Source organism: Nicotiana tabacum, chromosome 18 (genome assembly GCF_000715075.1).
Source record: "Nicotiana tabacum cultivar K326 chromosome 18, ASM71507v2, whole genome shotgun sequence".
In the NCBI taxonomy this organism is placed as follows: Eukaryota; Viridiplantae; Streptophyta; class Magnoliopsida; order Solanales; family Solanaceae; genus Nicotiana; species Nicotiana tabacum.
In genome coordinates, this window is record NC_134097.1 from 110,752,504 (window position 1) to 110,824,356 (window position 71,853).

At 37.9% G+C, this 71,853-nt stretch overlaps 4 protein-coding genes, 2 long non-coding RNA genes and 1 other non-coding gene across 13 annotated transcripts in view; 4 read left to right on the forward strand and 3 right to left on the reverse strand.

Moving 5' to 3' along the window:
• LOC142172820 (uncharacterized) overlaps positions 1-525 on the reverse strand; it is a 1,494-nt gene extending 969 nt beyond the window's left edge. Inside the window, exon 1 of the long non-coding RNA XR_012701789.1 lies at positions 353-525. This is a non-coding gene — a long non-coding RNA (uncharacterized LOC142172820). The remainder of the gene's footprint in view (positions 1-352) is intronic.
• A 15,809-nt stretch (positions 526-16,334) lies between these two features.
• Positions 16,335-18,359, reverse strand: LOC142172964 (uncharacterized). Its single transcript, XR_012702237.1, has 2 exons — positions 17,655-18,359; positions 16,335-16,574 (listed from the first exon to the last, which is right to left on the reverse strand). It is a non-coding gene; the product is annotated as an uncharacterized LOC142172964 (long non-coding RNA).
• A 5,957-nt stretch (positions 18,360-24,316) lies between these two features.
• On the forward strand, positions 24,317-30,992 carry LOC107785159 (protein STRICTOSIDINE SYNTHASE-LIKE 3). Its single transcript, XM_016606395.2, has 4 exons — positions 24,317-24,860; positions 28,474-28,749; positions 29,304-29,471; positions 30,366-30,992. The coding sequence occupies exons 1-4, from the start codon at positions 24,532-24,534 to the stop codon at positions 30,766-30,768; spliced, it is 1,176 nt and encodes a 391-aa protein (XP_016461881.1). The 5' UTR covers positions 24,317-24,531; the 3' UTR covers positions 30,769-30,992.
• Positions 30,993-32,284: 1,292 nt separating this feature from the next.
• LOC107785158 (succinate dehydrogenase subunit 6, mitochondrial) lies at positions 32,285-42,354 on the forward strand. The gene is made up of 3 exons (XM_016606394.2): positions 32,285-32,593; positions 39,705-39,807; positions 41,798-42,354. Exons 1-3 carry the CDS (start codon positions 32,411-32,413, stop codon positions 41,950-41,952), a joined length of 441 nt encoding a protein of 146 aa, XP_016461880.2. The 5' UTR covers positions 32,285-32,410; the 3' UTR covers positions 41,953-42,354.
• Positions 42,355-43,499: 1,145 nt separating this feature from the next.
• TRNAL-UAG (transfer RNA leucine (anticodon UAG)) lies at positions 43,500-43,579 on the forward strand. Its single transcript has one exon. It is a non-coding gene; the product is annotated as a tRNA-Leu (tRNA).
• Positions 43,580-55,618: 12,039 nt separating this feature from the next.
• Positions 55,619-59,763, forward strand: LOC107816106 (DNA-directed RNA polymerase II subunit 4). The gene is made up of 6 exons (XM_016641792.1): positions 55,619-55,802; positions 56,686-56,794; positions 57,440-57,517; positions 58,328-58,361; positions 58,456-58,524; positions 59,364-59,763. Exons 1-6 carry the CDS (start codon positions 55,754-55,756, stop codon positions 59,439-59,441), a joined length of 417 nt encoding a protein of 138 aa, XP_016497278.1. The 5' UTR covers positions 55,619-55,753; the 3' UTR covers positions 59,442-59,763.
• An 837-nt stretch (positions 59,764-60,600) lies between these two features.
• Positions 60,601-71,853, reverse strand: part of LOC107809506 (E3 ubiquitin-protein ligase RHF2A) — a 17,298-nt gene continuing 6,045 nt past the window's right edge. For 5 of the 7 annotated variants that reach the window (XM_075237156.1, XM_075237157.1, XM_075237154.1 and 2 more), the window contains 6 exons: positions 66,873-66,935; positions 66,679-66,787; positions 66,167-66,552; positions 65,926-66,033; positions 65,474-65,819; positions 60,601-60,863 (listed from right to left, as the gene is read on the reverse strand). In XM_075237156.1, coding sequence (XP_075093257.1) covers positions 65,510-65,819; positions 65,926-66,033; positions 66,167-66,552; positions 66,679-66,787; positions 66,873-66,935 — 976 coding nt within the window. In that variant the 3' untranslated portion in view covers positions 60,601-60,863; positions 65,474-65,509. The remainder of the gene's footprint in view (positions 60,864-65,473; positions 65,820-65,925; positions 66,034-66,166; positions 66,553-66,678; positions 66,788-66,872; positions 66,936-71,853) is intronic. The other 2 variants (XM_075237159.1, XM_075237160.1) reach the window with 1 other exon arrangement.

Genomic DNA, 71,853 nt, shown 5'->3' on the forward strand with positions numbered 1-71,853 from the left:
AAGATTCAAGCATCAAAACAGACCTAAGAAGTGATTCATGTTGTATTCGTCCAAACAAAGCAATCACAAACTAACTATTCGACGAAGTTGTTCAAATCGAAGGTAGCTTATAACGCATACTCAAACAAACAGAAGAAAAACCTTGACCGAATAAAAGGTCTTGAAGAAGAAGGAGAACTAACGAACAAGACAAGATTTACAAAAATAAATACTTTAAACAAAGATTCAATAATCCGAAAAATAGAACGAACAAAACAAGATTACGAACAACACTTAAAACCAAAAACCCTAACGGAAAATAAATCAAATGAACTAAATAATCTTGAAAGAAAAATCTAAAACTTGAACGAACCCAAGTCGAACTCGGAGTTGAACTATTGGAGGTTGAACGGACTGTTTTGTGGACGTTGAAAAAGCACGAAGCAGAAGCTGGACGTTTGGACTGTGGCGGATTAGCATGGAGGGGCGAGGGTGTTGTAAGGAGTAGCAGCGGCATCAGCTGGGTTCGCTGCTGCCATGGTCGACGTGACAGTGGCTGGGTTTGGTGGTGAGGAGCAGCTGCGGGTGGTGGTGAGGAGCAGCTGGGCAGCTGGGTTTGGTGGTGAGCTGCAGCGGCGTCGCGAGCAGTGGGTTGGTGGTGAGCAGCAGCGGCGTCGCGAGCAGTGGGGTTTGATCGAGCAGTGGGGTGGTGTTGAGGGGTAATGGTCGACGGAGGGGCAGTTGGGTTTGTTTGGACGTGAAGAAGGCGACGGGGGTGGTCGACTGAAGCAACAACAGCAACGAACAGCTGCTGCTCAACGGGATGGGGGTGGCGATGGCGACGCAGCAACAGTGCTGTTGGGGAAGCTGAAGGTGAGCGAGTCGTTTTGGACGTGAAAGAAGAGGAAGCAATGGGCTAGCTCGTTTCTTTTTTTTTTTTAGTTTCTTCTTCTTCAAAGCCAGAAGAAGAAGATGAACAGTACATTCTCTTTCTCTTTTTTTTCAAATCCCCTTTCTCCTTTTTTCCTTGTCCGTGTATCCCCTTTTTTCTTTTAAAATCTTCCGTGTAAGTCCAAAAGTGAGAGGCTCTCATATGTAAAAAGCGTGGTAGACAAGTGTCTCAAAATATGAGCCCATCGCGTTGTGTTCCGTCCGTGTCCCCCACGCGTGTCCCCCATGTGTGGTGGGCTCGGATTATTACGGGCTAGGTTCGAAAATTAGGCCTAAAAACGGGTAGTTTGAACCCAAATATTATTCTTTGTCCAGACCCGAGAATAGAACACGATATTATTCAATTAATCTTATGCAAGCGAAATAACTACAAAAATACGACTAAAACAAACTATTTTTTAAAATAGCTACAAAGCATAAATAAAACTATTTTTGTCATTTTCATTTTTATATAAAGATAAAATATAAAGTACTATTTTTTGTATTTTTCAAGATTAAAATGGCTACAAAACATTAATAACTTTTTTTTTTGTAATTTTCGGAATTATACAACGATAAAAATATAAAGTACTATTTCTATATTTTTTTAAGTTTAAAATGACTACAAAACATTAATAAAACTACATTTTTTTATAATTTTCGAAATTATATAAAGTACAAAATTAGGTACTATATTTATTTTTTGTATTTTTTTCAAATTTATGGGAAATACACAAGCTAAAATTACATATATGTTTTTTGTAATTTTTCTTTTACGAAGAAATAAAGTAAAATAGTCAAAATAGCTATATTAGACTCAATTCAAATATTAACGTTTTGTAGCCCTCTTTTTTTTTATTTTCTTTTTCTTTTTTTTTTGATAAAACTAAAATTCTAAATTGAGCTACAAACTAAATTAACTCCAAAAATACTAATTAAACTCCTAACAACAATTATAATACACAATTAAACACCAATTAAAACAAAATTGCATAATTTGATATTAAATTCTAACAACGCAAGATATTCCTATTTTTTTGTGACTTTCATTTTTGCAAAACAAACTTAATTAAATACTAAATGAAAATGTGATATATTTTATATTTTTATTAATTAAAACAAATAAACATGCACTCATAAAAATACAAATAATTATACAAAATACCACAAAAACAACAAAAATTGCACACAAAAGAAAATTATTTTATTTTGAATTTTTGGGAGTAATTCTTTCATAGGGCAAAAATCACGTGCTTACAGCTGTCCCTCTTTGCCCGAAAACACGAAGGGTTTTCGTGCAAAGATAAAGTGAGCGATTTTTGCCCATCCGAGTACTCCGCGTGAAGCATTTTTTTGAAAGGTTTGACCGAACCTTTGTTTCAGAGGTTTCCTACATATCCTGGGCTAAACAGGAATCAGGTCAATGTAGTTCGGGAAGTCTTGGTAGCTGGGACTACCGGGGAATTGTGGTTCTGCTGTTACTGCTGTTGTATATTGTTACCACTGCCTTACTGATCTCCTTATTACACCGTATCCAAAAGAAAACAAGAAAATCAGAAGCTAGGCTAGCCTATGGATCACAAGATCTTATCTATTTTCAACTTGTCTTTGCTGCCTTGCTTTCTTGTCGGATTGTGTTTCTTCCGGCGCTTCCTTCTTCCGAAAACTTGGGGATGGCACTGGCCTTTTGCTTTTCTGAATCCCAGTTCTCACTATCTTGTTCGGTCCGCTGGGATATGGCTTCCTCCCCTAAACATTCAAAGGTTTCTCTGGGGATACGGCTTTTCTTCATCAGATTTGTTATGCTGGGATCAATTGAGGCTCAAAGGCCGCTTCTTTTGAGATTTGTCTTATTTTCCCTTGACTCATGCGCTTGAATTTGTGCTGGACTTCTCGTTGTAACATTCTACCTTCTTTCTGATTTCTGAATTTGGACTTATGTTGGGACCTCTTGTTGCAACCTTCTACTTCCCGGTGTTGGGGATTTCTGTTGTAACCTTCTGCCTTTCGGAGGGGTTACTGATTTCAAGACCTGAAGTATAAGGCTGAAAAGTATTCCTCTCGTTATACAGGTGGGCGCCTGAAACAAAATGTAAAGACTGAAATGTATACCCTCATTATACTGGTGGGCGACCTAGGACAGGAAATAAAAATGCATACCCACATTATACTGGTGGGCGACCTAGGACATGAAATGAAAAATGCATACCCTCATTATACTGGTGGGCGACTTAGGACAGGAAATGAAAAAATGCATACCCTCATTATACTGGTGGGCGACCTAGGACATGGAATGAAAAATGCGTACCCTCATTATACTGGTGGGCGACCTAGGACAGGAAATGAAAAATGCATACCCTCATTATACTGGTGGGCGACCTAGGACATGAAATGAAAAATGCATACCCTCATTATACTGGTGGGCGACCTAGGACAGGAAATGAAAAAATGCATACCCTCATTGTACTGGTGGGCGACCTAGGACATGGAATGAAAAATGCGTACCCTCATTATACTGGTGGGCGACCTAGGACAGGAAATGAAACATAACTGCATACCCTCATTATACTGGTGGGCGACCTAGGACATGGAGTGAAAAATGCGTACCCTCATTATACTAGTGGGCGACCTAGGACAGGAAATGAAAAATGCATACCCTCATTATACTGGTGGGCGACCTAGGACATGAAATGAAAAATGCATACCCTCATTATACTGGTGGGCGACCTAGGACAGGAAATGAAAAAATGCATACCCTCATTGTACTGGTGGGCGACCTAGGACATGGAATGAAAAATGTGTACCCTCATTATACTGGTGGGCGACCTAGGACAGGAAATGAAACATAACTACATACCCTCATTATACTGGTGGGCGACCTAGGACAGGAAATGAAACATAACTACATACCCTCATTATACTGGTGGGCGACCTAGGACATGGAATGAAAAATGCGTACCCTCATTATACTGGTGGGCGACCTAGGACATGAAATGAAATAGAAAAGTATACCCTTATTATACTGGTGGGCGACCTAGAACATGAAAAAATAAAAAAAAAATGTATTTGGATTTGTTTCCTCGTTCCTCCGAGAAAGTTTTTAACAATGGCAGAAAATTTTCTGCCCTGGTTTTGGTGACCTTCTTTGTGGCGTGTCTTTCTGCCATTATCAACCTGTATTTTCCTGTAAAAATCAAAGAAAACTTTGTTAGTTTTAACATGGTGAGTGATAGTGTCACTCCTGCTGGGGGATGATTTTTCCTTTCCCTTTCCCTTGCTATGTGCTCCCAAAACTGGTTGGGGATAAAGTTACTTGCTGGGGATGATATTCCTGCTGGGGACGATTTTCCATTTATCTCTTCCCCGCTTTTTTGTTTCAAAACATGCTGGGGGAGTTCTCTTCAACTCCAAAACTACTCCCTTAAAAGTTTATTTTCTCTCAGCACTGCAGGGCATAAAATGTTATCATCTGGGGATAACGTTATTGAGGATAAGACTGTTAGGGTTATCTTGTTGCGGATTAATTCTCTCTCCCTCTTTCCCCCTTTCTGTTTTGTCTGACCCCCTTGGACCTTAGTTAGTGATCTATCGAAGTTTTGCCGGGGATCTTTTTGGAACTTGGTTCATAAGTCTTTAAACCTCCGATTCCCGCTTTTCTTCATGTTCCCCTTAACTTTCTAGGACAGTTTGTCATTTGGTTTTGCAACAAACGCCTTTTGTCTTATTGTCTTGACTTTGGCCTGTCCCCTTCGTATTTTGCTTTGTACCCTTTCGGCCCCTGGTAGTAAACTCTAAAAAATCCTTTTCGAAACAAATTTCTGGAAAAAATCTTCTTAGACAAAGAAAATGAAAAGATAGAAAAAGAGAAAAAATCTTCCTGAGCAAACGCTGGGGGAGAAGAAAAGGAAAGAACTTATCTGGACGGTATGACTGGTCTCAACGATCATGTCATGCATTACGGATTAATCAACCTAGTCTATTTGTATCAATCAATCTTCCTGATGGCCTCACTTGCTGGGGATAAATAGGTGCTCACCTCTTCGCAAATCTAGACCCTTTTTGTCAATCTATCTTGTTGCCTTATATTGCCCTTCGAGGGGTTTTTACTAATAAGACTCTCTCCTTTCCCTCAGCTCCCGTCGCCTTATGGTGCCTATGAAGGTTTTCACCGATAAGACTCTCTCGTTTCATTTCTCCCATCTTTTGTCGCCTTATGGTGCCTGTGAAGGTTTTCACCGATAAGACTCTCTCATTTTATTTTATTTTTTTCAGTAGGGAATTGGAGTGTTGCCGATATGACTCTCTCTTCTGGAGATTCTTTTCGGCTATCAATTCATTTCCAGTTTATGATCCTCTTCTTGCTGGGGATCAGTGCATTATTCTCGGCTTTCATTTGCCTGACTTGCCACCTCTCGGATATTGATTGGGAGGTCTTTTTTGGACAACGATGTTGGTTTCGGTGTGGGGCTAAAAGAAAGGCTATCAAAAATTCAACATAACTTTGATGGGTGAACTACTACAACTCTTGGAAATCAAACCCTTTTTGAAACTTTAAAACCTAACTTTTGCCCCAGTTTTTTTTTTTTTTTTGCTTGGGAGATTTTATTTTTTGTCACACTATATTGAACTATGCACATTATGACCGAGCCGTGAGGCGCCTACGTATCCTCTTTGAGGAATCAGGTCAAACGTAGTTCCCACGGTTTTGTTTTTCTTGTGAGCTTTATCTTTCTTTCTTTTAATTTCTCTTTTTTCTTTTTTTTTCTTTTTCATATCTTTTTCCCATTAGTGATTCCAAAAGAAGGGTATGAAAGAATAACTTAAGGCTCAAAAGGGGGAAGCAAGGGTTAAAAGTGTTTGGATAGAAGAAAGAATTGCCTCCGTCATTTCATTATCCAATAAGTAACAAATACAAACAAACGAACCAATAACTACTATAATCAAAGAAATTATGCATAATATCTTTTGACTGCATCAGAATTGATAGCCATGTCGACACATCTTCCCTCGATATCTGTTAGACACAAAGCACTGTTGGACAACACTCTGGTCACGATATAAGGCCCTTGCCAATTTGGGGCGAACTTGCCTTTTGCTTCGACCTGATGCGGGAGGATCCGTTTCAATACCTGCTGCCCTACTTCAAATTTTCTGGGGCGCACCTTCTTATTGTATGCCCTTGCCATTCTCTTCTAATACAACTGACCATGACACACTGCTGCCAATCTTTTTTCATCTATCAAGATCAACTGCTCCAGTCGAGCTTTGACCCATTCATCATCATCAATCTCGGCTTCAGCGACAATTCGGAGGGACGGAATTTCGACCTCCGCTGGTATTACTGCCTCAGTCCCGTATACCAACAAATAAGGAGTTGCACCTATTGAAGTACGAACAATAGTGCGGTATCCCAACAATGCAAATGGTAGTTTTTCATGCCATTGTCTGGATCCTTCAACCATTTTCCTCAATATCTTCTTTATGTTTTTGTTGGCTGCCTCAACCGCTTCATTCGCCTTGGGCCGATACAGGGTGGAATTATGGTGTGTAATCTTAAACTGTTCACATACTTCTCTCATCAAGTTGCTGTTAAGATTAGCACCATTGTCCGTGATTATTACTTTCGGGATCCCAAATCTACAGATGATATGGGAATGGACAAAATCCACCACTGCCTTCTTGGTTACTGACTTGAAAGTTTTGGCTTCAACCCACTTAGTGAAATAATCGATGGTTACCAGAATGAATCTGTGACCGTTCGAAGCTACCGGCTCAATAGGCCCAATGACATCCATGCCCCATGCCACAAATGGCCATAGTGCTGACATTGTGTGTAATTCCATTGGTGGAGAATGAATCAGATCTCCGTGTATCTGACACTGATGGCATTTTCGTACGAAACTGATACAATCATGCTCCATAGTGAGCCAATAATATCCCGCTCGCAGAATCTTCTTTGCCAATACATATCCGCTCATATGGGGCCCACAGACTCCAGCATGTACCTCTGTCATCACTATCGTGGCTTTACCCGCATCAATACATCTCAGCAATCCCAGATCTGGGGTTCTTTTGTACAACATTCCTCCACTGAGGAAAAATCCATTTGCCAATCGTCGAATGGCTCTCTTTTGATCTCCGGTTGCCTGCTCCGGATATATTCCCATCCTGAGGTATTCCTTGATGTCATAAAACCATGGCTCGCCATCCACTTCTTCCTCTATCATGTTGCAATAAGCATGTTGATCACGAACCTGAATATGCAACGGGTCAACATGGATCTTGTCTGGATGGTGCAACATCGATGCTAAAGTGGCCAAGGCATCGGCAACCTCATTGTGAACTCTCGGGATATGTCTGAATTCCACTGATCGAAATCGCTTGCTCAGATCGTGCAAACATTGTCGATATGGTATAAGTTTTAAATCCCGTGTTTCCCATTCACCCTGGATATGATGTAGTAGGAGGTCCGAGTCTCCCAAGACCAAGACGTCCTGAACATCCATGTCTGCAGCCAATCGTAAGCCCAAAATGCATGCCTCATATTCAGCCATGTTGTTGGTACAATAGAAACGTAGCTGAGCTGTAACAGGATAGTGATGTCCTATTTCCGAAATAAGTACTGCTCCTATTCCAACTCCTTTTGCATTCGCAGCCCCATCGAAGAAAAGCTTCCACCCTGGTTCCTTCTTTAGTTCTAACTCCTCTATATGCATCACTTCTTCATCTGGAAAATACGTCTTCAAAGGCTCGTATTCTTCATCAATAGGATTCTCAGCCAAGTGATCGGCCAATGCTTGGGCTTTCATGGCCGTTCTCGTCACATAGACAATATCGAACTCTGTGAGTAATATCTGCCATTTTGCCAATCTTCATGTGGGCATAAGCTTCTAGAAAATATACTTCAAAGGATCCAGGCGTGAAATAAGGTATGTAGTATGTGACGACAGATAATGCTTAAACTTCTTTGCTACCCAAGTTAGAGCACAACATGTCTTCTCAAGTTGAGTGTACTTATTCTCATAGACTGTAAACTTCTTGTTGAGATAATAGATGGCTTGCTCTTTCCTTCCTGTGATGTCGTGTTGCCCCAACACGCAACCAAACGAATTCTCCAGTACTGTCAGATAAAGAATTAATGGCCTCCCTGGCTCAGGTGGAACCAACACAGGTGGATTGGACAGATACCCTTTAATCTAGTCGAAAGCCTCTTGACACTCCGCCGTCCAGTCTACCGCAGCGTCTTTCTTCAACAGCCGAAATATGGGTTCACAAGTCGCCGTGAGTTGAGCGATGAACCTGCTGATATAATTTAGTCTCCCAACAGACTCATTACCTCTGTTTTGTTCTTTGGCGGTGGTAAATCTTGGATGGATTTGATCTTGGATGGATCTAATTCAATACCCCGTCGACTGACGATGAATCCTAACAGCTTTCCTGATGGAACCCCAAAGGCGCATTTGGTCGGGTTGAGCTTAATATCATACCTTCAAAGTCTTTGAAAAAATCTCCTTAGGTCTGCTACATGGTCTTCCTGACACCAAGACTTTATGATCACATCATCCACGTACACTTCAATTTCTTTGTGTATCATGTCGTGAAACACAGTAGTCATTGCTCGCATGTACGTTGCCCCAGCATTCTTTAGTCCGAACGGCATGACCCGGTAGCAGTAAGTCCCCCATGGTGAGATGAAAGTTGTCTTTTCCGCATCTTCTTCGTCCATTAAGATCTGAGGATATCCTGCATAGCAGTCCACAAAGGATCTGATCTCGCGCCCAGCGCAATTATCGATTAGGATATGGATATTGGGCAATGGAAAATTATCCTTAGGAATTGCTTTGTTGAGATTGCGGTAATCGACGCATACCCTGATTTTCCCATCCTTTTTCGGCACTGGTACCACATTGGCCAACCACTCGGGATATCGAGTGACCCGAATGACCTTCGCCTGCAGCTGCTTAATCACCTCTTCTTTGATCTTCACACTCATCTCTGTTTTAAATTTCCTTAGCTTTTGCTTGACCGGAGGGTATGCCGGGTCAGTGGGAAATTTGTGAACCACTAGATTGGTGCTTAATCCCAGCATATCATCATATGACCATGCGAAAACATCTTTGAATTCCACGAAGGTTTTAATCAATTCCTCCCTGATGTTTGGCTCAATGTGGATGCTAATTTTGGTTTCTCTGACATTATCTGCGTCCCCTAGATTCACAGCCTCAGTGTCATTCAGATTAGGCTTGGGTTTCTCTTCAAATTGGAATAGTTCTCGGTTTATTTCTTCGAAGGCTTCATCCTCGTCATATTCAGACTCATTGTCACGATCGACCTCTTGTATCATTAAGTCGGAGTCGGATTGATTTATTAGACTAGGTCGAAGATCCGTTGTGCATGCCATGTCATTAGAACCAGTAAAAAGAGAACTGTTCAGAAAGAAAAAGAGAACAAAACAAAAATCAAAATGAGGCAAGAGAAGAGAATTTTATTAAAATTTGGGATAACAGGGTTCACACTTTTACAAAAAATAAAAATGAAATTTGGATTACACCCTGGAATAATCCGAAACAAGAGAGCAAAAATCAAAGCCTACTACCAGAACTCCCCCTGGATAGGAAGAGGAGTAACCGTCCAATTGTTGATTTTGGCCTCAGGCCCCACAAACTGTATGTCTGCTCCGCTGGAACTCTCTCCAACTTCTACCACATTGACATCAGTGAATAGCCTCTCGAAACTCTGATTCAAATCCCCTTCCATCCCAATCAATGGTCCGAGAATTTTTGGGACCGATGACCCCTTGGCATTTGCTCTAACAAAAGATCTTGAGAGACGTGGCACAGGTTTAGGAAGAAACCAAACTTTCTTCTTCATTTTCTGCGCTCGCTTTACATCTGCCGCAGTCGGTTTGAACCCCAATCCAAAGGTCTCCAAATACTTGGGCAAGGAAACAGGTTGGACAATCCCCTGAAGCTCAACCCCCAGGCCTTTTCCCGGCACAAACCCATTACCCAGCATTTCCGAAACCATCATGACCGTTGCGGAAGCTACCCTAGGGTGTTCAATGATCTCACCCTCGGAAATCTTGTTTGCCGACACTGCATCGAAAACCTGGTAAACCTAGGGACCTTTGTCCATCATTGGTCTCTATAATGGGAACAATGGCGCTTCCTATGGTGCACGCAGTGTCCTCGCTGTGCAGTACGACCTCTTGTCTATCCCACTCGAACTTAACCATCTGATGCAGGGTGGAAGGTACTGCTTTAGCTGCGTAGATCCACAGTCGCCCCAACAGAAGGTTATAAGATACCGCGGCATCTAATATCTGGAACTCCATGGTAAACTGGACTGGACCGATGGTCAATTCAAGTACAATATCCCCCACAGTGGTTGTTCCATTTCCGTCAAATCCCCGGATGCAAATGTTATTCTTGTGGATTCTTCTGTGGTCGATCTTTAACTGGTTCAGGGTGGATAATGGACAAATATTGGCACTTGAGCCATTATCCACCAATGCCCGAGTAACTGCCGAATCTTCACATTTGACAGTTAGGTAGAGAGCTTTATTATGCTCCGTGCCCTCCACTGGAAGATCATCATCTGAGAATGTTACCCTGTTCACCTCGAAAATTTTGTTGGCAATCGTTTCCAGGTGATTTACAGAAATCTCGTTGGGCACATGAGCTTCATTCAGTATCTTCATCAGGTCCCGACGATGTTCATATGAATGGATCAGTAATGATAACAGCGAGATCTGTGCCGGTGTTTTCTTCAACTGTTCGACCACGGAGTAATCCTGCACTTTCATCTTCTTCAAGAACTCTTCAGCTTCTTCTTCTAACACAGGTTTTTTTGTTGTAGCTGGGTTGGGTCTTCTCAACTCCACTGGAGCAAAACACCGTCCTGATCGAGTTAGCCCCTGCGCCTCACAACTATCCTCCTCCACTGGTTTTCCCCTGTACATCACCATTGCCTTCTCATACTTCCAAGGCACGACCTTGCTATCAATCATGGGTAGTTGGATTACCGGCTTTATGGTGACCAGTTCCCTGCATACCCCTTTCAACACAACTGCGGGTGTGGGTGGTGTCCCTGATATTACCAATTTGGCTGGCTCCGGTTTCTTTGTTGCGATGGACGGACTCTTTCCCAAGATCACCATTGGCTTGACACCTTTCCCTTTCAAATGTACCCCTGGTCTTCTGTTGGTCGATTCTTCTTTCGGAGCGGCCTGGATCATCATCACTGTCTGTGAGGGCTTCCTCGGCTCTCCTCCCTCATACACCAACTCGATCATGTGAGCCTCGTGGTGTGTTGGCAATGGGTTCTGTTGATGTTAGGTGCCTCCGGCGTCTGGACCTCAATCTTGTTGGCATCAATGAGATCTTGTATTGCATGCCTCAATCTCCAACATTTTTCAATATCATGCCCCAGCATCCCTGAGCAGTACTCACAGCTTATCGATCGGTCCAAATTTTGGGGTAAGGGATTTGGCAATCTAGGCTCAACAGGACCTCAATTTGTGGAACAAGTCAGTATAAGTTTCTCCCAACTCAGTAAAGGTTCTTTGCCTCTGCAGTCTTTCATTTCTGGAAGCCAGATTTCCCTTGAAACCTATCCCTGGAGGGTTCCTGTAGGCTCTTGGCGGTGGATAGGTATTTTGTGGTGGTGGGTAGGTATTATGTGGAGGTGGGTATGTATTGTGGGGAGCTGGCGCGCGCCATTGTGGGCGAACCGGAGGTTAGGTGTATGCATGGGCTTGATGGACGGTGAAATGTTGTTCTTGTGGTGGGTAGTAGGGTTGTGGAGGGTAATTTGGAGTGTGTGGGTAGTTTAGATGACGAGGTCTGGGTTGGTAATGAGGGGAAGGACCTCTAGATCTGTACCAATTGCCGGCCTCTATTGTCGTGGCCTCCTCTCTCCTTTTCTTTCCGAGCGCACCTCCCGCGCCGCTCTGAATGGCCAGAGTCGTTGCCTTGATTGTTGAGTAACTCAGGATCTTATTGGACTTAAGTCCCTCTTCTATCATTCCTCCCATTTTCACCACTTCATTGAATGATTTGCCAACTGACGTCACCAAGTGACCGAAGTAAGTTGGCTCGAGAGTTTGTAGAAAGTAATCCACCATTTCTCCATCTCTCATTGGAGGATCAACTCTGGCTGCCTGTTCTCTCCATCGGAACCCAAATTCCCGGAAGCTCTCTCCGGGTTTCTTCTCAAGCTTTAGCAATGTGAGACGGTCCGGGACTATCTCAAGGTTGTATTGGAAGTGTCCTGCGAAAGCCTGTGCCAAATCATCCCAGGTGTATCACCTGCTCGGATCTTGTCTTGTATACCACTCCAGTGCCGACCCGCTCAAACTCTGGCCAAAGTAAGCTATCAATAGCTCGTCTTTGCCGCCTGCCCCTCTCATCTTGCTACAAAAGCCCCGCAAATGTGCCATGGGATCACCGTGAACTTCATATAAATCAAACTTAGGCATCTTGAACCCAGCCGGGAGTTGGATATCCGGGAAAGGGCATAGATCCTTGTAGGCCATGCTGACCTGGTTGCCCAATCCGTGCAGGTTCCTGAAGGACTTCTCCAAGCTTTTGAACCTCCTCATTATCTCATCTTGTTCTGGGACCTTAATCGGCTTTTCAATCTCTACCGGTACCTCCAAGTGCGGATTGTAGATATGGGGTTCTGGTGCATGGAATGTGGGCTTAGGGGGATAGTATTGCGTATCGTGAGCTTGAAACAACGGCTCACTGGTTGATCTTTGCAGGGTGGCTGATGTGGGTCCCATAAAAGTGGGAACATTTGGTGTTGGGAGAGGTTGATGGGGTGGTGGAGCTTGGGAATCATGGGGGCTTCTCTCCTGAAGATAACGGTGATTCGGGAGGCTTGTTGAAGGGCCAGAGTGAGGGTATTCCGGCATATGTCCCAGTGGTTCAGGGCTCTTTTGTGCTTTGGCCAGAGCTAACTGCATTGCATTCATCTCTAGTCCCATCCTTTCTATTTTCTCCATCGCTTCTTTTAACAACCGGCTCAACGGCCTTTCTTCCTCAGTACTATTTTCTGAAGTAGTCATGCTCGTTGTTAGCGGTCCTTTGGATCTGGTTTGGTAAGGGTGTGTTGCCAGAATGCTTTAACAACTAATTGTCTGATATTTGTGGAAAACAACAAACATTGTTAGCGTTAGAGTTTAACAGATTTGATGATAGCACATTGGGGATGCAATGCTCCTAGGCAGTTAACCATTTCTAACATGCTTTGCTTCAAACACATGAAGTCATCCCGACTCGCTTATTTGCCCCTTTAAAGTACTTTGGGAACCCCTGTATTTTATTTTTATATTTTCTTCTTCTCTTTTTCTTTTTTTTTTCCTTTTTTTTTGGAATTATCAATTTTCATAATAAAATAAACTAGGTTTCAAAGGTTTAAAGACGACCTACAAACTTGAAAATCAAACGACCCACATATTCTAATCAAAAGTTTTACAAACTCAAAAACAAACGGCCAACTCCCTTTCTCTGTTCAACAAATGCAACCAAACGGTTATTTTTGCAAATGTGGCCCCTTCCAAATTTCACATGAATTTTGAGGCCGGGGAGGATTATTTTATGACACTTTACAAACTTGTCCGTTCTTTTACGAAAATAGTCTTTCGACAACTGAAAGATACTCTAAGGCTATTTCGGCAAGAACGGTTTAAGACACTACCGAAGCTGGCTCGGCTTATTTTGACTAAAAATCCAAACGGTATTCACCTGACCACTGACTCTTTGTTTTTGTTTTTTGTTTTTTTTTAAAAAAATAAAATAAAATAAAAGACCTGCTGTTGCAAACACAGCCTTTCAGCGTCTTAGGGACAAAGATTTTAAGGCTGTGTGGGTCAACTGGACCAAAATCCTAAAAAATGACCCAAGGTGACTGTTTATACAAAGTCAGCCTTCCGGCGTCCCTTTCGGGAACATTTGGCTATTTTTGACAAAACAACATCACCCGACTTAAAAATTTTGACATGTTTTTTTTTCTTTTTATTTTGTTTATTTATTTGTTTTTGGCTATTTTAGCAAAAAGGGGGGTTGGACCCGATGAGGGTTGCCTACGTATCTCACATCCGGTGAGAATCAAACCCGCGTAATTCGGGCGAATTAACCGCACTATTTTAAAATAGGATTCTTTTTTTATTTTTATTTTTGACATTTCATAAGCAAAAAAAAAACTACTTTTTTAAAACAAGACCCCTTTTTTTAACAAACTCTTTTTCTTTTTTTTTCTTTGCTCTTTTTCTTTTTAGTAAAACAAACCAAAAAATAAACCAATAAAACTTTTTTTTCCAGAGTTCCGACAGTACTTGGGCATTGTTTTTTTTCAAAACCATCAGTTAACTCTCCAACTGCTATTTTTCTCTTTTTCTTAATTTTCTAACATTCCCGAAATTCAAAAAAAAAGGGTCAACATCCAGGCCAGAGCAAATAAATGCACAGAAAATAATTAGGATGCATCAGGATGGTCTTTCCGTTTCAGGTTGCTAGCCCTAGACGGACCCAACCCCTGTGTTGAGTCCCCTAAGTCAAAATGCACATGAAGCAAACAAGCGTTCCTACTAGGGATCTGGCATGAGGATGAGTTATTCTAGGTTCAAAACCTGGGTGTTTGTTCTAGACCTGGCTTACCCGAGCGGACAACTCGAGTCGAGGAGGAGGCAGCAGTCCGGGAATACAGAAGCTTCACCGGCTTTGCGACTTATCCAAACCTCGTTCTAAATTGGGACTTGACACTAGACAGAAAAGAAGTCGTACACCGTACACCCTTCTTCACAATTCAGAAGACTCAGAGAGGAGATGGGTTTCGGCACAGCTTATATACAGTTCACAAAATATCAAAGCAGTAAAAGCAGTTAGTTAGCACAGTATGCACAGATCATGTAACAAAATCTGATAAAGCTGAATACAACAATTATTCCAAGCTCGAATTCTGAACCCTGAACCAGAGATTCTGGGTCACAATAGTGTTATCCCCAGCAGAGTCGCCAGAGCTCTCACACCTCCTTTTTCCGCCCCCGCGAGGGGTGAAGGAGTTTTTCCAATTAAAGGACAATCGAAACGGGACTTGTTTATTTATTTCAGAGTCGCCACTTGGGAGATTTAGGGTGTCCCAAGTCACCAATTTAATCCCGAATCGAGGAAAAGGAGGACTATGTTTTACAGTCTGCGAACCAGAAATCCGGATAAGGAATTCTGTTAACCCGGGAGAAGGTGTTAGGCATTCCCGAGTTCCGTGGTTCTAGCACGGTCGCTCAAATGTTGCATTTAGCTATTATCTGATTTTTACATGAGTAACCTATGTGCTGATTCTACTTTTTATTGCTTTTACATATACATATTTATTCGAGAGAGTGAACACCGTTTAAAGTATGTCTTTGGATTGCGCCGCATCAAATGAACCCGCAATCTTAGGCACACTCTATTCAACGTCTTAGGATTTGGATTCGGGCCGCATAAAATGCCCACCCATATTTAGGAATGTAATTTACTAAAATCCGCGCCTAAAGATTCTAGCGTGTTATTATCTTTTGGGAGGGACGTGAAATTCGCTAAACGGCCCTTCCCGACTTCTAAAAAATTTCTTAAACCTTTACTGAGGGTCCTGCAATTTTTTTTATTTATTATTTTTTTTTGTTTTTTTTTTATATTTTTGACGAAGCTCGTCTCATTTATTTATTTATTTATTTTTAAAAGGAAAGTAACTACATTTCTATTTTTATTTGTCTCTAAATAAAGAAAAATCCTAGTTAATTACATACTAAAATCGTAACTTATTTAATTAATAGATTACAACAGATGCTAACGAAAATTATACTTGAACTTGTAAAAATGAAAAATTGTTTCGCGCCTTATTCCATAAGCTAATATTACTAAAAATGGAATTATGTATATAAAAAAACGTACAAGATTGACTAACGTTACTACAATTAGCCATTTTTAACTGTGGTGAGGTTAACTAAATGATCAAAGCTATAGACTAATTCATTAACCCTAATGGATTCGCAATTTAACTATACTAAATGCTTATTGAAACTACTCTACATTAGTGTAAGTATACTTAATTATTAATACATAAAATTATCGACTACGGCCTTTATTTATTTATTTATTTATTTTTATTACTTTTATTATTATTATTGGAGCTATAATATTGACACTACCCAACCACCTTACATTTACATTTTTATCAAGTCCACAATCTATCTATGTGAGACTATTTGTAATATGAATTAATGCCAATACTGATGAGAGTATAATCACTTAAGAGGACTAATGGAAATTAGTTTTGACCATCTAAACGAAATACTAATCGGGTTTTGACTAAGTACTTTTATCTCGTTTATGGACTACTTGAATATATGCATGGAAACAAACAACTAACTAGAGATATGCTACTTATCATGATTTACCCCATTAATCTGACAAAATTGAAAGGTTCATGCTATATCAGCGCATGACCATTTATACGATTCCTTCACTTTTCAGTCCAATTATACAAAAAAAAATAAAATAGTTCACAAAGAAAACAACTGAATAGACCAGATTGTCTACTATCTACTTTATTGAAGCGGTTGGATTTTATTGCTGCATTTCAACTTCAAAGCTCTATAGCTACAAGATTCGAATGTGTACCTGAAATTCGAATTACAAATAGAGAAAAGAGGTCAGGAGCAACAATGTACAGCAGTAGCACAGCAACAGAATCCCACAGCAAATAACAGCAACAAAACCCAGCAATAACCAGTGTAACAATGGTCAGAACCAAACTGAAAAACCCCGGAAAGCCTGACTGAAAATTCAGTAGCACTAAACGCAATCCACAGAAAGCAGTAACAAAGTTCTGATTTCAGTAGTAAAGAAAAGGACATCACTTTCAATTTTTAGCTCTCAAAGACTGACTTTTAATTCTGAAAAATTAGCCTATTTCTCACTTTGAAGTTCTGAAAATTTTTCTTCTCTAAATTTTTCAGTCCCCTTCTCTATATCAACTCCTCCTATTTATAGGCTAGAACTAAACATTATTTATTCAAAGTTTTCACTTTCAGCCTGTATATTCCATCTCATGTGCATCTATACACTTTTATCATTAATCTCATGCTTATTTTCTGATTTTCCACCCTTAAAGAACACTACTAATTCTCTTTTCATTAAATAATTCATTAATTTAATTATACACTAAATATTCAACTGGCATACCACTAAACATTTTAAATCTTTTAACACCCAAAAATACCCCTGAAAATCCCCTATTATTATTGCCTTGCCCTCACTCTTAGCAATCTGTATTTAAACCTCTCTGATTTATAACTACACCAAATCACTACACAGCTACAACCAATCCTTAAGTCAAATTCACACAAAAGATTCAAGCATCAAAACAGACCTAAGAAGTGATTCATGTTGTATTCGTCCAAACAAAGCAATCATAAACTAACTATTCGACGAAGTTGTTCAAATCGAAGGTAGCTTATAACGCACACTCAAACAAACAGAAGAAAAACCTTGACCAAATAAAAGGTCTTGAAGAAGAAGGAGAACTAACGAACAAGACAAGATTTACAAAAATAAACACTTTAAACAAAGATTCAATAATCCGAAAAATAGAACAAACAAAACAAGATTACGAACAACACTTAAAACCAAAAACCCTAACGGAAAATAAATCAAATGAACTAAATAATCTTGAAAGAAAAATCTAAAACTTGAACGAACCCAAGTCGAACTCGGAGTTGAACTATTGGAGGTCGAACGGACTGTTTTGTGGACGTTGAAAAGGACGAAGCAGAAGCTGGACGTTTGGACTGTGGCGGATTAGCATGGAGGGGCGAAGGTGTCGTGAGGAGTAGCAGCGGCAGCAGCTGGGTTCGCTGCTGCCATGGTCGACGTGACAGTGACTGGGTTTGGTCGTGAGGAACAACAGCGGGTGGTGGTGAGGAGCAGCTGGGCAGCGGGGTTTGGTGGTGAGCTGCAGCGGCGTTGCGAGCAGTGGGGTGGTGGTGAGCAGCAGCGGCGTCGCGAGCAGTGGGGTTTGATCGAGCAGCTGGGGTGGTGTTGAGGGGTAATGGTCGACGGGGGGACAGTTGGGTTTGTTTGGACGTGAAGAAGGCGACGGGGGTGGTCGACTAAAGCAACAGCAGTAACGAATAGCTGCTGCTCGACGGGATGGGGGTGGCGATGGCGACGCAGCAGCAGTGCTGCTGGGGAAGCTGAAGGTGAGCGAGTTGTTTTGGACGTGAAAGAAGAGGAAGCAATGGGCTAGCTCGTTTCTTTTTTTTTTTTAGTTTCTTCTTCTTCAAAGCCAGAAGAAGAAGATGAACAATACATTCTCTTTCTCTCTTTTTTCAAATCCCCTTTCTCCTTTTTTCCTTGTTCGTGTATCCCCCTTTTTCTTTTAAAATCTTCCGTGTAAGTCCAAAAGTGAGAGGCTCTCATGTGTAAAAAGCGTGGTAGACAAGTGTCTCAAAATATGAGCCCATCGCATTGTGTTCCGTCCGTGTCCCCCACGCGTGTCCCCCATGTGTGGTGGGCTCGGATTATTACGGGCTAGGTCCGAAAATTAGGCCTAAAAACGGGTAGTTTGAACTCAAATATTATTCTTTGTCCAGACCCGAGAATAGAACACGATGTTATTCAATTAATCTTATGCAAGCGAATAACTACAAAAATACGACTAAAACAAACTATTTTTTAAAATAGCTACAAAGCATAAATAAAACTATTTTTGTCATTTTCGTTTTTATATAAAGATAAAATATAAAGTACTATTTTTTGTATTTTTCAAGATAAAAATGGCTACAAAACGTTAATAACTTTTTTTTTTGTAATTTTCGGAATTATACAACGATAAATATAAAGTACTATTTCTATATTTTTTAAGTTTAAAATGACTACAAAACATTAATAAAACTACATTTTTTTATAATTTTCGAAATTATATAAAGTACAAAATAAGGTACTATATTTTTTTTTAGTATTGTTTTCAAATTTATGGGAAATACACAAGCTAAAATTACATATATATTTTTTGTAATTTTTCTTTTGCGAAGAAATAAAGTAAAATAGTTAAAATAGCTATATTAGACTCAATTCAAATATTAACGTTTTGTAGCCCTCTTTTTTTTTTTTTTTTTGATAAAACTAAAATTCTAAATTGAGCTACAAACTAAATTAACTCCAAAAATACTAATTAAACTCCTAACAACAATTATCATACACAATTAAACACCAATTAAAACAAAATTGCATAATTGACATTAAATGCTAACAACGCAAGATATTCCTATTTTTTTGTGACTTTCATTTTTGCAAAACAAACTTAATTAAATACTAAACGAAAATGTGATATTTTTTATATTTTTATTAATTAAAACAAATAAACATGTACTCATAAAAATACAAATAATTATACAAAATACCACAAAAACAACAAAAATTGCACACAAAGGAAAATTATTTTATTTTGAATTTTTGGGAGTAATTCTTTCATAGGGCAAAAATCACGTGCTTACACTCCTTATAACTCGTGTTTGGAAAGAGCTTTGTGGCTAAGTAAGCTTGTCACCTCTATAGTTTAGCTTTACAAGCATAATTAAGGGTGTTTATAAAAGGGAACAAGGTTTGTAAGCGAGAACACAATAGGTATGTAGGTTTTTCGTTTCGTTTTTGGCATGATTTAGTGTAGCCATGTTCTAGCCTTTCTTCTTGATCTTTTAAGGGTTGTTCATGGGAAATATCAGCATGTATTGTATCCTTGTATATTATTCAATTCCATATGTGAATTATTGAAGGAAATAGTTTAGGTTGGAACTTCAAAACATAACAAAAATAAAAAGGGCAAATCGCCCATTTGGCCTATGCCATCCAGACTTCTGTTTGTTTCGTTCCTTTTGATGTTTTTATGTATGCAGAACCCCCATATTATCCTAATAGCTTCATTTAAGATTATAAAAGCTTAGTTATCATGTGTTGATGCTTAGATTATTCCTAAATTATATTTAGACTTTCATGTCACAAGTTAGCCGCTATGAGTCGACCTTACATTCATAATTCTGTTTTGTCGATTGTTTGACACTATTGTGGATAATTGGATCTTCTTTAGTTTGATGTTATAATCTTGGCGGAGTATCCATTACCATGTATATTATGGTTCTTGCTGTTGATTTTGGGGACCATCTAGTTTAAGGGGAAACTCTGCCGAAATGTTTGGAAATTCGAAGAGTTGGAAAAATCTTTAGTTCCTTAGTTCTAAATTGATTATAGAGGGATCCTAATGAGTTAATTAACCTTAGTATCTCATGTACATACTTAGTTTCTATATAAAATGAGGATAGACTCCTCCATCCAACTTATGGACGACGAGCGTCATATTACGTTTGTGATTCCGTTTATGGTTTCCTTCATGATCTCTTGAGTCCATATGATGTTGTCACATGTGTTAAGCCTCACATATTCTTACATTTTAAGTTAATTAGTTATTTTAATAAATAAACAATTTTAACTTTTACAAATTAGATTGATTTAGGATTAATTTAGGATTTTATTAGATTTTAAAATCAAATAAAAGAAAATAGGAAAAAATATTTGGTCTTGTTTATTTAAAATTGGGTTAATCCTTAAATTGGCCCCAATTAATTAACCTAATTTCCATTCAGCCCACTTTCAAATTTGGCCCAAACCCGGTCCAGCAGCCCCTTATCAAAACACTCACATTCTTAACCTAGCTACACACAATTTAGAAACCTAGAAAGAGAGAATTTTTGATCAATATTGTCTCTTATCTTTGAGTGTAGGTCTATTTTGGTCCCTCAAATATAACCTTGAGCATATTTAGTCCTTTAAGTATGCTAAAGTGGAGCACCTTTAGTCCCTTATCTTTGAGGGTAGGTCTATTTTGGTCCCTTAAATATAACCCTGAGCATATTTAGTCCCTTAGTATGCTAAAGTGGAACACATTTAGTCTCACTGACAGAATCGTCCAAGATCAATTACAAGGTTGGTTTCGGCACTCACCATCCTTTTAATTTGCTTATCGAAAATATTTTATAAACCAACACCCAATAATAGTACAAAGCTGACAATTTAAGATTTTAACTCTGAAACTTTTACTTCTAAAAATTTCGGTTGATTTTTTCAAAAAGATAAGTTAAAATTTGAAAAAATTAGAGCTGTCAATATCACTTCTAGGCATATTATTGAAGCAAACGAATAACCAGATTGTATTCTCATTTTTAGCTTGTGCTAGAAATTATTTACATCTGGTAGTCGAAAAAGTATATAAAATTTGTATATTAACATACAAAATGTATATATATACAAAATAATATACAAATTTTATACATTTTCAAGGTCAAAATTTTAGAAGACACTATCTAAAAATGAGGAATTAAAGTGATAATTTGTGTTATCCAATAAAAGGAGAGGAAATCTTGTGCTTCAAAGTTGAAGATTTGCTTCATGAATCAGAGTTGATTAACACCGTTAGTTTTTGAACACATTCTGTCAATGAGACTAAAAGTGCTCCACTTTAGCATACTTAAGGGACTAAATATGCTCAGGGTTATATTTGAGGGACCAAATTAGGCCTACTCTCAAAGATAAGGGATTAAAGATGCTTCACTTTAACATACTTAAGGGACTAAATATGCTCAGGTTATATTTGAAGGACCAAAATAGACCTGCCCTAGAAACTCTAGAAAGAGACCTCACCCCTTCAAAGAATGGCGCTCTTCTCGGATAATATTGGCCAAAACCTCTAGAAAGAGACCTCAGCCCTTCAGAGAACGGCGCTCTTCTCTGCTCATAACCAAAAAAAATCGGACCTCCCCCATTTTCTAGCCTTTAGCGTTTTCCCTTCACCCATCTTCATCATCCTCTTTCCATCAAATTAAAAGAAACACACATAGGATAAATGGTCAGATTCAAAAGAAAAAATGAACGAAAAATAGAAAAATAAAGTGTTTGAAGGCTATTCGAATTAACTAAATAAAGTTGAAAGTTATATTTATAATTAAATAAACAATCTCATGGGTTATATTTAATTAACTAAATAAACAAAATCTTGAAAATTTATAATACTACTCCTATTAATCTTGAAAGTTCACAGTATCTCATGGGTTGAAGGGTCCCCAAACCCATTACGTCAAACCTTCACTCCCTCCCCCCTCCCCCCCCCCCCCAAAAAAAAAACCCCATTTATATCACGCAAGGTATGGGGGATGTGTCTCTTTAAGTACCCCATTTTCAATTCTACTATGAGAGTCAGAGGCGAATCCAGAATTTAGAGATTACGGGTGTCACATTACTTTGAACGTAAACATGTTGTTATTTATACGGTCTAAATAGAGTAAGTATTTAGTCGATTTGATTAGTTCTGGACTTCCGTTCGAATTATTTGTCTTTTGATTTATACAGTCAAATCAATTAAGCGAAAAAAAAAACAATTATGACAACTGAGGGTTTTTGTTCTAGCGGGAGAGAGAAGATCTTTGGAAGAAGTAAACTATTTATTTTTTTGTGTATATATATGTGGTCGACTTTTTGATCCTTTAAAAATTAATTTTATATTAAATAAAATTGTCATCAATTTCTTTTTAATAGTTCGAACTTTAAAACTAACTAAAAGTATGGTTATTAAATCTTTTTTTTTATATGAGGTATGTACTTAGGACTTTAAATTCCAATAACCTTACATAAATTATTTTCTTATTTAAACTATATAACATAGCTATAATATTTTGCATGCTAATTTTCCTAATATTTATGTTATAATTCTAAGAAAATATAATGAATTGACAATAACGAAGAATCACGAACTACGTGATACAATTATAATTTTACTAAAAGGAGTCCTTGATTAACCCAAATAAAATTTTAAAAACAAACAAAGAAAGAAAGTATAATTTTAAGGTACTTTCATGTTGAATCCTCGACATCAACCGAACTTGTTGTGGCTATGCTTGTCTATATGATGTAGTAAGCAAAATATTTTAAAAACGTAGCTAGGCAGATTCGATCTTGCGCTTTGAAGGAGGAAGCTATGCACTTCAACCACTGGCACCTTGGTACCTCCTATTATTCTGGGCGACAACTCTTTTATTTAACTTCTTTCTTGCATACAAAGGCGGACCCAAGAATTGAATATGACGGGGGCACCATTGCCGTTAGAGTCTTACCCAAAAACTGTATTAGCCAATAAAATAAAATAATATATATATATAATAAGCAGCATAATCCACTAGATATAATATAACTTGCTAAGCAAAAACAAACATAAAGTAAGAAGAGCTTACACTTCAATTTCGTCGGACTTCCCAATTGAGTTGCGAACACAAATTTTAAAATAAGCTTTCCAATAAATAAAAAAAGTTTTTCTACACATCCTTGCGCACACTTGGACTAAACTAGAATAAAATTTAAAATGTAAAACTAGCTTAGTGGCCTTAATAGCAATTCGCAACATACAATAATTTCTACTTTTTTCTCATAAAGAAAATTAAAGAAGGCATAACTTTCATCAAAATACAAACTTCAATGTTGTAGAATACCTAGTTTGATACTAATATTACCTATATGCTATATTCCAAAAGTTAATCACATTACCGACAATGAAACTTTTTAAAGGGTTATCTAATTTTCAAACATGTTGTAAATTAAAATCCATAAAAAGAATATAGCCCATTAATCAAGAGACCACTCAGTTTCAGAGAAAATGGGAGCCCAACCTAAACCAAATCATTTGGATAGCTGATTTGGGGTCTACCAAGAATGTCTTCACTGGCGATTGTTGAACCAAAAATTTGAAAGCTAAATAAAATCACATAACCTCGATCTCCAATTCTCCATGCTCTTATAAGTGAAAAAATAAGTTTCAAACTAAGAGAAGCATTAACGAGAGATTTGGTCCATACTATTTTTTCAAAGTAATGAGAAGAATTGAGGAAGAAAGGCTTGTATTCCCTTCTCTATGTTGGAGTGAGGAGCGACAGGTTTGGGTTTTGGCCTTTTGGGGTCTTTGATTTTGGGGGTAAGATTTTGTAGAAGAATAAAATGACAAAGTTAGACTATTATGTATAACTATTACAATATAATTAAATTCAGAAAAGGAAAAATAAAAAATATAAATTAGTCCACTTTAGTACTAGTACATAATTCTCGTTGTAAAAAGTAAAAAAGTTAATTTACAGGACGCCGGTTTCGAACCCTAGTCATGAAAGTAAGGGAAGGAATCCATGCAACACATATGCCCAACGCTCCAGCCCGCCTCTTGTTATTGAAGGGGCCAAAAGAAATATTTAACGGATCCCAAAGTATGTACAGCTCAATATAAATATAAATATAATTATAAATATAATCCGCCCCTGATGAGAGTGAAAGCTGAGGAGTAGGTAGGTAGTTAGTTCAGCTAATATTAGTCACAACAAAAAACCCAAACCAAATAAAATTAAATCTCCTTATAGTAAGGTTGTTAGATAGCAAACGTTCTTTAACAACTCTTAATTGTCTATATTTTAAAGCCTCAAAATTTCATCCCCATTTCAAGATTTTCCCTTTACCAAAAACTCATAATCAGGAAAGTTGATTTTTCTATGCAATGAGACCTGCAACACTTTTTGGCGGAGTGTTCCTTGTGTTAGCAGTGTACTGTGGATTAGACCCTTTAAAGCACAGTGCAATATCTGAGTTCCCAGATTTTGAGTCTTTTAAGGTTGAGATGCCAGCTTGGTCTGAATTCCCAGTTGAAAAAGACTCACAAAATTTGCTTCAGAAATCTGAAATCAAATTCTTGAACCAAATTCAGGGGCCAGAAAGTATTGCCTTTGACCCTCAGGGTAGAGGACCTTATACAGGGATAGCTGATGGGAGAGTTGTGTTTTGGGATGGTGAAAAATGGAATGATTTTGCTTATACATCAGCTAATAGGTGAGTTTTTGTTTGGGCTATGGTATGAGTCTTGGCTTATATTTCTTGTTTCTTGTGATTATCCCTACTATTTTTTTTGTATTTGGCTCTGTAGTCTTCTCATTATTATGATAAGTGGTGGAAACAGAATTTTTCACCAAGGATATTCAAATAATGAATAAATAAATAAATAAACACGCAAAGAAGCTAAGTAGATTCAACACCTAATATATATACATGGAAAAAAAATCTTATATATAAAGTATAATTTTTGGCGCTGAACCCCCTTCCGCCCACCTAGCTCTGCCCCTATTACGACGTGTGGAAGAAAAAAATGTTTTTTTTTTAAATGAAGAAATAATGAGACGTGAACTGTTGAATATGCATATGCTGCATTGAGTATGCGTTAGGATACACCTTTTTATCATGATCTCAAAGGTCACTTTAGTGATGCCAAAAAGGGGCAAAATGGATTCCTCCATGTAAAAGTGGAACATGTGAGTAGTAGACTATTTGTTACAAATATAGTACTAGTTGATATTTCTTTATCAAATGTCATATGCTGCATCGCGTCAAATTTTATGACACAAAACCTTAAATTTCTGTTGGTTTGGTCAGGTAATTTGGCTTTGAAGATTGTGCTAAGAGCGAAATAATTATTAGCTGTTGATTGACTTGCATATTCCTTCCACGAAAACTTGTGATTGTGCAACTGATACAAGGGGAAAAGTTATAGGTGCATATCCACTTAACTTCAGCAGTTAGACAATTCTTGTTTGAGAGAGAGTAAATGGAAATGGAATTGAGTTTCATTGTGTTTGAGTGTCGCTGAGAGGTTTGAGTGTAGAAAAACATTTTCAGCATGACCGTAGAACTTCTGGTTGTGTGTTTACAGTTTTGTTTTTTCCAGTTCGAAGCTATGTTTTTATCATGCCATGTAGCTTTCTGTTTAGAATTTCAACCTCCGAGGTGAACTTTAGATATGAGAAATTAAAGAGAACTAAGAAATTTAAAGAATATGATCTGCTAATTTGCAACTTTTCTTGTTTTTGGGATAAGTCGTGTGACAATTCATTTACGAGGTAAATGTAATATATGTAGTCCGCCAGTTTTGTTCTTTTACTGGGGACAGCGTGATCATGCAACTGCTTGTTAAAGGTTACCAAAGCTGAAGCAAATAAATAAAAGAATGTGCACTTTCCTTCTATGTTGATGACTATAACCATTCTTTTCTTCTCTAACACCTGACCAACCAAAGTTGCACCAAAATTCCCATTGCCATAATTCCAATATTTTGAACACATTGTTGGTGGTTATCAGTGTTAGTTCATCTGTACAACTTGAATGTCGTTGTGGAGGGTTAGAGGAAATCAATCAAGAAGTCAATTCTTTCACCCTGAAGAGGTTGACCCTTTTCCAAACTAGTAAACTAAGATGACTTAGATTGCTAGTTCCTGGACGACCTAGTTCAGGAAGGAAGAATCTGAAATAGTAGTGTCTGTAAAGAAAATCTAAGCGATTCAATAGATCACGTTAAGCATTTGGCATGGTATCAGACAGAAATTGTAAGTTTGGAGAGAGGTGATGTTGAAATATTTAGTCATCAATAATGGTTCTTCTTCTTTGATAGGTAAAAGGAACTTTTGTTGAAAAAATAGCATATGAAGTTGAAATGAAAAAGAGGGAGATTTTAACCATGCTATTACTGAATGGGAACAACCAAATGGTTTCTCGTAGAAGCGTATGAAGTTGAAGCCTTCTTTCTTTGTCCTGCAGTGACTGAGGGAGATTTTAACCATGTTTCAGTAATCTGATATCTTCAAAATGCTAGGCCATTCGGTGGGAGGGGTGGAGGACAAACTATAGTCTAGAAAAAAAGAGGATTAACCTAGAGCTTTTTCTGTTGATGGTTATTGCAAACTTTCAATTTGGATTCAACAGTGATTTTGAGCCATCTGGATATAACCATGCAAACTGTCCTCTTTTGATTGATTTCTATCTTTGAACAAATCGCAAGATATGACAGAAAAGAACTAATTCTTGTCAACAAAACAGTAGCGGAATTATATTTGCAACTAGAACAATTAGACCCACTGCAAACGTTGGCAGCAATACTATGTTTCTAGCTCTAGACATGTGGCTCAATTTGTTTAACCAAAAAATAGTTTTTGTGGTCAAAGCAAATAAAAGAATAATTCGGGTTTCTAATAACCAATTTTACTCCACTTTTCCTAATATAAAAGAGTAAAAAATGATGGAAAGCAAGATTGAGAGAATAAGGAAAAAGAAATCTTATTGATAGTTGCAGCTCCCTTCCAATAGGTAATAATAAGTTCTTCCAATAGCAGAAAATAGTAATTATATTGACAATTGATAATGTTACTTTTTGATTTTCTAGATGGGGATTCAAGATATGGTAAGGGAATTTATATAAGGATACAATTCATATCTGCTTCGCCCTATTTAATTCCTACCCGTTACTAACATTTATTACATTGGTTATTCGTTACTTGGGTGATTTCTAACGATTAAGGTAATAACAATCAATCGCGCATAATCAGGGATATGTTGATTTCTTTCCTATTCGTGGCTATTAATGAACCTTCCATCTTCGTGGCTTTTGGTATCCTTAGTTATCCACTCCGTACATGTTTCCTATTTTCCAATTAATAGGCACGGTATCCTCGTAAACGATCCCATGGGTGTAACTTATGCATTTTCCGTTCTTCATTCTCCTTTATTGCTTTGATTCCTATGCCACCTGTCAGCATATCATTGATCCACGTGGAGAGTTTATTTTCCACCAATACACAATTACGGAAACCTGCTGGCCGGCGGGGTTCTCCAGCATCACCTTGGAAGATTGCATTATCTGATTTAACATTCATACTTATTTTCTACCTAATTAATAGTCTTAAACCATTCAATGTGATGTCTATGGTTATGCTAGGATTATTGAACACTGGGTTCTAGATGGCACAAGATTAAAGCACGTTTCAAGAATTCTCTTCAGATTCTAGTTAAATACAATGTTCCACTGGGAAGAAAAGCTGCAAGTCACATAATTTTTCCTTCTTTATTTTTAAGTCCTTTAGGAAAGTTACAGATGATTATCCTTTTAAAAAAGAGGAAAAACAAAAGATTAATGATGATAACTTCCTGCTTGCAGCAGGTATTTAGTGTTTAGACCTATAACCCAAGCCATAATGGTTTTTCATTAGTTTACTTGTGCATTTGCTATTGTTTCATTATTTTAATTGTACTTAAAATTTTCCTTATCTCAAATTTTCTTGCTCCATCTTTTTCTTTATTATATTTTTTTGTAAAATTATTTCATATGTTGGACAATCAAATCCGCACAGCCCAAATTTCAACTTGCATTGCATACAACAAGAACACTGCGCCTCTGTCCACATCAAGTTGGGGTCAGCTATATGAATACTCACTTCTCCATTTAAGCTCAAACTCATGTCATCATCATACCAAATACAATAGAAGTTCAACTTGTCTTGCATACTGTTAGAAATCTTAATAATTGCAAATTTGCAATATATAAGCCAGTTTTACATGTTTTTTGGACTGCTATTCCCCTAAATGTAGATTTAAGTCCATATTCTGTTTTCTGAATTTTCAGGTCAGGCTTATGTGACCCAAAACCATCTCCTATGAGCTATTTGAAGAATGAGCACATCTGTGGTAGGCCTTTGGGGTTAAGGTTTGACAAAAGAACAGGTGACTTATATATTGCAGATGCATATTTTGGGTTAGTGAAGGTAGGCCCTGAAGGTGGATTAGCAGAATCTTTGACAACTGAGGCTGAAGGAGTGCCTCTAGGATTCACAAATGACTTGGATGTTGATAACGAAGGGAATGTTTATTTTACAGATAGCAGCACGAAGTACCAACGCAGGTATATTATGAATGTGCCCTTTCTTTTAGTGCTAAAGATTTCTTAACTAGAATGCGTTTCGATCCTGATGTTCTTTTATAAACTGAATTTTGAGGCTGTAGCATTCAAAGTGGTGATCTTGTACGATAAGGACACAAAATATATGCAAATTGCATCCTAGAATTGACTAACTTTTAGCATTGTCATTCTTACGCTGTGATAAATCAAATCAAATTAAAACTTCCGACAATTACCTGTGGTCCCAGCCACTTTTATCTCTCTCTCTACATGTCTACATGAATGAATTGAGTCTTAAAAGTTTTCCAGAAAATGTCAACGCAAAATATTAGATTGCTATGATCTGCATGGCACTGATTGTGTTGGCGCATAGCAGCATATCCACCAGAAAAGGTAGAGCCCAGCAATTCCACATCACTGACAATCTTCCTGCTCTTTCCCTGCTCCAAGCATGTCTGTTTCACCCATATACCATGATTATATTTTGATCCTGGTCAAATGCAGAATATGTGCTTCATTTGGTTAAAATTTTACAACTCTCACCTTTTCTTTTCCAGGAACTTTATGCAGCTGGTTTTCTCAGCAGAAGATAGTGGGAGGGTTCTCAAATACAATCCTAGGACAAAAGAAACCACTGTTCTTATCCACAACCTTCAATTTCCAAATGGTCTTTCACTTAGCAAGGATGGTTCCTTCTTTATATTTTGTGAAGGTTCCAAGGGCAGGTGAGGTTCTTGCCTTTTGCAATCAAGATGTTTACAGTGTTAATATTTGCACTTTACATATTATTTAACACATCGTGAGAAGATTGTCTGTTTGAGATCTATAGGGGAAAATTCCTTGGATTACCTTTTCTTGTCTGTGATTGTTGTTTTTCTATTGATATGATTAGTAAAAAATTTCACACACATGCAGAACATATTTATGTTATGTATAGAGCAATTATGCACCATGGAAATGCTTCCATATTCTCAAGCGATTTGACTTTTTTACTGCTTCGAAAAAACATGCCTTTTTTCTATATCTTTTCCCACCTATTTTGAGGAAATTCTTGGGGTGAAAGGCTGATGCTTCACCTCAAAAGTTGTTAGTTATATGCTTTTTTCGCACCTATTTGTGGGATATTCTTGAGATAAAGCGGTGATGGTTCACCTCAAAAGCTGTTAGTTGTGTATGTATGAGAGGATTCTAAACAACTCTATCGAGCTGAACTACAAAAAGAGAAAGATAGAGTACCTTTTGTAGCTAGCCTAGCATGCTATAGACCTACAGGGAACAAGAGCCAGGTCGAAGATATTCCTTTCATTCTTTGATAACCTCTCTTCTTATGCATTTACTATATGCATCAGACATACATACAAAGATACTATGCATTGTATGGACAGTGATAGACATAGAAGTGTGGAATTTCAGCTTTTATAATCCATATTCTGACATATCTGACTTTATTTCTCTATTCCTTTTATTGAGGCATCTCCTTTATGTGGAATTCCCTTAAAATCATTGGCGTTGACATTCAATAGATAGTGATGGCATTATTTCTTGCTGATATTATCACCTGTAAGAAGAACTATGGGGGGACTAAGCCTGTGGCTAATTAGTATTTTATTTCTTTGTAGATTACGAAAATACTGGCTGAAAGGTGAGAAAGTCGGTACCTCAGAAGTAATAGCAATCCTCCCAGGATATCCTGACAATGTGAGAGCAAATGAAAGAAATGAATTCTGGGTAGCAATCCACTGTCGGCGCACCATTTACAGTTACATAAATGCCATATACCCACCACTTCGTCAATTCTTGCTGAAGCTTCCCGTCCCTGCAAAGCTCCAATACCTCATGCATATTGGTGGCCGGCTCCATGCAGTCGTTGTGAAGTACAGCCCCGAAGGAAAGCTTTTACAGATATTGGAAGATCGACAAGGTAAAGTCGTTAAAGCTGTCAGCGAGGTAGAGGAGAGGGAAGGGAAGCTTTGGATGGGGAGTGTTCTGATGTCTTTCATCTCAGTTTACCAACTAGAATGAGCTCAGGAGCTTTTGCTTTGCTTTCTTTCATACTTCCATTATCAATCACTTCTCATTTAGTTTGCCAGAAGACTAGTATTGCGCAAGACTCATTTTTACTTCTTTGTATGTAGCATCTATTTAAATAAGCATTATTATAAGCAAGTCTATCTGAGGAACATATATGTAACCCCTTATTTTATGAGAAATATTCTTAAGAGGAGGCTTTCTTAAATCAAGCCAAATCATTTTGCATAATTCTGAGATTTTAAAAATTAAAACGTTCTAATTGCATGCTGCTTCATCTCACTTCAATATATTTTGAGTTCACTCCTATAAGCAGCAAGTTATTGATTACTTTCGGGTATAAGACAGTGGCGGACCCAGGAGTTTTATCAAGCGGGTTCAAAAAAACAAACATTAGAGGTCATATGTGACTAGTTGGTTTTGAACTCATGACCATGTGGAAAATTTGAACCCTCTTTACCAACAAGCTAGGCATTTTACTTGTTTTAAGTGGGTTCAAAATTATATTTATACCTTTACTTGTCTGAAAACAACAAAAATATACCTATATATACAGTGTTATTTTTCGATGAAGCAGGTTCATATGAACCCACTTGACTCCACGTGGGTCCGCCCCATAAGTAATTGCACTTACTGAAACTTAAGGTGGATAAACTCGTTATTTGAAAACATACTTAATTAGTTGTAAATTATTTCTTTTTAGAAATGTTGGGTGATTATTAGTGCAATTGGCTTATGGAAAGAAGGAAATTTGTAACTGAGAAAATTCCCAAAATGGTATAGTTTTCATCCAAACTTCAGCATATGTATTGTGAAAAGTGAGCCTTCTTGAAATGTTGTGTTAGGCACACCATAAAATCACTCCGTTTAAAAAAACTAGTCCATTTCAAGAAGGCTCACTTTTCACAATACATATGTGGACCCATATGTGTAGATCCATATCTTATATATTTGGGTTCACAAAATTCTGGGACCACACAGTTGTGAGACCAAAAAAAGCCTCACACAACTAGCGTCAGCTGTGTGAGGCACAAAATAAAAATTTTTCAACGCATAATATGGGTGTCTAGGGAGGGAAGCGGTCCATAACTTAGGGAAAATGTCATTGTATAACCGTTTCAAAATAATAATCGAAAATATATATATATTTTTGTATATTTTTTGTATATATATACATTATGTATGTTATATACAAAAATTATAATATACTTTTTCGACTATTGAATGTTAATAGTTTCTGGCACGGGTTAAAAGTGGAAAAAAACCCTAACTTGTTTACCCTCTTGTTAGTTGAGGGTTTCAGATAATCAAGTCTATGCTACGCAGCATGTGTAATGGCCAAGAGCTAACCTTTTTGAATATATAATTCAAGTCGAAATTAGAGTTACAAAAAAATTTGTTTGATACAAAATTACTTTTATGTCCTTGACCTGTATCAATAAATATCAGTAAGAATAGAAATCGTATAGATTAGCTTGCATATTAGTTATCCAAAGTAAACATTGTGCTAAGTACCATTTTAGCCCTTGCAGCAGAGACTAGGCTCAGGTGTGGAAGCGACCAACACAAACAATCACTATAAATTTCCCAACTTAGGCAATCGAAGAACAAACATTCAATTACGCCAAAAAGAACAATGGCTGAAGAAGACTCATCATTCGTGAGGAGACACTGGGAAGGATATAAGGCATTCTGGGGAGAGAGATTCTCCTTCTTGGACAACTACTCACCCTTCATCCAGCGCGACAAGCCATTACCTTCTTGGTCTGAAACTGATGTCGACGAATTCATTGCTTCTGACCCTCTTCATGGACCCACTGTATGTATTCCGCCCCCCACTTATTTTCCCATTTTCCCTTTGTTTTTTTGCTGAATTTTTCATGTGCATCTACAGCTATTTGGGCGTTTTCTCTGTCTGGGTTTTCATTTGTTTGATCTATATGCTTCTTTATACTTTTTAGCTTTGTGTGTGTGTGTTTTGATTTTTGATTTGGGTTATACTTGGTTGGTTTGTTTGATTGGTAGATTGTATGTCCCACATTTTTTATTAGTAAAGGAACAAAGTCCTACATTGTTAGCTAATAAGAAAATGAAGTTACATATAAGGTGTAGGGATGTTCTTAATGCTAACCTTTTGGGAAAATCCGTAGGCATGACTCACAACAGCACACCATTTTAAGAGTATGTTTAGGCTGACTTAGCCCAATATTTTAATAGTATCTTTGGACTGGCTTATCCCAACAGATTTTGGATATGAATCTATACTTTGTGCACAATTCTTGGGTATATGGCAATATAATTCTCTATTTTTGTCGATCTACTATTGTTATTAATATCTTTTTTTGGGTAGAGGGGGTAAGTTTTGGAGAAAATGGAGTTCTGTAGTCATTGATCCTTCGAACTATTTGTCTGTTTAGCTAAATTTTAGGAGAGAAACTGAGGGCTGTAATTTCATCTGGGAAAAAGTGAAAAACGTGTTTGGATGCTGTCTTGCATGGGTGCCTCCATTGCTTTTAGCTGCTTCTTTGGGTGCTTAGTTATTGGATTCTGCGTGGTTGGGTCTTTGGTGTTTACTTGGATTTTCTCTTAAATACTTCAGTAGCAGAAGTATTTCTTTTCCATTCTCTGGAATTGTTTTGTCCATTATGCGGAAATTTGTACTTAGTGTGTTGCGTATTTCCTGAATATTTAAAATGCATTTTTCCTATGATTAAGTAATGTTTTCATGACTGTTCTAGAATCGAGTAGTTTCCTGGAGATTAACTTGGCTCTGCTGCAATCTCAATCTCTGAAAATTCACTATGCAAACTTTGTTTTCTTTTGCTTTATCAAAACTAGTGTTAGAACCCGCGCGATGCACGGATAATTTGACAAAATATTAATCTTATAAAATTATGATCCTAATATATCATATTACTTTTATAAATCTTAGTTGTTATTTTATTATTTAATATAGTGTGTAGAAATATAATACAATCTATACAAAATCAAAGGATACACATCATATAGTATAAAGAGATAAGCCTTTTATTTTATTTTTTTTATAAAAAAGCTACCAATATTTTTAATAATTTTTAATTTATGTTATATATATAGTATACTTATCTTATGATAATATCCTAACAATATCTTTATATTTTTATATTTTTTATTATGAAATTATGAGTTCTATTTATTAACTAAAATTTCCTACATGAGAAATTTAATTAGTATATATATTTTTACGCTATTGCTTGAATTTTTTTTAAAGTATTCTTCCGGCGACGAGCCAATGTTTCCGATCACAATCGCAATCCTTGCTATCATGCGCCGAGAGCAACGGTTAATGTGCGCCGTTTTACTTCGGTTTTTCGCTATTGGGTCAGAACACAAAAACATAATTCATATGGTCATGCTATATGACACAAGCAACTCGGCGATTACAGTACTCTGAAGCAAGTGGATTGGAGAAGCCAACTCCTACAACAACTGACATTGTACGAGGGAATCGCAACTCACAAATGGGTAAACCCTTATCCTTTGTTCCTCCAATTGATAGAGATGGTAAGAGAACTGTTAAATTGAGCGAGGAGGATCTACAATCTCAGGCAGATTATTGGAAAACCTCTCTAATTGGGTACATAATAGGGGAAAAACCTTATGAAAAAGCTATGGAGAATTTTGTTATGAATGTGTGGGATTTTGTTACTATACCTCAGATTCTGATTCATTCTGAGAGATATTGCATTTTCAAATTTCACACCATAGCTGATAGGGATCAAGTTCTTTAGTCAAGACCATACACATACAGGAACAAACCAATGGTGCTAAGGCTATGGGAAATTGATTTCTCATTCAACAGAGATATTCTGAGCACAGTACCAGTTTGGGTGAGATTTCCTGGGTTACTGGTAGGTTATTGGTCGACTGAGGCTCTTAAAATGGCCAGTGTGGTGGGCAAACCCCTATACACTGATAAATTCACTGCTCATTATGAGAAGATATCCTATCCTAGGGTTCTTGTGGAGGTAGATGCAGCATATCCTCTTCCAGACCAGATAGAAATAGAATTACCTTTTGGCCAAATGGTGCAGACTATTGAATATGATTGGAAACCTGTATTTTGTAATGGTTGTCTGAAATTTTGTCATGATTCTAGTGACGGTTGGCACAACACAAAGAAGACAGAGGAAAAGAGCAAAGATGCAAACTAAGACTGTCAAGCAAGCATGGCTGGTGAAGAAGCCAGAAGTGAGTGCTGAAACAGAACCAGAACCACAGAGGGAAGTAGTCCTACAAGCAGACCCTACCCATGAGATTGAATGCATTGAGATGGGTAGAGTGAGTATAGAGCCTGTACAGCAGAATGTTTCTATGCCATGTCAGACAAAAGATGGGATTAACATACAGGATAACATATGTTGCAATCTTGTGAATGAAGATTGCAATGATAAAGGGAAGGAAACTGCTGAGATAAAGGATGTTGGGAGAAAAGGACAACAGGAGGACCCAGGTCCATCATGCCCTTTAATTTCCAACTCACTATGATCATTGTTACTTGGAACATTAGGGGCCTAAATTAGGCCCATAAACAGAAAGAGGTAAAAATAAAACTGGCTAAAAATAAGGTAGATGTAATGGGGTGTATTGAAACCAGAGTTAAAGAGCATAAGGCTAAGAAAATACAAAAAAAGAATGCTCAGGGGTGGAATGTTTACTGCAATTATCCTTATGCGATACTATGGAGAGCACATATACAACTACAGATTATCCACACTATAGATCAATTCATCCATTGCTTAGTGGAGGATACCAGCACTCAAATTACAACACATCTCAGTATCATTTATGCTCGGAATGATGGCCAACAAAGGGAGAATCTATGGAGGGACCTTAAACAGCTAAATATGCAGGCTCAAGAGACATGGCTACTTAGTGGAGATTTTAACAATGTGCTATCCTCTGAGGATAGAATAGGGTCCCCTGTAACTACTACTGAAACACAAGGATTCAAAGATGTGATTGATTCTCTACAGCTTACCCCTCGTAGAGCTAAAGGATGACATTACACTTTGACAAACAAACAAGGGACTGACTTAAGAATATATAGCAAGATAGATTAGGCTTTGGGAAACTACCAGTGGATACAACAATATGGGCATGTAGAAGCAGATTTTTTTAATCCATCAAGTCTCTAATCATTCCCCTATCCTAATCAAATGTGGTCGACAGAAGTTATTACATCCTAAACCATTTAGACTATACACAAATGTCATGGAGCTTCCACAATTCCAGAATATTATTAAGCATGCTTCGAGTCAGAATTATGATGGCACACCTGTGCAACAAATCTGGTGCAAGCTGAAGGCTATGAAGACACAACTGAGAGACTCTAATGCCTATATGGCCTCATACAAACAAAAACTTGAGCAGGCAAGAGAAAAATTGGATATTATTCAGAACCAAATTCAGCAGGATCCTTTGGCACAAAACCTATTTGATTTAGAGAAAGACACACTAGCTGACATTGAGAAATGGAGCAATATTGAGGAACAAGTGATGAGACAGAAGTCCAAGGCTTGCCGGATTGAATGTGGTGATGCCAATACAAAGTATTTCATGCTCAATGGAAGATTAGATCCAGTCAGAATAGTATAACATCCATATACACTGATACAGGAATAAAGATAACAGATCCCAAATTGGTTGAGCAACAATTCATCAGATTGTTTCAATCCTTGATGGGAGATTGTGCTACTGAAATGCCTTGTGTAAATACAGCTATAATCAAGAAAGGACCATGCTTAACTATATCACAACAAAGAGATTTAATCCAGGATGTTACAAATGAGGAGATCACTGCTGCAGTATGGGAGATGCCTAAAGACAAAGCACCAAGGTTGATGGTTTTCCTGTGGAATTCTTTACTAGGAGCTGGGATATAGTGAAGGAGGACATCTTTGCAACTGTGAAGAACTTCTTTTCTACCAATAACCTGCCTGGAATGATTAACACTATAGCCATCACATTAGTACCTAAAGTTCCAGCACCTTCAACAGTCAAAGACTATAGGCCTATTGCATGTTATACCAAATTGTACAAGATTATATCCAAAGTCATTACAAAAAGAATCAAATATGTTCTTGATGGATTGATTGGTCACTCTCAATCAACATTAATTGAAGGGAGGTGTATTACTGATAATATACTACTAAGTCATGAACTGTTTAAAGGATACTCCAGAAAAGGTATCTCTCCTAGATGTGTGCTGAAGGTGGATTTGAGGAAAGCCTATGATACTTTGGAATGGGGTTTCCTCAGAAGAATGCTTGTTGATATTGGTTTTCTGCAATGGATAATGACATGTGTTATTACAGTGTCATATTTCTTGGTACTAAATGGAGGACTGACCAAGCCTTTCAAAGGAAAAAAAGGGGATTAGACAAGAAGACCTAATGTCTCCATACTTATTTGTTATTGCAATGGAGTGTCTGGGAAGAGAACTGGGACAATTGCATAAGAATGGAAATTTCAACTTTCATCCTAGGTGTAAGAAGTTAAACACTACACATATATGTTTTGCTGATGACCTCTTGATGTATTGCAGAGCTGATTTTGAGTCTATCAAGATCCTAAATGCTGCCTTCCACAGGTTCTCAGTTGTTTCTGGCTTGCTGGCAAATGTAGACAAAAATGCTATATACATGGCTGGAATCTCTCAAATTGAAAAACAGGAAATCCTTGCAACATTGGGGTTCACTGAAGGAAAGCTTCCTTTCAAATACTTGGGGATCCCTTTAGATTCCAAGAAGCCAGCAGTCCATCAATATTTACCTCTTATTGAGAAGATAACTGCAAGGGTCACATGCCAGTCAGCAAAACTTCTATCTTATGCTGGTAGATGTCAATTGATCAAGGCTGTTATCTTTGGCATTCAAACCTATTGGGCGAAGATTTTTGTTCTTCCAAAGAAGGTGATGAAAGCAATTGACGCAATATGCATAACTTTCCTATGGACTGGTACTGCTACTATCTCAAAAAAAGCACCGGTGGCTTGGGAAAAGGTGTGCAGGCCAACAGATGCTGGAGGACACAATATACTAGACATAAAACTGTGGAACAAAGCAGCAATTATAAAACATCTATGGGATATAACAAGGAAGAAGGACTGCTTATGGATAATGTGGGTGCATAGTTTCTATATAAAGAAAAGGAACCTGGAAACAATGGCCACACCTAAGGCTGGTTCTTGGGTGGTGAGGAAGATACTAGAAAGCAGAAGTTTGATTATGGAGCATCAACAACTCCAAGGAAACATTCATAACAGACTACAGACAATGTGCATTGATACAAAGTTCCAGATTAAGCAGACGTACTTTGAACTGATACCAGTATACCCCAGAGCTGAATAGAAAAGCTTGATGTTGCACACAAATATACATCTAAGATATAGATTCAACATATGGCTTGCAGCACAATAAAGGCTAGCTACAGTGAAAAGACTTCTGAAGATTGGTATTCAAGTCCCTGCAGCCTGTGTATTGTGTGGATATAGCCTGGAATCCTTTAGCCACTTGTTCTTTGAATGCACCATCACAAAGCAACTGTGGTCCAGGCTATGTTCATGGCTGGGATATAAGAGAAGCATTGGAGATTGGTAAACAGAGTTGGAATGGGTAGGCAAGAAAGCCAAGAGCAGAAGTGGAACAAATGCTATTACTAGCTGTGTGTTTGCCATGACTGTTGCACTGATTTGGAGGGATAGGAACAGAATCAGATTTGACCAAGCTAAGTTTGATGATCTCTAAATCTGCAGAGAGATAGTATTACACATACATACTAGAGGGAAGAACATAGTCAAGTGGAAAGAAGCATTGCAGCAGCTGGATTGGATTCCATAAATTGAATTAGACGTAGAAATCCTTGTTGTAGTTGGTTTTAAACATGTGTCTGTATTGAAGAATAGTGTAGGATAGATAGACACAAATTTGTTAGTAACAGATTGTGATGTATATTTGGGAGCAGTCTGTCAAAGCTACTCCTCGGACTAAACTGTACATAATTTTGAGTATCAATAGAATAGTATAACTTTAACTCAAAAAAAATTATGTTTTTGCCTTTAGTTTTATCTTATCCATATAGCATGACCATATGAATTATTGTTCAAAAACTTTCTCATCTTAAAAAATAAATTAGTCTTATTATTTTATATATCTCTACATTAAAGTTATATATTTATATTTTTTTCCTTTTTTATAACAGTATCCTAAAAAAATATTGTTCTATTTTAAATTCAAATTCAAAAGAGTAACTAATTATTAACTAACCTAACTAAGTTTGTCCTAAAATTTGGCACTTGTTAAATTTTTGTTGTGACACTTGACATTATTATATTGATTTGCTTCTTCTATTCTGTATAGAAGATAATTAATAAAATAGAAGGCTAATTACCATTCGAAGAAAGATGTCTCTTCTGCTCTATCAAAATAATTAATTAAATAGAAGAAAGGATGTTTCTTGATATCTGTTACCGTATTTCTGAGGATTCCCTCAAGTTTTATTTATACCCTGCCTCATGCTGAAGGAAGAATATTTTCATCCACAACATCAGCTTATGTGCCTCATTTTTGTTCCTTCCGCTCAATGGTTTCTGTTCATAGTTAATGGCGCATTGTCTTCGTGCTGCCATCGACTTTTTCCGCTAAATTCTAAAAGGATAATTTAACTATTCTGTTCTCTATCTTTATTTGGGCATAGTGAATTATTTGTTTGTCTCTCTGTTTGTCTCCTGACTGCACGCAAGGGCATGCATAATTGCTTACATCAAACGCTAAGAAGTTGCATAGGTGCTTTGTTTTCCTTTCAGTTTCCCCTGGAACCATAATAAATGATCCCCTAATTTTTCCTTTTTGTGCTGTGGAGCTGATGAGTTTTTAAATACTTTTTTCCAGCTGAAGACTGCTAGGGAAGCAGCAAAATTTGGTGCTGTAGGAGCCCTAATTGGAGCTGTTTCAACTGCAGGCGTTGCTTGGAAGTACTCAAGGAGTCTGCATGGTATGTTAGGTTTTTGACGATGGTCCTCTCCTTCCACTCCTCTCCTCCCCTCCCCAAGAAAAAAAGGGTACTGCTGCGCTTTTCCAATTTACACCTTGAGAACACTACAGCTGAATACACTGTTCAAACATCCACTTACTTTGTTAGCTGATTTTGTCTCATCTATTTCCATGCTTGGATGATTTGGACTTTGGAAGATTGGACGTCCCTTATTGTTTATATACACATATTTGTGCCACAGGATCAGAAATGAAATTATATCAGCAGACCTTATATTGACTGATTGTTAAATACTCCCTCTGGACATCAAATCTTTGGAAAGTCAGATATCCAATTGTTATCAGACCTACTCCAAACTGGCCTTAATGATCAATAGTTGCACCTCCTTTCAGATGTGTATTTGTATAAATTATCTTACATATTCATTTTCACGCTTCTTTTTCTTAATCTGAAATAGAAAATCCTCCTTGCTTATAAGAGACATGAAATTATCTCCTGTTACAAACAAGAATTATTCACTCTTTCTCGTTCATAGAATTATAAGTGCACAGAAGGTTCATCCTTTGTCTAATGGCAAAATACATAAGTTGGCACCCGAACAATGGACCAAATCCCTGTTACACACTTTCTGTGGACACAAATAATATTACACACTTAACCTTTTAAAAGTGTGTCTAATACACACCGCTTTTGACCAGGACTCAGCATGTGTAAAACACCACGATAGAAGCGCGTCTACTAATAAAAATACTGTCTAATTATTTATTTTATGCCATGTGTTTGCAATCTCCTCATCTTCCCCACCCTTCCTCTATCTCTCTCTTCCGCCAGCCAACACCTCCCCCCCCCCCCCACACACACCAAATCCCTTCTTTTTCTTTTTCTTTCTGATTTTCTCTTAAATATACATATTTTGCATTAATCTCAAGCTTCCAATCTATTTTGAAGAGGAGGCTGAATTTTTTATTCTGAAAGTTGGTGGTGGCGATGACAGCCATGGAAATGACAAACAAAATTTTGGAAGAGAGCTATAAATGAAAATAGTCCGTTTATGTCTTTGTTGATGTAGATAAGCTTCAATAGATATGGTACCCAAGCAGTTGTAATTTTCGATCTACCTTTGCCATTGTTGCATTTTTTTTAACAATGGCCTTGTTGTGGTGATGATACGGTGGTGTGAGCCATGGCTTATTGGCTTTTGATGTTTTTATTTCTTTCTGGGATTAAATCACTTGGGCTCCTAATTTTTGGGTTGAATTGTGTGTTCTAATTTTTTGGGTGGTCCGTGGAGAAGGAGATGGAGGTGGAAGAGATGGGATTGGAGAAGATGAGGGTACATGTGTAATTTTATATTTTTTGTTTTATTTATTTATGTTAATGACACGTGTCACGACCTTATTGGTGCGTGACATTACCCATATTTAGGTAAAGTGGTCAAGAAAAAAGTGGGGTGTATTAGACACACTTTTAAAAGGTTGAGTGTGTAATATTATTTGTGTCCACAGAAAGTGTGTAACAGGAATTTGGTCCATTGTTCGGGTGCCAACTTATGTATTTTGCCTTGTCTAATTAGTCATTTGGTGCTTATGGTCATACAGCTAAACTAAGTATGAAGTGCTTCAGTATTGGCTGACCTCCCATTTTCCCTTTTCAGCAGTCAATTGGGTCTTTGGTTAGAGCGGAACTCCTTAAAATGCTTCACTCTTGCATTGTCTTGTATAGTCCGGCTCAGTAAGCTTATAAAATTTACGTTCTGGACCAAAGCCTTGTTCAGCTACATCCTTGTTCAGAGTAAAAAACCTAATTCAATGGTATCTCAATTAATCATGTATGAAGATGTCTGTCCTGTTATGTTTCCCCAATCTATTTTGAGCATGCAAAGAGAAAGGGATATAGCATGTTAAATTTGTGCTTAGAACCAAAACTTTGGCAGGAGCCTTGAAGCATTGAGGTAGTTGATTTGGTTGCTTAATGTCATTGCATTTGTTAGGTACTGCATTGTCTTTTGGAGCCGCTGCTGTTTTTGGCTGGACATTTGGACAGGAAGTCGCGAACCACTGGCTGCAGCTATACAGGCTCGATACCATGGCTTCACAGGTTAAGTTCATGGAATGGTGGCAGAACAAGGTTGAAGGACAATCTTAACTTTGGCTAACTTTAGAAGACTGAAGACACTCAAGTTGGCTTTGCTGTTAATGCGAATGAACATTTGTAATGTGCAATAAAAATCTGTGGCAGTGTTCAAATGGTGTCCTGCCGACTTGGAATTTTGTTACCAGGGTAGTTTTTGACCATGAGCTTGGCTGTTTGTTTTACCTACCGAGTGGCTATGATAGGAATGCAATTTCTGGCAGTTTTCTTTAATAAAGTTAAAAGGTGGGGAATCACCAGTTCTTTAATAAGTTTGCAGTTTGGCGTTGTTTTAGAAAATAGTTGATGAGGAAATTTTTTATGGTGAATAGTGGAATTTGAATTTTTACTGATTGTGTAATGTGGTTCACTTGAGATAATCTTGATATTCAACCCTCCATGCTTTTGTGGGAGAAATTCAAAAATAGTCAGATTTACAATTGGTCGTTTAAAAATAGCCCAGTTTTAAAAGTAATCGAAATTTAGCTACTTTTCATGTAAAGATAAATCTCAGTGAAAACACTGTTCAAAACCCGGAAAATATGTCAGTATATTATACTGGAGTTCCAGCATAAGTATGCTTGAACTCTAGCATATTATACTGGAGTTCCAGGATAAGTATGCTGGAGTTCCAGCATAAGTACACTAGAACTCCAGCATAATATACTGGAGTTTCAGCAAGTATAATTGTCTAGTATATTATACTGGAGTCAGCAAAGTATATCGGTCCAACATAATATGCTGGAGTTCATACACAGGTGCACCGAACTCCAGTATATTATACTGGGCCGGTCTCTGTTGCAGCAAAATAGTGGCTATTTTTCATTGACTTCGTAAATGCTGGCTATTTTTGAATGACCAGTCCGAAAACTGGCTATACTGTGCTATTTTTACTGCTTTTGTAAATGATTCCATTAATAAGATCAATGGTATTGCCAGATAGATGGTGTGATTTTCGGGATTAGGTTGATTTTAAGCCTTGCTACTTCCGTCTTTTTACATACGAACTAAAAGCATGGTTAAAAATATAATTTGAGAGAAGGTTGGTTTGTTGATGATATATTAATTAAAGTGAATATACGGATGGAATTTAATATGTAGTATTTGCAAACATAAGTATTCGGTTGTAACATGAGGACCATTTAGGATGTAAATAAAGTACTAACTGGAAATATTCTTTATCGTCAAAGTAATAACTATTTATAGTCGTTAAATTCTGGAAAATTATAGAAGAATGAGATGGGTTCAATATAATGCACTAGGAATGTAAGTTCGTTATGCTTCAAAACTTGCCTACCTAGCTACATTAAGTTGTGGTTCTGTTTTGTGGCCGAAGTTGTAGATATTTTTTTGTATGAGGAATAGGGTGGAGAAGGTTGAAATCCAATTGGAGTAAAATGAGTTGACGAGGAAAATGTTTTTCAAAATATTTAAGCCAACCAAACATAGGAAAATTGGAAAATATTTTTCTTCCTACCAAACACACCCTTAGTTGATGTTTCTTTGTGATTTCTTAATATTGACGTCATGTTATAGAAAAAGTAGCAAACAACTAAAAATCCGACGGTTTGGCCGAGTGGTCTAAGGCGCCAGATTTAGGCTCTGGTCCGAAAGGGCGTGGGTTCAAATCCCGCAGCCGTCAATTTGTCTTTTTCCTCCGGTTTGCAAGAACAACAACAACGACCAGTCCTTTCAAAGAAAAAGAAAATTACGAATTTTATACACACTACAAAATTTTATTCGTGGGACTACGAGTTTTTCGCGCATAAAATTTTATACAAACTTTTTCTACCATTCGTAATTTTCTTTTTCTTTAATATTAATTTATATAGTTTTCTTTTTAAAAGAAATTTATTTAAAATAATATAAAAGTACTATGGATCAGTTCTCTTATAATTTAAAATATTTACTAATATTATAGTTAAAAACAGTCTGTTCATACTTCACTCCTTATATGGATAGAGTAATATTTAGAAATTGCAGCAAAACAAAAAAATACTATGTGATTTATTTGATGTGAACAGAATTTTTTAGTGCTAGTGCTGATCGGAGGAAGCAGCTATCCGAGGTGGGTGTAAACTGATCCGAACACTGTAAAAAAAAGACGAAAAAGAAGATAGATGTAGTATATGTTTATTTCTTATAGTAAGATTATTCTTTTCATTTTCCTATTTCATTAATTTGTAAGAAAACCTTCCCCTTCTTTTTTATTACATTTCAAACTTGGGGTTTTCGTCGGTCAATACGATACAGATAGATATTTCGGTTCGGTATTTTCTATATTCGATTTCTTAAAATATTATACCAATATCGTACCTAATTTAAATCGATGTGGTTCGATTTTTCTCCTTTTGATTTTGATTTATTAAGTTAGGTAACTTTTATTTGTTCAGTTTGAATACTAACTAGTGCATAGAGCCATAGATTGTTATATTCTCAATAAAGTACTAAAAACTACAAAAATAAAAATGTTTGTTGACAAAATTTTTATACTTGTTTAGAGTTAACTACTGAACTTAGAGAATAAAGGAAAATAAAATTTTAAATTTTTTACACTTTTATATATATGGGTTTTGATTGTATACACATTTGATTTACCTAAATTACCCCTACCAATCTTTGTTACCTTACTAATAGCTTAGGCTATTTTGTCTTTTTATTTAAAACCCACAATCATCATGGGCCTCTCTCTTCCTTCGCTGCCAGCACCATGAATCAGATTCAAGAATTTCAAGACATTCCAATTCTTTGATTTCTCACAAATCTAAGCTCTCGAACACCATGAATGAAGAATACTCTTCAAAATTTTGAGTTGATCTTGGAAAGATAAGGAACCCATTTATCATAACCCAAAAGTTACTTGTTGAAGATTAAATTTAAGAAAAGGGGAAAAAGGGCTTATCTTTAAAACATATCCTCTGTGAGGGTTAAGCTCCATGAACGAAGCTCCTTTAAAATTTAATTTTTAAGGACTCCAAATTAAGTTGTAGAAACGGGAGAGAAAGAGCTTAATAGTAAATCAAAAAAGAAGCAAGAATGTTTCTTGATTCACGAAAATATGCGTAAGAACACAGTCTTCGATTCATTGAAAGCTTCGGCAACTTCGATTAATCGTCACTTTAAAAAGAAACTTTATTTCATTTCTCATATTTTTGAGATAACCCAAATAGAGAGAAGAAGAGATTAATACACATAAAATTAGCCAAAGCTATTTTGAAGCTTTTGCTATCTTACTGAACTGGAAGCATCAGTGCTTTACAGGTGGGAGAGAAGAAGATATTAACACACGGAGAGAGCGTGAGAGACGATAGATGGACAACAGAGGAACAAGAGAGGCAGGCGTGTTCAAAACCGAACCGAAACCGAAACTTAATGGCTTATTGGTGTTGGTTTATCGGACGGAGAATAAATTAAATTTTTTTTATTAACGGCTTATCGATTTGGTGGCGGATTATTCAATTTTCTTAACGGATAAACTATATATACATCTTAAGATATATATATATATATATATATATATATATATATATATATATATATATATTCTGCATAATCCCTCTTGGGATATATCCTTTGTCTTAACTTATCTCTCACCACACAAATCATTGGTGACATTCAGAATCCCCATACTTGGTATGACTTCTGGTGTATTTGCTTATTTCCTATTAAGTCTAACTGGATTTTGTGTTAAAATGCACAACAATGAAAATGTATATTAGTGCTAACTTCTTAAGGGGTCGTTTGGTTGGAATACGATTTATATCGGTATAAGTTATGCCGATATAAGTTATATTGGGATAAGTTATGCTGTGATTAGTTACGGAAGCCAAATGTATATAGTGTGAATGAGTCACAACTACTATACCAAAAATTATGGCAGTCACTACATAATAAATAAGACAATAAAGCAACAATAAAAGGAACACCAGAATTTACGAGGTTCGACCAATTTTGTCTACTTCCTCGAACACAACCAATATTTTATTCCACTCCAAAAATACAAGTGAAATAATACTAAAGAGAGAAGATACAAATGTCTTAAGAAGATAAGAAGACAAATGAGAGGTGTATTTAAATTCTAAACATTAGGCCTCCTTTTATAGGGAAAAATTCCCAAACCCAAATTGTCACCCACCGATGTGGGACTTTTGACAATCAACAAATCTCCACCTTGGCAAAATTCCACATCTTCAACTTTCTCTCTATAATAAATTTTGGTTGTGTCTTCATCTTCAATCTTCAGTGTTCAACAATGTTGATCAAATCCAAACAATGTTGAAACTTGACCGCAGTTACCACCTTTGTCAGCATATCAGCTGGATTCTCCGTAGTATGAATTTTCTTCACCGTGATTCCACCTTCTTCTATGATTTCTCGTACGAAATGATACCGAACATCAATGTGCTTCGTCCTTGCATGATAAACTTGGTTCTTCGCTAATTGAATAACACTTTGACTATCACAAAAAATTGTGATACTTTTTTGTCCAATGCCAAGCTCTTTTAGCAACCCCTGAAGCCAAATTACCTCTTTCACAACCTCTGTAATAGTCATGTACTCTGCCTCTGTTGTAGACAAAGCAACTGTTGACTGCAAAGTAGACTTCCAACTAACTAGTGCCTTTGCAAAAGTAAACACATAACGAGTAGTTGATCTTCGTTTGTCCAGATCACCCGCAAAATCTGAGTCACAATATCCAAATACGGACTGATTGCCTTCCTGCTCAAAAACTAACCCAATATCTACAATATTATGAACATACCGTAGAATCCACTTCACAGCTTGCCAATGCTCCTTTCCTGTATTATGCATATATCTGCTAATAACTCCAACAGCTTGTGAAATGTCAGGTCTCGTACAGACCATTGCATACATCAAGCTATCAATAGCATTTGCGTATGGTATCTTTGATATATACTCTCGTTTAGCTTCAACTTTTGGCGACATAGTAGTACTTAGCTTAAATTGGGGAGCAAGTGGAGTACTAACTGACTTAGTCTTCTCATCTATGCCAAAGCGCTATAGTACTCTCTTCAAATATTCTTTCTGAGATAAACAGAGTTTCTTTGAACGTCTATCTCTTATTATCTCCATACCAAGAATTTTCTTTGTCTCACCCAAATCCTTCATCTCGAACTCCTTCTTCAGTTGAATCTTCAACTTATCAATTTCTTCCGAATTCTTGGAAGCTATCAACATATCATCAACATATAGGAGAAGATATATAAAGGAACCATCTTCATGCTTGCGCAAATACACACAATGATCGTATTTGCTTTTCTTGTACCCTTGCCGCAACATAAACTTGTCAAATCGCTTGTACCATTGTTTAGAAGATTGTTTCAATCCGTACAATAATTTTTCAAGTTTGCATATCATATTTTCTTTTCCAACAACTTTGAATCCTTCTGGCTGAGTCATGTAGATTTCTTCCTCCAAGTTTCCATGTAAAAATGCAGTTTTTACATCCATCTGAACTAGTTCCAAATCCAATTGTGCTACCAAAGCCAACATAATTCTAATGGAGGAATGTTTTACAACTGGAGAAAACACTTCATTGTAATCAATTCCCTCCTTTTGAGCATATCTTTTGGCCACTAATCTTGCTTTGTAGCGAACATCTTCTTGGTTATGAAATCCTTCTTTCTTTGCAGATACCTATTTGCACCCAATTGCTTTCTTTCCCTTTGGGAGATTGGCCAATCTCCATGTATGATTCTGATGAAGGGATTGTATTTAATCATTCATGGCAATCCTCCACTTATCTTCTTCTGAACTTTGGACTGCGTCTTTATAAGTGGTAGGAACATCATCAGCTACAATTGAGGTAGCACAAGCAACCGTCTCTATAAGACGAACATGTTTTGTTATTGTCCTTTTTGGCCTGCTAGTTGCAATTGATTCAAGTTGTTATTGAGGTTCCTGAGTTGGAATCTCCCTCTCTACTGGCTCTTCTTCCAGAGGATGATCTTCATTTGTTTCCTCCTCTGCTTCTCGTGTAGGAAAAATAAATTTTCTCTCAAACTCCACCTGCTTAGAAGCACCCTCATTTTGTTTGGTATCTTGTGTTACCTTATTTACCATAGCAGATTCATCAAAGGTAACATCCCTGCTGAATATTACTTTCTTTGTCATAGGACACCATAAGCGATATCCTTTGACTCTAGAAGTAATCCCCATAAAAATAGCCTTCTTTGCTCTTAGATCCAATTTTGACTCTGTCACATGATAATATGCAGTTGAGCCAAACACATGCAAAGAGTCATAATCTACAATAGGCTTTCCATACCATTTTTCAAATAGTGTCTTGCCATCAATAGCAGCAAATGGTAGACGATTAATGAGGTGGCATGCATATGTAATTGCCTCAGCCCAAAATTCTTTGCCCAAGCCAGCATTGGACAACATACACCGTACCTTCTCCAGCAAGGTCCGGTTTATACGTTCTGCCACTCCATTCTGTTGTGGTGTATGTCTAACAGTGAAGTATCGGACGATGCCATCATTTTCACAGACCTTATTGAAATGATCATTTTTGTATTCACCTCCATTATCTGTGCGAATACACTTGATCCTCCTGCCTGTTTGATTCTCCACCATCGTCTTCCATTTAAGAAAAATTCTCAGCACTTCATCTTTGCTCTTCATTGTATACACCCACACTCTTCGGGAAAAATCATCAACAAAGGTTATAAAATAGTGCTTCCCACCCAATGAAGGTGTTTTGGAAGGACCCCAAACATCAGAGTGTACATAATCCAAAATGCCTTTAGTATTATGAATCGCTGTACCAAATTTAGCCCTTGTCTGTTTTCCTTTGACACAATGCTCACAAAACTCCAAGTTGCAAGTCTTTACTCCTTTTAACAATCCTTGATCTGATAGAGTTTTCAAGGATTTTCCTCCAGCATGTCCCAAGCGCATGTGCCATAGCTTGGTTGCTTCTGCCTCTTTGTCGTCACTGGATGTCACTGTCGTTGTCCCAATAACTGTACTGCCACGATAGCGGTACATATTATTATTCTTCCGATTAGCCTTCATTACCACTAGTGCACCGGAGCATACTCTCATCACTCCATTTTCTGGAATGATTTTGAACCCTTTTGATTCTAGGGCTCCCACAGAGATGAGATTATTCTTCAAACCCGGTACATATCGAACATTTGTTAATGTTCTGATCATTCCATCATGGTTCCTTAATCGTATTGAACCAATGCCATATGAGGTAAGAGGACTGTTATCCGCTGTGTGGACGACTCCATATTCTCCTTCTTGAAAATCCATGAACCAGTCCCTGTTGGGACACATATGATAGCTACAAGCCGAGTCCATCAACCATATGTCAGATGATGTTGATGGATCTGTTGTAACTAATGAGAAGTCTGAATCATCACCATCAGCTACATTTGAATCCATAATGGCCTTTCCATTGTTATGTTTGGCCTTATTCTTCAACTTCGGACAGTCTTTCTTCTAGTGCCCCTTTTCTCGACAAAAGGCGCATTCATCTTTGCTGGGTCTAGATCTTGACTTGGATCTTCCTTTCTTTGTCCTCGTTTGATTTTGAGGACGACCCCTCACAACCAGTGCTTCTCCTTCTCCGCCCTTCTGTTTTTCTCCCTTTCTTTGTTCATAGCTATACAAAGCTGAACAAACTTCTCTGAGAGAAATTTCATCATTCCCATGGAGTAGAGTAGTTTCAAGGTGCTCGTACTTATCAGGAAGTGACCCCAACAACATCAATGACAAGTCACCATCATCAAAAGTTGCATCCATATTTTGCAAATATGTGACCAACTTATTGAAACTGGTGATATGTTCATTCATCGTGGTACCAGGAACATAGGTGAAGCGAAACAGTCTCTTTTTCATGTACAATTTATTTTGACTGTTTTTCTTCAAAAATTTATCCTCCAGTGCTTTCCATAATTTACTTGCAGAAGTTTCCTTTGTGTATGGATATTTCTGCTCTCTAGCAAGGTAGGATCGAATGGTACCGCAAACAACACGGTTGATAATTCTCCAATCTTCTTCTCCAATAACATCTGGTCTCTTTTCTTCAATAGCAAGATCCAGCCCTTGTTGAAAAAGGACATCTAGAACCTCGCCTTGCCACATCCCAAAATATCCTGACCCGTCAAAAATTTCTACCGCAAATTTCGTATTTGACACAATTCTTATCATAAGCGAAGATGCCAATGATGACGTATTGTTAACACTTGATGTATATTCTTCTTGTTTATTGTCTCTCATCTTTGACACAAATATTATTTAGTAGCTAACGACACAAATCAAGATTATTTCCTTTCTGGTGTGGAAGATCAGACTAAGCTGCAACCACATAGCATACTCAGGCAGAACTTGACTCAGTTACCAAGATAAATCTTTTCTGATGTGGAAAATCAGACTATGCGGTAACCACAGAGCATACTTAGACAATACTTTGGCTCTGATACCAATTGTTGCGGAAGCCAAATGTATATAGTGTGAATGAGTCACAACTATTATATCAAAAATTATGGCAGCTACTAAATAATAAATAAGACAATAAAGCAACAATAAAAGGAACACCAGAATTTATGAGGTTCGACCAATTTTGCCTACTTCCTCGGACACAACCAATATTTTATTCCACTCCAAAAATACAAGTGAAATAATACTAAAGAGAGAAGATACAAATGCCTTAAGAAAATAAGAAGACAAATGAGAGGTGTATTTAAATTCTAAACATTAGGCCTCCTTTTATAGGGAAAAATTCCCAAACCCAAATTGTCACCCACCGATGTGGGACTTTTGACAATCAACAAGTGCTAACTTCTTAAGGGGTCGTTTGGTTGGAATACGATTCATATCGGTATAAGTTATATTGGGATAAGTTATGCTTTGATTAGTTATGCTGAGATTGTTGTTTATTCATTGTTTGGTATGTTGTATTAAGAATGACAATTGCATAATTTCTAAAAAGAAGGTATAAGTTATACCGATGCTAATTACCCCACCTTCTATAAGGTATAAGTTATCCCAGTGTTAAAATTAACACCAGGATAACTTATACCTGGTTTGCTAACCAAACAGAATATTAAGGTGGTATTAAATTGTTATACCACCCTTATACCTTCTATACCTCATACCAAACGACCCCTAAGTAAGCACTATGAAGCTACTTCAACTTGTCTTTCATGTATTGCATTTTCTAGGATTAAATTAGAATCCATCTGTGTCTCTAAGACTCTAACGCTGATGTATAGGCATTAACAGTGGGCATATGTTAGGCGTTAACAGTAGGCATTAATGTAGTCTACTTTGGGATGTAATGCACGCAGTATAGATTGAATTGGGCCGATAAATCGCCCGATAACCGTCCGATAAGAGCTAAACCGATACCAATCCGCCCGATATCTTATCAGGTGACTAGCGAATTAATACGTTTAAAAGCCGATAACCGATAAGCCAAACCGTTAAGATTAAATAACCGCCCAATCCGCCCGATAAGCAGTCCAAGAGAAGGGTTTAGTTTTGTTGACAGAAAGACCAAAAAGCCCCTCTCACTAATGTGTTCTTAAATGACTATTGAGGGTAATTTAGGTAAACTAAATATGTGTACGATGCTAACCTACTAAAATTACGTAGTAGGTTAGCAAAACAAACCCCATATATAAATATATGTAGGGATGCTCGGTGGGCCGGGCCTGAACCGGACCGGACCGGGCCCGCGGTCCTAACGGGCCTGGTGGGCCGGTCCTGGGTGGGTCGGTCTTGGTGGTCCTCCTGAGCCCGTCACGGGCCGGTCTTCAAGTTTGAGCCCACGAGCCCGGGACCGTTTAGCCCGGGACCGTCAGGCGGGTCTGGGCCGTTCCTGGCGGCCCCAACGGCTATTTTTTTTTTTTTTTTAAAAAAAAATTTAAAATTCTCCAACGGCCATATTTAAAATCTAGCCGTTTGGGCTGAAAATATGACCGTTTTTAAGTTTAAAAAATGGCCATTTGGCCCCCAAACTTTATATAATTACACTTTTCCCCATTTCTCAACTATAAATACCCCCTCATTCTTTCATTTTTATTCACCAATTCATCAATATCTCTCAATATCTCTCAATCTCTCTCAATCTCTCTACTACAATTACTTAATTTATTGTTGAAATTTCGTGCAAAATTGTGAAGTTGTTGAATTGAAGTTTTCAAGTGTTCAACGATTTTCAATTTTCAAGAAGTTGTTCGGCAATCCGGTAAACTCGTTTCAACTCTTAAGTTTTTAGAATATATTTTTGTGTGGTTTAGTTTGCATAATTATAATTAATATGACATTTTCTTTGAAAAAAATGTTTGGTAAAGGAAAAAATAAAACCGGTGAAAGTAGTGGCCAACCAACTACCCTTCCCCCGGCTCCCCTACCTAGAAAAGATAAGCAAGTTGAAAGTAGTCGCCAACCTAGACGTCCTCCTCCTTCCGTAATTCTTGATAGTGATCACCCTTGTTTTCAATTTACCGATAGTGAATTTTATCATAATGTTGCACTAGGTGATAGATTAGATGATGAAATTATGAATGCTCTTTATCCTAATGAAACCATCTTAGAAAATAATGAGGAAAATGAGGATGATGATGAAACCCAAGCACCGGATTTAGATGATACACCTACTAGTCCTCTTAATAACCCAACTGATGCACCGGTCGACCCACCTGTAGAAACTCCTACTTTTAATAGAGAACCTGCTAAACGCCTAGAAACATCATTAGTTTGGAATTTTTTTACTTAAGTAAGAGAACAAAATAAGGCTAAGTGTAAAACTTGTGGGAAATTAATGGTGCATAAATATACTGGAGACCGTAGCGGCACGGGTAGTTTGACTAGGCACATAAAAACACACCTTAGAGATAAGGCTAGATTTTTTCAAATGAAAGCGCAACTAGAGGGGACAAGTGTAGATTCTGCGATTAACCCTAGTACAGGTTCAAATCTAGTTCAACCAGGAATTAACACTGTCACCGGAGGTATTTTATATTACGATCCAAATAGAGATCGTGAAGAATTAGCAAAGATGATTACTGTTATGTGCTTACCTTATACTTTTGCATCTAATCCTAATTGGGTTCATTATATTAGAAGAGTTTTTAATCCTACTTATAAAGGTTGGCCTCGCGCAACAGTTAAGAGTGATATTTATAAATTCAAACATGAATATGAACAATATTTGCGGTATTTATTTACTCATATACCTAATCGGATTTCTATTACTATTGATATTGGTAGAAGTGGTAATGATTGTGATTATCTAACTGTTACAAGTCATTGGATAGATGAGGAATGGATAATGCAAAAACGCATAATTGCATATAGAATAATTAATTCGCGTCACACAGGTAAGTTTATAGCTAACACTGTTGCAGATATTTGTAGATATTTTTGCTTTAGCGATAAAATAATGGCAATTTCAATGGATAATACTTCTAGTAACACTAGTGCTATAGGCATGCTTACAACAACACTAAATCCTGCATTTACTAATATTTTCCATGTTAGATGTATTTGTCATATTTATCATTTAATTGTCGGTGATGGTATGCGAATATTAAACATAGAAATTGAAAAGGTTAGAATGGCTCTTAATTGGCTTTTTTATTCAAACCGTAGAAGTAAACTTAGAGAGTATTTTAAAAAATGTGATGAATATGGCCTTAGAGAAAGAAAGGTTCCTAAACCTTGCCCGACTAGATGGAATTGTATGTACGAAAGTTTAGTAGTAGCATATGAATATAGAAACCCAATTAATGCAACGTTTAATTCTCGGGTAGGTGGTGAGGATGATGATGAAATGCTTACCACTCAAGATTGGACTAATGTTAAAATTCTTTTAGATTTTTTAGAACATTTTCAAATTGCTACAAATGCATTTTCTGGGCAATATTATCCTACTATTTCAAACTGTTTAGTTCATATTGCAGCACTATCTGATTTGTTTGTTGAATTTAGTGAGGGTGGGGATATTTATGAACTTGCTATAAATGAAATGAAACAAAAGTTTAAAAAATATTTTTTTCCTATCCCTCCTATTTATGGTCTTGCTGCAATGCTAAATCCTACAATGAAATTGGGAGGTCCTCATTTTTTGTATTCAAATATTTATAAGACTTTAGATCTTTCAAATGAGGAAATTGCGACACTTGCAGATGCAAAAGCTTCAATTAAGATTAACGCTCAAACAGTTTATAATGCTTATCAACTTGCCTTAGAGCATGCTAGGCCAACTATTCCAACCCCTACTTCGTCTAGCTCACAATCACCTAAAAGAGTTGCGGGCTTAAAAGCTCTTAAATCTTGGACGGAGTTCAGGGGGTCTCAAGGTGAAAATTATGATGAAACTTCACATCTAAATGAGCTTCAAGTTTATTTGTCTCAGGGACTTGAAAAGGAGAATCCAGACGGCTCTTTTGATCTTTTGGAATGGTGGAAGGCAAGGGAAAAACATTTTCCTGTTCTTGCAAGGATGGCTCGGGATATTTTATCAATTCAAGCTTCAACTGTTGCATCAGAGAGCGCTTTCAGTCAAGCAAGACTGCAAATAGGTGATCATAGAGCGTCTATGAGGGATAGCTTGGAAAAATCAGTATTGTTTAGAGATTGGATCCGCTCGGAAAGAAGAAACTTTGGAATTGCAGAAGCACAACCGGCGATAGATGAAGCTTATGAAGAAATGATAGCGGAACTTGCGGAGGATTCGGCTTCGCCCGGAAGTGGTGATGAACAAGCTTCTTTTCCACCACCACCAACGCAACCTCCTCCGAACCTTGAAGGATTTATGAGATTTGTTAGAGATAATACATAGAATAATATGTAACTTGTATTTTGGCACATCTTCCTTAGTTTTTTTCCTTCTAATGGTGGTATTAGTACCTTGTTGTGCTCATTCCATTGGGGGAAGGATGACTAAGAAAGATATGCCATTTTTTGGTAATAAAATTTATTGCTTCTACCCATGAGCTTCTTTTCGCAATATTTCTTTGTCTATACTTAGAATTATTTATAAGCTACAATATATACATTATATACAATATATATACTACAAGAAAATATATAAGAGAATATATATACATAAGATACAATATAATATACTACAAGAAAATATATTATGCGAAAATATATACATAATATACAATATATATACTACAAGAAAATATATTATGCGAACATATATACATAAGATACAATATATTATGCGAATATATATACATAAGATACAATATATATACTACAAGAAAATATATAAGAGAATATATATACATAAGATACAATATAATATACTACAAGAAAATATATTATGCATGACAATTTAGTGTTTTACTATTATTTTGTTATTTTCTTTTTCGTCAAGCACTTTAATAATTAGATATACATATATACTACATATATATTTTTAATATAGCCATGATACTACAAGAAATTGTCTTAAAAAAAAAAGCCCGCTAGGCCCGCGAAGCCCACGAGCCCGGCCCGTTAAGCACAGGACCATGTGGGCTTAGGCCCGTCACGGGCCGGTTCCACCCATTGAGCCCACGAAGACCGGGACCGCCAGAGCCCAGGACCACGAAGCCCGGGACCACGAGGCCCGGCCCGTTAGGCCCACTAAGGCCCGGGCCCGGGCCAAAATACAGCATTATATATATGGTACAGTAATACCAAAAAAATTCGATTCACTATGCCAGCTCTATTTAACACAATATTCAAAAACTCTTTTTCCCTAAAACCTCTGGCTCTTGCCTTTAAAGGGTTTCACATTTGCTGCGAGGTTTTTGTGTAATTGTGTCGTCGTACTCTCAACATGTCTTTGGAAGAAGAAGAAAATGCAGCCGAACTCAAAATTGGCGACGGTAATTCTTATTAAATTTCCTTTTCTGTTCAACCTTTTGACTTTCTTTACTTTTTCCCAAACCCTCGAATTTTATTTGTTACTTTGTAATCCTTGGGCCAGTAGATTCCTAAATAACTGAATTTGATGAGAAAATTAGACTGATTTTGTCTTTAAATTGTTTAATTTTAGTGCAAGGAAGTGGAAAAAAATGTTATGCTTTTGCTATCTAATGGAGTTTGATGGAGTTTGCAGAAGTGTTGATTTGGAGAAGTGACATGAAGATAGTTGCCAAACCATGGAACTATTTTGTTAATGCAATCCAAATTTTAGGAAAATAAAAAGAATTCCCCTCTCCCCTTTTAGGTTTTACTTGGTCGCGCGGAGCTAGAGTATCCGCTACGGGTTCGGAGGAACCTAGTAGCTTTTGTGTAGACCCTGTATTCGTATGAGGAAGTCCATTAAATATCGGTAAATATTTAATTGCGAACCCAGTAACTAAGACGAGCTATGGGTTCAATCGCAAGTTTAGAACCCCCAAACTTCAAACCTAGGCTTCGCCTCTAGTTGCAAAAGGGTATGTGTGTGTGAGCACACAAACTCCATGTGTACACACACACACACTGTTCAAAATATATAGATACACACAGATATTTTTTGTGCGTGTGTGCCGTGTGTAAGGTCTTGTTCACTGCCAAAATTGAAGGGAAGTAAATGATTTATGGGTATTCTTTATTTTACAAAACAAAAATTGAAAATTACTAGTCACTCCCCAGTTTGTTGTCTCTGGTATTTGGGTTAGCTGGTGTTTATTTGAAGTGATAGGTTCTTTCCTTCTTGTCCTGTTGATGCTTATATGCTATAAGTAGGTGGAGCTTAATGTTTTATGGTTACTTTGGTTTCAGAGTTTTTGAAGGCCAAGTGTCTAATGAACTCCGAAGTTTCTTTGATTCTTGAACACAAGTATGAGCAGATTCAGCAGATGTCTGATGATCCGAGCAATCAAGTTTCACAGTAAGAATCTGAACTCAACATATCATTTCCCTTTTCTCGTGGATCTTTGAGCTTGCCCACTGAATAATACTTTGTTTTGGATCTTTTGCTCTATTCTATAAGTTCCATCATCTTTTTAGTTTTGATTTTTTTTTTAGAAATTGCAGCTGTTAAAGAACTTTTAAATGGTAAAACATTGTTCAGTTGACGTTTTTCTCATGTTACATAGTTAAAAGAGTTGTTCGTTTAATCTGGGCTGGCTGTCCTAATAGTCTGAATTTGAGGAAATGGTGGAATAAGTTGGCAACTATGAGAAATAGGTAAAACATCGCAGACAAACAAAAAAGGGAAGATCTACTAGCATTTGTTTTTTTCTCACTTCTTTTTTTCAAGAGAGCCCCTTTTACAGCTTGCCCAAGTTTTTCTTATGTAAATATATACATTTTTAGGATAAATATATGTATGAACACAGATTTACAAAAAAGGAAGTATTTTTTCTCCTATTTTAGAAAACCTATTTCATGCTGATTGCTGTGGTGTGCTATGTTCATTTTTCTTCTCTTTGAAAGTCAGCTATATCCTTTTTTTGACCTTCAAATGTTTTGGTTGTGTTTGTAATGGGTGCTTGGTTTTGAAGTGTACTCGCTAAAATTATTTGTCTTTCAGAGTGTTTGAGAAGTCACTGCAGTATGTGAAGCGTTTCAGCCGGTACAAGAATCCTGATGCCGTTAGACAAGTTCGAGAGTATCCTCCAAATAATATACAAAGAAATTATATGTGTTTCCTTTTACATATGCTGCAGACACTACGTGTATATAGCACACTTTCTGGTGTCAAATGATATGAGTGTTTTAGTATATGAAAAGTTTGGGAAAATAATTAGTGACTAAGAAGTATATGCATCATACTCTCTCTCTAATTATACCAGGAGATGTAGATTAACATATTTTCAGTGGGTGCATATGAAGAATATATAACAAAAAGTGACGTTCTTGAATTTATCAAAAGTAAGAGAGAGTAAAGGAAAGAAGAATTAAGGCAAGGAAGCACATAAAACTTGAATATACTTGGACTGGTCAAGCCAAGGAGACCATTTCTATAGATCCTCGACCCTAAGAAATCAGATTTTTCTATCAAATCCTTTCATGCGGAGCTTTTTATGGTTTGACATTTTGAAATGCCAGGGTATCATTCCCTGGTAAAAGGATATCATTGGGATTTTCAAATACCACCACTGTTATTAAAGCGATGTGAAGCGAGGGGTTATCGCTTCATAGATAACAAAAAATGGCTGGTTCTTTAGATCTCAACTTTGAGGAATTGGATTCATAGTGTCATTATTGTTTATTGAATGCTGAGATTAATTATCTTAATTACAATTTGATTATTATAGTACAAAAAAATTAATATATTTTTTGGTATTTTTAAATTTTGTGCTTCACTGCTCGCTTTTCGTTTCAAGGTTTCATGAACCCTGTCGCTCTTTTGTGCTTTTCGTTTTAAAAACAATGGACACAACTTTCTTATAAAATGTGGATCTTAACTTGCTTTTAGAATCCTTAGCAGATATCAACTTGCTGAATTCGAGGTTAGCATTTGTCTACATTTTATTTATACATCTTTCGTTCTTTATTATTATACCTTTATGGGAGCTGCAATTATTAAATGTTGTACATTGGCAGCTGTGTGTCCTGGGGAATCTTTGTCCAGAAACTGTTGAGGAAGCTATTGCCATGGTCCCATCTATAAAGGTACCTAATTTGCCCTCAATATTGTTGGTATTCATGGTCAATTGCAGAAACAAGACATATGGATTTCCTTCAGTCAACTGTGTATTCTTGCTGGTCTTCTCTCCTTAAATTGTTTACACATTAAACCCTATGTTTTCTTATCTTTGTGCTTTACATTTGATCCATTGGCGAGGAGAGTATTGTGTATAAAATTTACTCGAGTTTCTAACTTCACTGAGTCCCTTGAGAAATGCTTTGAATTTTCGTCAAGTTGTCAGATTACAACTTTATAAATTGACTCTGTGATATAACGAACGACTCAAAACAAGAGTACATATCGACTTTGGTTAAAACTTATCAACCAAATGAACCAAGTATTCTCTAATTTTTTGAGCATTTCTTTTGAGATGTTAAAGTTGACTCTACTTCAAGTTTCAATTCTTATTACATGGTAGTGAAGGTACCTTGCAAAGTTTAAGTGTACATCTGAAAAGACGGGTCAAGTACAGGGGGATATTATGTATTATCCATGAATCTTCATAAAATCTCTTCCCCCACCCCAAGCCCCCCAAAAAGGGAATATTATCCACCATGGGTCTGGTGGAAGTGAAATGTTGCTGCATTGGATCAGATCCGTTATTGGAGTACATTATTGGTCTCTGTTAAATATCCTCTAGAGTCTGCAGTACCTGCCATGCAGATGTCTCGTTTTAAATAGTTCATATGTAACTTCCTGGAGTTCAGTCCAGTACAGTACAGTTCTTTTCCTTTGATTGTGTGTTTATAAGCTGGTATCGTTTGTTCAATACTTGTATTATCTCAGTAGACTTGGGCTGATGAACTTCCTTCATTGGTTGCAGAATAGAGGTCGCATGCTTGATGAGGAGGCAATCGAGAAAATGCTGAATGATCTCTCCCTGATAAAGAAGTTTGAGTAGTGTCATTTAGATTTATATCTGCGTTTGATGTCTGTAAATATTTCTGCGACTTGTACAAGTACTGCTGCCAAGTTTTCAGGACTCAATGTTGTTGGTGGCAGAATATAACTACTGAAGAAGAGAAGAGTATGTGGACCTGCTTCTTTCTCAACCAAATTTCTACATTGGTAAAAAAATTGCTGGAGTATATCTTGCGTTATGAAATTAGTAAGTCATAGCTTTGTTAATTCTATATTTTTGTATGCATGTTTGGATTTCAACCGTGACTGAACAACGCTGTGTAATGCTTTTTTGTAATGTTGCGGTCTTTGTTTGTCCTTAATATTGGTGAAAAATAGCTAAACGTTTTTATGCATAATGAAAGTAAAAGCTTGACGTCATTAAAGTGAAGTTTATTGACAAAATCTCTAAACATTTCAAAGACTGATGAGGAAAGATGGGTATTTGAAGTGACATTCAAAATGGCAAGTTTTCACGTTGATTACTACCTACGGAAAAAAGGAAAGGAAAGAAAGAACAAACACTTACTAAGGTAAAATTTCCACCAACTATATGTAGCCTTGCACAAATGTCAATTACATGGATAACCATATTGCCTACCCAGTTGCAATGTTATCAGATGACCAACACTCATTTGAGGAAATATGCTAAACCTGTCAATTGACCAACCAGTGAATAAGAGAAATGGAGGGTGCCACTCCCATATGCCATCAGTAACAACACGAAGGAACAAAATGAGCAAACATGAATTGAACTCACAAAAGCATGCCCAAAAAAAAAAAACCTCCCTCGCTCTAGTTTAACTATAGATGATGTATTATGAACTCGCCAACAACTGAAAAACATCTAAAATGTAATCGGGAATCACACAGCAAAAAACCATTCAAGCAAGGCACCAAGATGATAATATGATTTTCAAACTAACAAGCTAAACGTCGATTCCCATGCAGTATGAATGTGCAAAAGCTAGGGCAGCCCAGAGCACTAAGCTCCCGCTATGTGCGGGGTCCGGAGAAGGGTCGGACCACAAGGGTCTATTGTACGCAGCCTTACCCTGCATTTCTGCAAGAGGCTGTTTCCACAGCTCAAACTCATGACCTCCTGGTCACATGGCAACAATGTGCAAAAGCTACTCGATGTTAAAATAGACTCAACAAAATGTCTAACTGATTCTGCCAACAGAAAAAAAAAAATGTTACATAGTAGCTAACCTAACATGAAAGAGAGAAGACATTTGTAAATAATTTTCAAATTTAGACCAATTTACATATATATATAATCATATACACCCGTCTGATCCAAATAAAGATGTCCATCCCTCTTATTCTTTTGCAGCAAACTACAGTTTCTGATGATCTTTTCCATAGAGGCAATGCGATGCAAACTATCACAGCAGTGCTGATGTTGACAAGGGTTATCCATCTGCAAGCACAAAATCTTTAGTAAAGATCAAACTGATATACAGGTTAACAAACAATTGCTCAATGAATTTCTTATTATAATTAAGAACGACATGGACAGATAAAAGATATTTAGGAAGAGCTCTGGCAACACTTGCCAACTGATATATGGGAATTCTGGTGTATTTCTTTGGAGGATGTCTATAACAAACCAAGGCCCAAAAGCTTCATGTTTATACCTTCTAGACCTTACGAACTAGGTTTTTCGGCATAAGTACCTAATATCCTAAGGTGGAAGAGTGCTGCTGTTCTCAATGACTATTAGTTTATGGCAGCATATCCTTTCATGAGAAGCCTTGTAGAGATTCTACGTAATCATCAAATAACCGAGTTTTGAAACTCTGACCTGGAAATTACCTAAAATCATTGTTTTCGCCTTTCTATCAACTTATGATAGAACTAGCAGGCTATCAAAAGCAAGCTAAAATCACTTAGTCAATCCTGACAAAGTGCCAACAAACAGCCATCTGCTCTGTATTAATATAGTACAATTTATTCCGACTTTAAAAGCAGCCTATTTTTCGAAACACATCTTTCAAAAGCTAACTGGCGAATCAATGAATAGTCGACCTATCAAAAAATGTTGTACCAGTAGACAAGATACATACACATAGATAGTAACAACAACAACATACTCAATATTATCCCACACCGTGGGGTCTGGGGAGTATAGTGTGTACGTAGACCTTACCCCTACCTTGTGAGGATAGAGAGGTTGTTTCCAATAGACCCTCGGCTCAGGAAAGCAGAAGTAACAAAATAATGAAAATATAGACAAGAAGCGACAGTACCAAAAAACCATATAAAAGCAGAATAAAAACAACAAGACAGTAAGGTAATCAACAATTAAGGAAAACAACGGTTAGTCATAAAAACCTACTACCAACAGAAAGCGAGACTGTGCGTCAATACTACTGTTATGAACACTCTAGACTACCTACTCTACTACCATAATCCTCGACCTCCATACCTTCCTATCAAGGGTCATGTCCTTGGTCAGCTGAAGCTGCGCCATGCGTTGCCTAATTACCTCTCGCCACCTCTTCTTAGGCTTACCTCTACCTCTTCGTAGGCCCTCCAATGTCAACCTCTCACACCTCCTCACCAGGACGTCTGTGCTCCTCCTCCCAAATGACCAAACCACCTAGGCCGCGCTTCCCGCATATTGCCCTCAATAGGGGCCACACCCACCTTGTTGCGAATAACCTCATTTCTAATCTTATCTAACCTGGTGTGCCCACACATCTCAACATCCTCATCTCTGCTACCTTCATCTTCTGAACATGAGCGATCTTGACTAGCCAATACTCAGCACCATACAATATCGTTGGTCTGATCACCACTCTGTAGGACTTATCCTTAAGTTTCGATGGCACCTTCTTATCACATAAAACACCGGAAGCGAGTCTTCATTTTATCCATCACGCCCCAATACGATGTGTGGCATCTTCATCAATCTCCTCATCCCCTGAATAATAGACCCAAGGTACTTAAAACTCCCTCTCCTAGGGAAGACCTGCGAGTCCAGCCTCACCTCCCCTTTCCCTCCTTGAGTCTCGCCACCAAACTTACACTCCAAGTATTCTATTTTGGTCCTGCTCAACTTGAAACCTTTAGATTCCAGGGTCTGCCTCCATACCTCTAACTGCGCGTTCACACCGTCTCGCGTCTCGTCGATCAAAACAATATCATCTGCAAATAGCATACACCACGGCACCTCCCCTTGGATGTGGCGCGTCAGTACATCCATCACCAGAGCAAACAAGAAAAGGGTTGAGTGTCGACCCCTGATGCAACCCCCATCATAACCGGAAAATAGTCTGAGACCCCATCCACCGTCCTCACTCGGGTCTTTACTCCATCATACATGTCCTTAATCAACCTAACGTAAGCAACAAGTACACCTCTAGCCTCCAAACATCGCCACAAAACCTCCCTCAGAACTTTATCGTACACCTTTTCTAAGTCGATGAACACCATATGCAAGTCCTTCTTTCTCTCCCTATATTGCTCCATCAATCTCTTAACAAGGTGGATGGCTTCTGTAGTCGAACGCCCCGGCATAAACCCAAACTGGTTCTCGAAATAGACACACTCTTTCTCACCTTTAGCTCTACCACTCTCTTCCAGACTTTCATAGTATGGCTGAGCAGCTTGATACCCCGATAGTTAATGCAATTTTGGATATCACCCTTGTTCTTGTATACAGGAACCATCGTGCTCCACCTCCACTCGCATCTTCTTCGTTCTAAAAATGACATTAAATAACCTAGTGAGCCACTCCAAGCCTGCCTTGCCCGCACTCTTCCAAAACTCCACTAGGATTTCATCCGGCCGGGTCAATTTGCCTCTGCTCATCTTACACATAACCCCCTCAACTTCATCAACTCTAATCTGCCTACAATACCCAAAGTCACAGCGACTCCCGGAGTGTTCCAAATAACCCAGTACAATGCTCATGTCCCCTCCTCGTTCAAGAGACTATGGAAGTAGGTCTGCCATCTCCGACGGATAAGCCCTCATCCAACAAAACTCTACCTTTTTCGGCCTTGATGCACTTCACTTAGTCCAAGTCACGCGCCTTCCTTCTCGCGCCTTGGCTAACCTGAACAACCTCTTATCCCCACCTCGGCCCTCGAGTTCCTCGAACAAACGACTAAAAGCTGCAGTCTTGGCCGCCGTAACTGCTAGCTTTGCCTCTTTCTTAGCCAACTTATAATGCTCCCTATTCGCGCTCCCTATTCGCCCTCTTCTCCTCCTCGTCTACACTTTCCACTAGCTTCAGATACACTGCTTTCTTGGTTTTCACTTTTCCTTGCACCTCTCCATTCCACCACCAGTCTCCCTTGTGACCACCAGAGTAACCCTTTGAGACCCCTAATACCTCTCTCGCGGCTTCCCTAATGCACTGCGCAGTCGTGGTCCCCATAACACTTGTGTCCCCACTACTCCTCCAAGCCCCCACTAACGCAGATAGTATGTGTGTTAAATATGTATCATAAGGACCCCATACATAACTTGTTAAATGTATATAAACATATATTCAAGATTGTATCAGTGGACAATTAGCAAAGCATAACACAACATGAGGACAAACAGAGTTATATCAGAAGCTCTAACATATCATTCGTGCACAATCCAAAGTCTAATCACTACAAGTAGAGTCTCTCTCACTTTCTCCTTTCTAAACCCAAAGTAAAGGATTATATAAGAAACAACATGGTCAATTCAATTCTATACTGTTGCATATTGCTATGTCACAAGAAAAACAGAAACCTAAAAAATTTTCCCTGATAAATAACAAAACAAAAACCTCGTGCAACTAGCATTGTGCTACCAGATCTTTGGAAAAGGTTTGACATTTATAACAGATCACTAAACTCTAACATTCTTTACTAATTAAACCATTAAATGCTGTGTCCAAGGAGGAACAAATTATCGATATAGTTTAAGCTTATGAATGATAACAGACATACTACAGCAGAAAATTAGGACCTAAGTTTCTCTCATCAATATTTATCTTGTTCTGGAATTTCTATGTTGTACGCAACTAGGCTATATTAAGAATCTTTGACTATAAATAGCAATATATCCCGATTTAATTTAGTCAAGGTGCTTAATACCTCTGCCGCTTATAACACATTTCAAAGACAATTTCTTCTGTGAAGCTATATAATCAATATGTAAATCATCTAGTGTTTACATAGAAATTAAAAAAACTGGTAGTGACAAATCAATATCAGCCACTAGAGACAACTTGCAGAGTTGAATGATTACCTAGAAACAACTTGCAGGAAATGGATCTATAATATACATAAAGCATACAAAATATCTTTTTTTTTTAATAAGTAAAGAATACAAAATATCTTCTTTTTAAAAAGAAGGAGAAATTGGAGTAGGAAAATAACTTCAACTATGAGAGATTAACAAATACAAGAACACAAAAAGTATGGAGAACCATTGCCTTTAGTCCACGCCCCTTATGCGTAGAAGGCTCAATGTGCAATTTGTATTGTTTTTATAGCAAATACGTAGAAATTCAATAATCCATCTAGAGCCATTATAATCTCAATGTGGCACAACTTTAAAAATGTTAAAGATTGTAAGCTATGAAACATTGTATCTTTATCCCGAATCAGTCGCTCTAGCTCTCCATGATAGTATTAATGGAATGACTCCATTCCCATGAAACAATGTTGTCATATTACTTTTTGCAATAAGAATCTACTACATATATCCAAGACATTGAAGTAACATCACGTTCAGACTCCCAAGAGTAAATCATATATGTAAGAGCCTCGGAGCCACTCATCAGTCATCAATCATGGGAAGGACGGATGTTTTGTTGGTTTTGGAGCACTACTAAACTACTTTATGCCAGTTATTGTTGATCTTAAATGGCAGACAATATCTCACATGCACATTCTACACATAGTCCCGATAAGGAGAATATTATTACTTATAACACTAAGAAAATATACGTAAATTTCGGAATATGAATTTTTCTCTGTGTCTCATTTCTAAACAGAAGTATGGGATAAATAAGACATAAGGAACTAAGACAAAACTTACCTTTACCATGGCTTCTTAAGAATGCTTCATCCAAACTTAGTTTGAACCAGAACTAGCAGCACATAAGGATTGCCCATTACCCTCGGTCAAAGAACAATCACGACCCGTCTCTGATATCCGCTGGTCAGCATGCTGAGCTGGTAAACTGCCTTCAGATCTGTTTGATTCGGGAGAATCATTTCTGCTACCCTCTGTAGTTTCCGAATGTTCCACCACATGTGGTATGACAGCAGTCCCAGTACTAACCTCATGCCGAGCTTCAGCACCATGGTCTGATGTTGAACTGTTGCGGGAGAAAAATCTCTCCTTCCAACCTCTTGTGCTCTTAGTTATAGACTCTTTATACCTTAATAATTGCAGAGGAAACAATCAAACAAACAAGACTAGGGTCCACACTGGTAAAGGAGATATCAAAGGATTCATACAGAACTATATATAATGTATCTTACTACCTCAGCGACATTGCAGCAAATCGAGATTTAATTGATTCTGAAAGAGATTGAAGATCTGACGGTCCAGCTCTCTCTTGATTATTCGGTGAAGACTGTGAAGGAGACCTTCTACAAGACGAGCAATTCAGAATAGGCAAAAAAAACACAACTCATTGAATACAAATAATTTACTACGCTGGGAACCAAATATAAAAATAAAATACAATGCAGTTGTAAAGCCAAACTTGAGAATCCTAATCACCTATTGTTTGAAGAAGTTCCAAGATGATTAATAACAGCACTTGATCCTGATCCAGATGCAGAAACCTGATCGGCTTGAACATGAGGCGTAGTAAATATCTGTGTAGCACCTTCTCCAACTGGAACAATTGGAGAACTTGAAGCAGAAACCGATGCGGGAGAAGCGGATTCACCACCAGTCATCAGAGTTGGAGAGGAAGCGGGGCCAGCAGGCGGTGAATTTGGGTGAGTGGAGAATACCAGAAACTGTGGACGACCTTGAGCTGAAGACCTCCCCCTCTGACCGTCCCTCCTGGCAAGGTGGCGGGCCCTTCCCATAGCAGCAGCAGCAGCTAGGTGCTGAATAATACGTTCTTCTAGTTCTGAATCAGTTGCACTCACTGGTAACTGTAAAAATTAAAAATATGAATTATAATAAAAAGGAATAAGAAGAAAAGAAATGATATCTTCTGTCTCCAACTGATGGTAAACACCACCATGAAGTTGAAGTCATGGACAGAGGAGAATGCTAACATGCTGTAATTCAAAATCTCCCAAAGTTGGATGGTGAAAGATAGTGGTATTTCGAGGAGGATTCATCCTGATATTTCTCTCGTGCTCAACTGCATCCAGCAATTCTTGGCTGCAAATACAAGAACAATGGTCACTTCTTCGGAAACAAGACTATACAAGAGATAAATGAGCGAGAGATGTAACATATAAGCAACCTGTTGGGATCTTTTAAGGAGAGGGCCTGCCAACACATGGGGCATTGAGAACTTCTCTGACACCTGAGAAACATAAAGTGTCGTGCTTTTAACTTTCTACTTGTAGTATAGTCTATAATTTCAATTGTTTGATAGAAACAGATGTATATTCGTGACTGCCATTGAAAATGTCCTCTAGGAACACATTAATAGGAGCATATGCATATGAATACAAAAAGAAAGCTGGTAGGCAAATTAAACAAGATCTGCACGTGCTATACCCATCAAAAGCACCACCTTAAAGTTGCATGAATACAGAGAAGGACACAGTCATCATTATCGTCGACAGTTGGTACACTTCTTTCCCCCGTTTTTTGACAGGTTTGAGTGGACACACTTCTCTATAAGGTAAAAGGTTTATTTTCTGGAGTAGCTTTAACTGACTTATGAAGTGGTAAGCTCTTCCTATTTAGAGGTTTCTTATATTTCATATCTTCTATTTTAGCAATTCAGGGCCTGCTTTCCTCCTCCTCTGTACTCTTGATCAATATTAAGAAACTCTTTTCCTCATTATAAGAAAAAACTCTGTTGGAGATTATTATGGATATGATTAGGTGATTTAACAGATTTGGAGATAACAAGGGTTGATTTGAGAGCTAAAACTTCCAATCTGCTTCATTCATAGATATTATTACAGAGCGTGATATTACTTTCTTTGTTGGACTGCAAACTAGTATAATAAGGAGTAAAGGCCTTCGTACCCATATAAGAGCCCATGCATCTATACTAGTGTCTTACCCCAAAAGTTAGCACATACTAGCAACAATACAACTTTCATCTACATCCAAATACTCTAATGTACCGACCTTCACTCACCTTGAAATCACCTCATTGTTTAGGATGGAAACGGTGAGGAAATAGCATGGTTGGAAAACTCTCTCCTTCTTTCTAGGTCTCCTTTTCTAAAGCAAGATGTTATTTTAGGACTGAAACGGTGAGGAAATAACTTGGTTGAAAAACTGTCTCGCCTTCTTTCTAGGTCTCCTTTTCTAAAGCAAGATGTTATGAAACTAAGGAGAGGTGAAATCATGATAAACCATGGAAAAGACTCTGGTATCATATATCCTCTAGAAAAATGTCATTATGCAGCACGTCAACAAAAGCATGTTGTAGTTTTAACTAAATACCGGCGCGATATATGAAACATTCCACCAGATTATCCCTGTGTCGATGAGATGGTTCTAGTAGCTGCAAACTCAACAAAAACTTATGCAAATGCAGTTAAACGGAGATAAATTGGGTGGGTATATAAAGGGGGGTGGGGGTAGTGTGCTGGCAGAAACGAATAAATTTCTGGAAATCATGGAGAGAGTTGTGTAGATGGTGTGGGAGATATACACCTAAGAGTGTGATGTCCCCGGGGGAATTTACAGTTGCTCTCAGAAGGGGGAGGGGTTGAAATGGAGAAGGAGAATAGTCGATGATCTGAAAGGGCGAGAAAATAGCAGATATAGATGAGAATGCCCGACCATTGCCATATTTGAAGGCAGGAGGAAATTGTCCAATTGGGTGGGGGAATTGTTATGTATTTTCTTCTTAGGGAAAGACGACAAGGTAATTGAATTGTTGATTGAAATTGAACAAGAGGCAAAGGGGCTAAGATGGGTTGGCAGAAAGGTGGAGAGCGATAGGAGGGTGGTTACAAAAGGACAGGGGAACAATAATGGTGTATGAGATGAGATCTGGAGGTAAGGGGAGGGTGGGATGAAGGAGGAAGATAGAGTGTCATCATCCAGGCCCAACTATAATATCCACTTTGACTCCACCCCTCTAGGCAGCTGGAAGGCTTTTAGGCCTCATGGTTTGTCCCCTTGAGAAAACAACCCAAAAGACGCCTCAATTATTGAATCCTAAACTCGCCCTTATATGACCCCTAACTTTCCCCTCCCCTTCTAATGTGAATTTTGCTTAAGGCAAGCTTCACAACGAACCTCCTTTGAAGTTCAACAACCGATCCGTGAGCTGTTACACTCCATTAAGGGATTCAACATCCTCGCTGCGGTTTGCTCCACCCCCATAAGGGAGGTACCGACTCTGATACCGCCTATCACAGTCTCAGGCACAACTACCAAGGTATTGTTTGATTTGGCATAAAACCTCTATGCCACCTCAAGGCTTTTGGGCCTCACGATTAGCCTCCTTTGTGCTTTAACCCCAAAAGACGCCTCACTAGTTGAATCCTAAACTTGTCCTCATATGGCCCCTAACTTTCCCATCTCATTCAGAAGCAAGATTCGCCTAAGACAAGCTTCATAGCAAACTCCCTTCCAAGTTCAATCGCCAGCGGTCAGTGGAGTGTTACATAGAGGTAAAGGAAAAATAGTGATCCATGGATGTTAAGATCATATCTTGGAGATGAATATTTCAAACAAAAGGGTCATCATTAAGGTGGGAGTATGAGTATTAAGAAGGGAGTTTTTTCTTCAGCAGCTCTTGTCAAAGATAGAGTGAGTGGGGTGGAGTGGGGATTTGGGGGAGTGTACGAACCGGTAGGAGAAGGGTCCAAGGTGTTTTTCTGGGAGGAACTGGCCAATATGATGGGGAATGGGACATTCCATGGTTCTGGGGGAGACTTTAACACTATTAGATTCCCGTATGAGAGATTAGGGTGTAGTATGATTTCGAGGGCCATGGAGGAGTTTTCTGACTTCATCAATGATCACTTTCTCATTGATCTTCCTCTGTCGGGGGAAAGGTTTACTTGGGCCAGGGCGGAGGATTCCAACTCAAGGTCTAGACTTGATAGATTTCTGATATCGCCCTCCTAGGAGGAGCTGGTGCAGAACGTGCTGAAGATTCCTTTACCTAGACTGACTTCGGATCATTTGCCTATCTTGCTAGATGGATGCAGAGGGAGAGGGGGTGCATGCTCCCTTCCGATTCGAGAACATGTGGTTGAAGGTGCCAGGATTTGGTGACAAGGTGAAAGAATGGTGGACAAGCTACGGGGTATTAGGGACACCTTCATTCCGTCTTTCAAAGAAATTCAAATTGCTCAACGGAGATATTATTAGGTGGAATAAGGAGGTTTTTGGGAGGGTAAAGGTTAAAATAAGGGAGTTTATGCATGAATTGGGGGAGGTTAAGAGGGAAATAGTCGAGTTAGCAATAACTCAGGAGACTAGTTGGCGGCAAAAAATCGAGGGTGTTATGGTTAAAGGAAGGGGATTCGAATACCAAATTTTTCCAAAGGGTGACGGTTGCAAATCGAAGGAGAAACTTCATAGAGTCCTTAGTTGTGGATGGGGTGAGGATTGAGGGAGAGGAGGAGGTAAAAGGGGCGATAGTGGGGTTTTATGAGAACTTATACAAAGAGGAAGTTAGTTGAAGGCTGACTTTGGGGGGAATAGAGTTCAACCACATAGGGGAGGGAGACAGTAAGTGGCTAGAAAGGGTTTTCGAGGAGGAGGAGGTGCAAGAGGCTGTGTCGAGTTGTGCTGGTGATAAGGCCCCCGGCCCTGATGGTTTCTCCTTGGCCTTCTTCCAGTTCTGTTGGGACACCATCAAGGGGGAGTCGATGGAAGCCATTGAATACTTCTATGTGAATGGTGTTTTCGAGAGAAGTATCAATGCTTCTTTTATTACTATTGTGTCTAAGAAAGAAGGTGCATCTTGTATTAGTGACTACAAGCCTATTAGTCTCGTGGGGAGCATTTACAAGATTATTTATAAAGTGCTTTCCAATAGACTCAAGAAGGTTCTTGACGTGTTTGTTTCGTCCTCCCAAAATGTGTTTGTGAAAGGTAGGCAGATCCTGGATGCCGCTTTGGTGGCAAATGAACTTGTAGACTCCAAAAGGAAAAATAGAGATCCCGGCTTACTATGCAAGTTGGACCTTGAGAAGGCTTTCGACCATGTCAATTGGGAGTTCCTGGATTTCATTATGATGCGGATGAGGTTTGGGGCAAGATGGAGGGGATAGATCAAGTTCTGCATTTCCTCGGTCAGATTCTCTATCCTGGTTAATGGTAGCCTGTGTGGTTTTTTTGGCAGCTCCAGGGGTCTCAGGCAAGGAGACCCCCTATCCCCATGCTATTCATTCTAGTGATGGATGCTTTGAGTAAAATGATGGATCATGCAGCGGGCGGAGGCTTCTTGAGAGGATTCTCATCTCCAATGGAGATGCCTAGTGCCCGAAGAGTCTCTCATTTGCTTTTTGCGGATGACACCCTGGTTTTATGTGATGCCGATATGGATCAGTTGACCTACCTGAAGCAGGTCCTGCAATGGTTTCAGATAGTATCAGGTCTCAAAATCAACCTCGGCAAGTGTGAGATTTTCCCGGTGGGTGAAGTTGCTAACATTGATGCTTTGTTTTATGTTATCAGATGTAAGGTGGGCTCCCTTCCCACTACTTACCTGGGTCTCCCATTGGGCACTTCGCATAAGGATACTACGGTTTGGAATCCAGTGATCGAAAGGGTTGAAAAAAGATTAGCAGGCTGGCAGAAACGGTACTTGTTAAAAGGCGGAAAGGAAGTGCTCATTAAAAGCACTTTATCGAGTATGCTCACCTATTACTTGTCCCTATTGCAAGCTCATGTGAGCATCACAGAAAAACTGGAGCGGCTTCAAAGGAATTTTCTTTGGGATGCAATGGATGGAACTAGAAAGTATCATCTAGTGAATTGGCAGACAGTCACTTCCCCAAAGAATGGGGTGGACTTGGTGTAAAAGATCTTAGGGTATTCAACAGAGCTTTGTTGGGGAAATAGCTGTGAAGATTCGGGGTAGAAGAGCATGCTCTATGGAGGGAGGTCATAGTAGAAAAGTACGATTTCACGAGAGAGGGTTGGAGGACCAAGGCAATCACAACACCTTTCGGGTGTGGCATGTGGAGGAGCATCATGAAAAATTGGGAATCCTTCAGTGGCAACATCTCTTATAGGGTGGGAGATGGAAGGAGAATCAGTTTTTGGAATCATAGGTGGTGTGGAGAGGA

What these genes read in the sequence shown, in the direction of transcription:
- LOC107785159 (XM_016606395.2), top strand. Translation starts at nt 24,532, where the DNA reads ATGAGACCTGCAACACTTTTTGGCGGAGTGTTCCTTGTGTTAGCAGTG. An exon ending in GCTTATACATCAGCTAATAG is followed by an intron (nt 24,861 to 28,473) that starts GTGAGTTTTTGT and finishes CTGAATTTTCAG; the next exon opens with GTCAGGCTTATGTGACCCAA. An exon ending in AGCACGAAGTACCAACGCAG is followed by an intron (nt 28,750 to 29,303) that starts GTATATTATGAA and finishes TTTCTTTTCCAG; the next exon opens with GAACTTTATGCAGCTGGTTT.
- LOC107816106 (XM_016641792.1), top strand. Translation starts at nt 55,754, where the DNA reads ATGTCTTTGGAAGAAGAAGAAAATGCAGCCGAACTCAAAATTGGCGAC. An exon ending in GCCGTTAGACAAGTTCGAGA is followed by an intron (nt 57,518 to 58,327) that starts GTATCCTCCAAA and finishes ACTTGCTTTTAG; the next exon opens with AATCCTTAGCAGATATCAAC. An exon ending in ATCAACTTGCTGAATTCGAG is followed by an intron (nt 58,362 to 58,455) that starts GTTAGCATTTGT and finishes GTACATTGGCAG; the next exon opens with CTGTGTGTCCTGGGGAATCT.
- LOC107785158 (XM_016606394.2), top strand. Translation starts at nt 32,411, where the DNA reads ATGGCTGAAGAAGACTCATCATTCGTGAGGAGACACTGGGAAGGATAT. An exon ending in ACCCTCTTCATGGACCCACT is followed by an intron (nt 32,594 to 39,704) that starts GTATGTATTCCG and finishes ACTTTTTTCCAG; the next exon opens with CTGAAGACTGCTAGGGAAGC. An exon ending in GTACTCAAGGAGTCTGCATG is followed by an intron (nt 39,808 to 41,797) that starts GTATGTTAGGTT and finishes TGCATTTGTTAG; the next exon opens with GTACTGCATTGTCTTTTGGA.